The sequence below is a fragment of the Glycine max genome, chromosome 13 (genome assembly GCF_000004515.6).
Source record: "Glycine max cultivar Williams 82 chromosome 13, Glycine_max_v4.0, whole genome shotgun sequence".
NCBI classification, from domain to species: Eukaryota; Viridiplantae; Streptophyta; class Magnoliopsida; order Fabales; family Fabaceae; genus Glycine; species Glycine max.
In genome coordinates, this window is record NC_038249.2 from 41476137 (window position 1) to 41546220 (window position 70084).

Consider the following 70084-nt stretch of genomic DNA (forward strand, 5'->3'; position numbering starts at 1 on the left):
TATCATTATGTTTGTTGTTCATTCTGACCGGAACTATCACATTTTTTTATTTTTATTTTTATCATGAACAAGGCAGCTTAATCATGTCACTGTCCAATAATTCCTTCTCTCTATTGAAATTGTAGACAACTTCATTATTCACTGGAAGATGAAGGAAGGAAATTATAAGCAGAGAAATAGCAAGCGAAGCAGAATATCAGGAATCCCTGAAGGCATGCATGATCAGTTAGTCAACGAAAAAAACTTGTGATTCTAATTCATGAGTAATCTTTTCGACAGTCCCTACAAACAGGAGAAAGGGAAATTGTTCTCGTCCATTAATTTATACATGTTTTATGCGTGAATTGAAAGAAGTTGATTTGTGCTACACTCCTACGGGTGATAAAATCAGTTTACCTCGTAAATATAATTAAGAAATTCTCTCTTGAATGGATAATAACAACATATATAATTTCCTACCCGTAAGAAAACTATATATATATATATATATATATATATATATATATATATATATATATATATATATATAAGCTATTTTGTTCAAAATTAAAAAAATTAATTTGCTTTTAAAATATTTATAACTAAAAAATGTATGCTATTTTTTGTTTAATTATAATTACATAAAATATTTTTATTTTATGCCAAAAAAGTATTTTTTTTATTTTAAAAATTGGTTAAAATTAAATCTTTTAAAAATATTAAAAACAAATTCTCAAAAATTAATAAATATTTTTTATTTTACTTTTCTTTTGAAAGTTTAAGTATTACGTACACTGAAAATTAACTTTTTGAAGTACTTTTTTAAAATAAAAATAGAAACAGATTAAACTTGCTCATAAGTGGCGAAGTACACATTTTGTTATGTTATGTTATAACAATTTATTTGAATCAACATGTATGGTTGGGTCAAAGGAAAAAAAGTTACTAAAGTTTGAAATTCTAATAGAAGATGCGTCGATATTTAATGTTCTACAATGTCTTGAGAATAAGATTATTTCAAAAGCAAAATACGTATTTCAAACAAAAAGAATTGAAAAGGAGAAAGAAAAGGAAATGACAGTAGTATATTGATTATTAATTGAGTAATTTTTTATTGTATTTTATTTTATAAAATTGACTAATAATAGTATAATAAAAATAAAATGAAGTTAGCATTAATTGTTTCATATAAATTGAAACAATAACTTTGTTTAATCTTTTTGGTACATATTATTTTTTGACAAAGTTTAGATATAATTTTTAAAATAAGTTAAAACTTAGCTTGTATATGTCAATCTATATATCAGTAAAATAATTTGTGTTTAATTTTTATTATGTATAAATTTTTGTCTGACTCATGGGTTGGGAACAGTCGTGATTTATGACCGAAGGAAGAAAATATATCAATTACTATTTTCTGTTCTCTTTACCTATAATTGGTCATTAAATATTCATAATAATTTTGCTACAAAATTTTTGGTACCAACATGTGTATAATTTTTATATTACACATATAATAATATGTAAACAGAATCAGCAATTTAAAATGTATATATAATAGTATAAAAGTGCAATTTTTGATATAAAAAGTATTTCAAAGTATTATTTTCCAACTGTTCCCAACCTCTTTTCTATATTTTTTTTATAACAACTTGTCAAATAACTGAATAAGACAGCAATGAAATCATAGGAAACTTTGAATATTCTTTGTTTTATGGTTTAAACTTGTTCTTCTTGTTGGATTATCAAAGCAGATGCAGAAAATATAAAATTAGAAAAAGAACCGGAAAACCAAGTTTAAAATAGTTATTGTGATTTAAACTTTGCATAATTAATTGATTTAATTACAAATATAGTGGCCTCGTAATTGTGACGAGGATAAGGTGAATCGGCCTTTTGTTTTGAACCTATTTGGTTTTAGGTGCGTCCAGATAAGTTCATCTGGCAAGCCTTCGTCACCCAACAAAAGTGACAACTACTTTTCTCCTTATTTTAATCACATCAACAATTACACTAATTAATGATTGATAGCTTTCTTCTATTTCCCAGTACAAGATATCTTAATATATTGCTATTTTCTATGCTAATATTTCTTGGCCACTAACTTGTGCTCGAAAGTTCTACAAAGGTATACTCAAATTTTAAGAAATGGCAAAGTTCAGGCAAATTAACCATAACTTCGCATCCAATACATTATCCTCAAAAATAAAAAAGATAACTTCACATCCTTTAGCAAAATAAAATAATCAACAGTTTAAAAAACTCCAATTTTCTATGTGCCACGAGATCGATCGTATGAGATTGGAGTTGTATTAAATTCATTTTATGTGATGAAGTTCTATTAATTTACGTAAGCAATATTCGAAACACACAACTGTACAAACTAATATGAAAATTTCGTGGCTAATTTTTATTTGTGTATCTATTTAAATTCATTATTAATAATTTGTGTACGTTTGAGAAGTATTTTTAGTTAGTTACTTAGTTTTTAGTTCCTTTTACAAGTTTGTTTGAATTTATTAACCATTTATTATAAATAAGTTTATTTAGTAATTTGTAATATTTTTTATAATTTTCTTTAATTAATGTTGATGGTTAAACATTTTTGGTGATAATTTATATTAAAATTTCGATTAGCAACGTTCTTTAGTTGAAATTAATGCTCAGTAGATGTAATTTATCCAAAAATCTCCCACCAGCATATCGGTGGACAGAAAAGCATATCAGACCGTTGAATTGGCTATTGCTTGCTGCTTAACTTGCGTATCTAATTTAAATCTCATGGATTTAAGTAACCTATATTATTTATTTGTCTCTTTTGTTATTTTTTAGTTAAGAAAATATAAAAAATTATAAGCATATATCTTATAGTTAGTTTTGCCTTTTTTTTTTTCTATTTCTCATAACATCATATATTATATCTATTTTTTTTCATCCTTTCTTTATCTCTTTTTCTTTCCCACCCTAGTGCTCTCAAAATGAAATTCATGTATACAATTTTTCAAAATAAAAAAGACAATAATTATTAGTTAATTTACTATTTACAAGACTTGGCCTTAGCCCTTAGCCACATGTAACCGTTGAATTAAAGAACGTTATTACTTATTAGGCGATGTTGGCCCACCGAAAGATAAATGTAATACTAAAAAAATGCAGAGTTAAATATAGAAAAGATAATGGCAGAAAGAGAGAACATTGAGAAAAAAAAAATAAGGAGCACAAGGTTGCAGTGTAGGGTAAGGCGCAGCATGGGACCATGCAAGCGAAATCAAGCTAATAGGGCGGCAAAAAAATACGCTAATCATGTCATCCTTCCCACATAGGCACATACGTACAAAACCTTGACAAATTAATTATTAATTCCACTCATTACAGCACTCTTCCTTAAATACCATCATCTTTCTTCACACCACACACCACACACCACACACATAGTAGCTATTATACTCTCTAGAGTAATTGCGGAATCTGCTAGAATTTTCTAATAATGGCGAAAGACGTTGAGCAGGTCACAGAGCAAGGTGAATACTCCGCGAAGGACTACCATGACCCTCCTCCGGCACCGTTGATCGACCCAGATGAGCTCACAAAGTGGTCCTTGTACAGAGCCGCCATAGCTGAGTTCATAGCAACACTCCTTTTTCTTTACATCACCGTGTTGACCATTATTGGCTACAAGAGACAGAGTGACACCAAAATCCCCGGTAACACCGAATGTGACGGCGTTGGCATTTTGGGCATCGCTTGGGCCTTCGGTGGCATGATCTTCATCCTTGTTTACTGCACTGCCGGAATCTCTGGTGCGTTCACCATAATTATAGTTTTTCTCACAAATCGCACACCGAACATAATATATATATATACACACACACATAAATGAAAGACAAAGTTAATGTTTATGAAATTGTGTATATTTAATAATTTACAGGGGGACACATCAACCCTGCGGTGACATTCGGGTTGTTCCTTGGACGCAAGGTGTCTTTGGTGAGGGCGTTGTTGTACATGATAGCACAGTGTGCCGGTGCAATCTGCGGTGCTGGGTTGGCCAAAGGGTTCCAGAAATCGTTCTACAACAGGTACGGAGGTGGGGTTAACACTGTCAGCGATGGCTACAACAAAGGTACCGCTTTGGGTGCTGAGATCATTGGTACCTTTGTTCTTGTCTACACCGTTTTCTCCGCCACTGATCCTAAGAGGAACGCTAGGGACTCTCATGTTCCTGTAAGCATACCTTAATTCTTATTAGCTAGGTTTGGTGTTTTTGCTGGAACATATATCTGACGATATATATTTTTTTTTCTTAATTAATAATTACTTACTCATTCATTCAATTTACTTTAATAAAGGTGTTAGCACCACTTCCCATTGGGTTTGCCGTCTTCATGGTTCACTTGGCTACAATCCCTGTCACTGGAACCGGCATTAACCCTGCAAGGAGTTTCGGACCAGCTGTGATCTTCAACAACGACAAAGCCTGGGACGACCAAGTAAGTAAACCTTAACTTTTGGACAAATTAAGGTTTATTTTTTACATGAAAAAATATATATATTTGTTAACACCAATAACATATGATTGTGATTGTTCTTTTTAGTGGATTTACTGGGTTGGACCGTTTGTTGGAGCTGCGGTGGCTGCAATCTACCATCAATACATTCTTAGAGGTTCTGCAATCAAAGCTCTTGGATCCTTCAGGAGCAACGCTTAATTAAAAAAAAAAAAAATCAAGTTTCTCCACTACCTAAATTATGATGATTTGGTCCTGTGTCACCCAAAACAAGAACAGTGTTTCAGTTCAAGTCTGTCTACAGGTCCCTCTCTTTTGGCTTTTCTGCTTACCCGTGGGTTTGGGGGAAAAGCCAAATACCGTGGGCTCTTGAATTTGTAGATAAGAATGCTTTTATGTCAAGGGTGTATTTGTATCCCTTTTGTTTTTAATTTCTTTTTTCTTCCAAGTATTTATCATCATGTGTTCACTTTTATATAATGTGGAGGATCATTAGCCAAGTTTTCTTTTTGCCTGTTTCATTCGTAAGTGGTGTATCTTCATCATCATCATGCTTCCGCACAAAAATTTATCACTCTTTACCTCTGTTCCGAATGCCTTAACAATTATCATCAATCTTGACTTTAGTAATTGAACTTTTCCGCACTTAATTATTGCTGGTTATTATTTCATTCACACACCTACCCGTGAAATAAAATAACTAATAATATACATAGCCTTCTTCTTTCAACTATTCTTCAAGTGGTATTTATGGAAACACTTGAGTACCTCTGTGGAACCAGTCTTGTAGTACGTTTACTTCTGATAAATTTTAGCAATAAATTTTTTAAATAGACTATAAGAAGAATTTTAAATATAAATAATCTAATTTAACTGCATACTTAATTGTTAAACTTTCTGTTTTGTGTCGTACAGTATTTTAAAAATAGTTTACGTGTTATCCTTCATCATAGCCTCTTAGACTTGAAAACGGATAAGAACAAAAGTGAGTGGCCCTTCCAATAGGCAAAATTTGTTGTGCTTTCACAATCATGCTACCCGTAAATATGTAAACTACAAATTTCTTGAACCTTCGTATTAATTCACCTGTTATCCCCCCACTTCATCAACTTCTTTCCCTAAAGAAACAAACATAACTTCCCCTGTCTCTGCTCTGCTACAGATTCCTCAAGTACTGTTGTGTTCACTGTTGAGGCCTAATCTGGACAACTATTCTCTCACATTTTTTATAATAAATTTATGTTTGAATGCTTATCCCCCAATGTTTAATTTATTGGAAAGAATAACAGTGTAATTAGTATCGTAGTTAAATTATAATTGCTGTAGAAAACTCCCAGCTTATAATATTATCTGACTCGGCTTTCGTGCTGGTCGTATGACACGAGATAAAGCAGTGGGTTTTTCTTTTTCTGAAAAAATTTCATGGTTGTAGTTGTTATGGACACTATAATATAGTTTGAAAGAAAACATATAAAAAGAAAGAAGTAATAAACACGTTAGGTTGATCATTCAGGATTCCTTAGTTTTGTGCCCCTCTGTTCATATATACAATAATAGATTGATGAGGTAATGTACTTATCTTTGCCATATTTTATATGTCTCTGGTTGGTATTTTGTGGCTATTTTCTATGTATAAGATTACGAAACATTTAGTCATTGAGATAATGAGATATAACATTTATATAACAAGTCGAAGAATATTTTTTTGGTCTCTCTTCTAATATCACTAATTTTATTTTACATATTTTTTCTTTTGCTTTTCTTTTATTATATATATATATATAATATGTTTATTGTTTAAGATAATTTCTCTTAATTGTTTTATTTATGATCAGAGTTTGAGTATGGATAATTGAAGTGGGGCATGAGTGGGATGGTACAGAGTACAGACAGAGACAGAGCACTCATTGTCATAATAATAGTAGCGGTAATTAATTTCTTCGTGATTTGAGTATTTATGAAATTTGTCATCATCCCATAATTGGTTCTTTTCGACTATCTCACGTTTTCAACTTTCTTTGCTATTCTCTCCGGTTTGGATGGTAATGAATAGAGTTTGTACAGGATACCGTCTCTCTGTCTATAAGAAAAAAAAAAAAAGGACAGCTGAGTTTATGTTAGGTGCCAAAATTTTATACTTATATTAATATTAATTATTTTTATGTAAAATATACTGCCTCTCATACCCGCAAAATTTTTGTAGTTAATTACCCTCATATAAACCCAAACTTATTCTATAAATTCGTAGGCTTGAGTTTACTTTTGATATTATTTATTATTAATTCTTAATATAATCCTTATATTTTCTTCCTTTATCTTAATTCATTAATTTACTTAATTTAGGTTTAACCTTAAACTATCATAACTTTAAAAAAATTTGGTTTGCTTATTACCACACCATGTTAATGGTCTCACAAGTTCGAGAGACATGACGGTTCAAAACCAAAAAAAAAAATGATGATTTTTTATTATATTAATACAAACATATATTACAAGTCATAAATTATAGTTATAACTTCTATAAATCTGTTTTTCTAAAATAAAAATTTAAAATTATAAATGTCAATTAAAAATTTTGTATTTTATTATTAAAAACAAAATATAAAAATAAAGTCATTGTTAGTTTTTATCAACGACCATATTTATTTTATTATTTGTCTTCATGTCACATTCATTTTATATAAAAAATAGTAGTTAACTTGAAACTAAAATTATTAGTTTGTTGATTTAAAAGTATAATCATATACCTAAGAGAAGAATTTTTCACCATATCAATACAAATATATAATATAAGTTATAAATTATAGTAACGACTACGAAACAAAAATTGAAAAAAATAATCAAAGCCACAGATGACAACATATTTTTTGCATTTCATTATTAAAAAATAAATTCGTTAACCCTATCAATGAATTTATTTAATTTATTATTTGTCTTCATGTCATATTTATTTTATATTTAAAATAATAAGTTCTTATTCACACTTAGAATCTTTTTTTTTTTTTTTTACAGAACTTTGAACCTACTTTTGTAGTCATTATCCATATTCGATAATCACGGCTTACATACCACTTTTAAAAAATATTCAAATTGTTGACTAATTTAGTAATTTTTTAAAATAAAATCATGTCACTTGATGAAAAGGCCAAATAAACCTAATGAATCCACTATGATTGGTCTTACATCAAAGAAATTTAGATAATGTTTATGAAGTTATAAGTTCAAACCTAATCAACAAATGTTCTATATACTTCATGTTCAGATCCAACAGTGAATAATGATCTTTCTTCGCCATTCTCGGATGTACAAAGCTTCACACTGACTCACTTTATCTGGTTCGCAAAGGTTGGGGCTGCTTATCTTAAATTGCAGGGACATGTGGGTTTGCTGTGGAAATTGGTTGTGCATTTTCAGCCCATAGCAAGTTTAGTGGCCTGGGCAGTAAATAAGCAAACACAAAATTTGTACACACATTTCCCCCTCAATATCCAATTAATTTTTTTATAAAGATTGTTAATTATTTTCATTTCTTTGTTTTTTGTATGCATATCTTAAAGCCTCTATTCATTCCAAATGGGCCTTAGTCCGTGGCTTAGTTTTTGTGATAAATTCGAATAAAACATAAAAATCTTGAAAAAAAAATAAAGCATAAAAATAGTATTATGTGTGCATTTTTCATAACAAAATTATATATAGCGACAAAATTACAAATATTTTAAGTAGGTAATTTTTCTTTTTGTCTGAAACTCATTACAATCAAACAAATGGCGGGATATTAACAAGTATGCATGAAGTCTTAAAACACTTTTATTATTGTTATTGTAGAAAAGAGAAAAAAAAATTAAGTCTGAAAATCGTGTATGAAAAGATATGGTCTAAATAAACTTCGAGGGATACAAGTGAGTAATAAGAATGTGAAAAAAAACCCTAAAAGAAAAAAAAATATTTTTTATTTGTTGAAATAAAAAAATAATTTGGTTTTTTCGAACATAGTCAATATGCTTATAATGTGCTTATGTGCATATTAAGGTTAAAAATGCAAATAAATTGGCCAGATAAGCAAACATGTTAAACAAACGTTAAGGTTGTGTACCTGTGTTTGTTCAACACGAAAAAAAATAATGAGAGGAAAAGTTGCTGAGAAAAAAAATGGATAAAACATGTTTTTCTCTCGCATTTGCTTCGCATATATAGAAGTAGAACCAAGCGAGTATAGAGAAAAAAGTTAAAGTAGGATACCCAATTTGAAAATATCGGGAGAGAGATACTTATTATTTTATTTTTAATTTTTCTGATGCTCTTTGTTACATCAAGTTATATAATATCACATTTTTAAACTAGCTGTAAAAAAATTAATATTTCTATAAAAAACAAAAAATGGAGGTGATAAGTGAGTTTAGTTACTACTAGCTTTGTGAAACACAGCGCACACGATTCTTAATTAACATAGCATCAACTTCTCACATACATGTAGTGGAGGAGTGGGGCCTAGTGGGAGAAGAACACATTTGATTAATATTCAGCTCTTGCATGCGCTTTGTGCCTTTGTAATAATGTGACAGAGTGGACCAAACAGAGCCTTTGCTGCCCCTCTAAGCTAAGGCAACCCCCATGCTTCAATTACTACTCCTTTTCCCCGTAGCGACTAAGCAAAGCATAACCCCCCTTCCTCAATATAGTAGACATATACACATTAACAATTGCTGAAAAGTTCACAAAAATTCTATTTGGCTATTAACACGTGAATAAGACCCCGATGAAGATGAGTTTGTGATTAATACGCCAATAACCAATGCATTGCATGCTTTGCATAATATTAGCAGTGAGGGTTTTACTTCAAGGAAATGATTAGTTAGGGTGGTTGATTAATTACTGTATGATTTATTCTCTTGTAACTAATTACTCGTATTAATTGTATGCACTCAAGTACATGAACCAAGCTTTCACAGTCCCTACTTACTCAAGTGTAAGAATCATTCTTGGAGCCACGTCAAGACATTCCAAATAGCACAATAATAATCTGTATGGTCATGACAAGAGGCCATTTGACTCTTTTGCCCAAGCTGTTCCAATCAGTACATTTTCTTGTACTTAAAGTAGAAACCATTTTGATGCGGTCAGGGACAACGAGGAGAAAGATCAAGGAAAAAAAAAAAAACCCACGTTGATAAAGGATTGAACAAAACTTAGATGCAGTTGTGATTAAAAGCTCGTATTAAAAGTCAACATTGATTATCAAAATAAATTCCTATTTTGATTAGAAAACAAAATCAAAAGTAACTCTATAAATACCTCTAAGTTCTGTCCTAAATGATTACCAATTCAATTAGTAAAATATTTAATATTATGAGTGGCAGTAGAGACGACATGAATGTAAAGACCAGTTGTGAATTGGAATCTAAAAACTGTTACACTATCAGAACTAGCTAGAAGTAGGTAGTGGTTCATGGTGACTGTTTCAATCAACAGAAAGAATAAACAGTAGAATTTATTGACCTATTGAACAGGAAAGCTCATTTGGAGTTCTCTTCCTTTACTGGAAACACAAGGAAGGTGTCTGCATGAAAATCGATGATGGATTAGTAGCCAACATAATTTAGTACAACTACTACTATACTTACTAAGCTTAGATTAATATTTAATGGGCAGTTTGGGAATTGCAAAAACATTCAATGTTGGAGTTGGAGTCCTCATAATTCTGTTTCCGATTCATTCATTAGCCTCCTTTTCCCAACACAAAAATTCATGTCCAAGGAACAACCACTTCCTCTGGAGTCAGGACCATACCATTATAAAAAGCCAGTTCAACCCACCCACAACACAAAGTCAAGGAGACAAAACAAACTAAACATGAATCCCATTGGTTTCTCTCTTCTCTCCCTGGTTTCTCTAGCACTTGTCTCAATTGTCACAGCCCAAGAAAGAGCCCCTCATGGGCTTGTTTACGAGAACCCTGAAGCCTTTTCACCATCAGCATATAACTTCTTGCACCCGAATGAACGAAAGCCCGAGACCAAAGACCCTTGTGCTGCATCCAAATGCTCACCAATGCCTTTAGCAGCACAAGTGGAAGCTACTGAAATTCATGAAAGCAAAGCCTCAACACCTCAAGGAAGTAAGAAACAATTGGTAGCTGGTGGCGTAGCTGGCATTATCTTTGGTGTTGCTTTTGTTGTGCTTTTAGCTATGGGGGTCTACCATGTAAGGGTCACTGGCCGAGCCAAAGCCAATGGTGCTGTTGCTTGATGTGCCTTGCCTTTAATTCTATCATAATTACTTCAAATCTCACCCTAGATTTAGAACAAGGCAGTGTAATGTAATGCCCCTCAACTTTTATTCCTCTAATATCTTACTACTAGACTATTAGTTATCTGCTTTTATCTTCTTCAATTTGTTTTTGGTTAGCCAATGTATCTACTGTTGTGAATTGTGATATAGTGATCAGTTTCAAATTTGGATATTGTCTAACAGTCATCAAGGTCAATCGTTTTCAATTTCGTGCTAGCTTCTTAGATTATTCAATGGGAACACCTGCAGATAGAAGGCAAATATGATACGAGTAATGCAGGAAAAATTGTGTAGGTACTAATTATAAGAATCCTGTCGTGCGTCATATGCACACCGATAAGACTTCAGAATTAAAAATGAAATCAAGGACCAAGGAATATATAGCATTCCTGTACATTGCAATATTTTCTTCATAAGCTAAAATTTATTGAAATAAGTGGATATGGATTGTTTGAACTTGTATACTAGTTCAGCTCATAACTACATTATTTAGACCTATAGACAATGTTCAATAGATCTGTGTGTCCTTTGCAATATTAAGTAAGAACCACGACTACTCTAATATTACATAAAAAAAAACAAAGTCATTTTTTTTTTCAAAAGTCCTTTTGTAACTAGAGAAATTCCGTTGTACTCCCTCCGCTTTTTTTTTAAGTGTTAGATTTAGAAAAAAAAATTGTTTCTATTTATTTATTATTTGTAAAATTCAGTGTCACATTAATTATTCTTTTATTATTTATATCTTTATTTTTTAATATTTAATTATTTTGAACATGTATTTATTATAGAGTGAGAAGAAAAAGAGATAAAAAAATCCATGACTATTTTATTAGAATTAAGAAAAAAAATTTCTTTCTTAATTTCTATATAAAAATTTTAAACTACACATAAAAAAACGGAAGGAGTATATCTTAACAAATTCCATCATGTATTTCGACAGAACTCGTTCAGATATACAATGGAAATAAATCTTTACTGTGTATTTCGATAAATCATATCAAAATATATTAATAGATCTTATCTAAGTACGTAACAGAAATAAACTTCCGCTATGTGTCTCGACAAGATTTATCTGAGACATACGACAGAAACATTTTTTTTTTTGCAGGATATTTTGATAAAAAAAAAATTCTTTAGAAAGTTAGGACGAGCTTAGCAAAATAGGGGTGACGGGGTGAGAAGAACCGTCCCCATGGAGGAAACAACGTCTTTCAATGGCAGCCTAACAAGTTTGGCGGGGATGGGAAAAAGAAGGCTATTGCTTCCTGCACTTTTGTATTGCTTCTTGCACTCCCTTTTTATCTTTCGGAATGGTAAATCTGAAATATAAAATTACATTCTGAAATACATTCCTTTTTTGACTTTTAAAATAGCCAATCCAATCCAGAAGGTCAAAAAAATATTTCAGAAAAAGTGCAAGAAAAAACTTGAGAAGTGCAAAAAGCACAGCTGAAAAAGAAAACGATAAAAGGTTGAATATTCACGACGTCGTGTTGGTCTAAAATATCCGGTGGACTTAGTTGTAGGGTTATTCTCTCGAGTTCAGCCCAAACACATGTTATATAAATTTTCAGCCCATATTTTTTCTTTTCTGTCTTTTATTTTTATAATAATTTAAATAAGTAAATTGATTCTGTGAAAATTTCATATTGTATTGTCGCTTCAGTAAACACCTAAAACGTATTTGAGCATCTGAGTTTGGGTTAGAAGAAAAATCCATGTCATGGCATTTTAATGTATGTTTATTTACAGTTTAGAATAATTAATTTTGATATTTATATTTTTTTTATAATTATGGTATTAATACGAAATTACTCTCGTCAAAAATTTATTCCATATTCAATGACTAACTAGAATATTTATGTTATATTTTCGACCATAAGGATGATGTGAGAAAAAAAATATTGACAAGTTACAAATTCATATGTTCACGAGTAAAAAGTTTAGTTGAAAGAGTTAGAATTAGTTTTAATAATTCTTTTTATAAGCACTCATAGATAAAGAAAATAAAATGAATCAATGTTTTAAGTTAAAAATAATTTAATCACCTCAGTTTTTTTACAAACTCTCTCGTTTAATTTCATCATAAACTAAAGCATATAAATTAATTTTAATTACTTTTGTATAAATCTTGGGCGAGAAGTTTATTTAATTTAAACTTAACCTTCAACTTATTTTGGACGCAAACATAATTCAGATAATCGTAGCCTTAGATAAAAAATGTTCCATATAACTTGCTAAATGTCATTAATTTAGAAAACAGAGTAATCTTTTTGACCATCAAAGTCAAAAGTTTATTTTTCTTTTCAGCATGTGACTTCCTTGCTAATACAGTACACCTTCTTCTCATGTGATCTTTCTCTTCCCTTATGCTGAAACATTTCATCACTTACGGTCCCCACAAACACCTTCTTAAGTCAGCATCGTGCAACAGATCACTCCATTGAATCCAAAAGTCCCATGGTTCTTTCTTTTTAGGATATAGGATGTTTCTCTCCATCTCGTGTCCATATCCTTTCAACTCAACCACTTCTTCTTACCCTTTTATACTTACACAGTGACACATCATTTTATTATAACAAACTTTTCAGCATGCACACGTATTCCCATGTTATTCGACACACCACACCTTCATTCTCAACTTAAAAACCAAAATCAATTCAAAAAAAAAAGAAAAAGAGTTCGAGTAATCATCGATCTCATTAGATTTTAACAAACTTTTATATTTCTTCTAGTTGGACAAAGATAGCTGTGGATTTTATTTTAACCACTAATTGTTGGTTATTCTAAATAACTTAATTTTTATGCATTGTTAGTATAGATTATTTTACACCGTGAACTAATTATATATTATGATTTGTTTTAGTAAAAATTCTTTACAGTACATACACTTTATTTTCTCTTTACTTATTACCCATTTTAACTATTTAAGCTACAACTTAATAGGTCTATTAGTTAGAGGGCACTAGTACTTCCCAAGGACACGTGAAACAAGATTGAAATTTAAAGATCTCATTCTCAACTAGTCACGACTCACGATGGATATAATGATTTGGCTGAAAGAACCATCTGTGATTGGGATTGTCTGCACCATTTGTAGTGGCTGCTATCAAGGCAGTGGAAAAACTCTTTTCCTCCAATGCTAATGGGTAAGCAAAGCAGCCAATGTGCTCTTCTGTGGGAGCTATAGAGCTTAGAAGTAAGCATTTTACATTGTCCCCGAAAATAAAAAAGATACTATTGACAAAATTAAAAAAAACAAAAAAAAAAGAAACAGCTATTAGGTCTTCTGCAACACTAGAAGAGCATGTACTGTATTGATGTACAGATTCTCTCTTTCTCTCTCTGTTTGTTTGTCTCCTGTTACTGTTTCTGTTATGCCATGAGTCCTGTAAATGGTGATTTTTTTTTCTTTTTTCTTGGGATTATATCTCTTAAATCAGTTCTAGACCCAACCTGAATTATCATCACAATTTGCCACTTTTCTAGTTGTACTTTACTTGCTTTAGCCTCAGCTCTTTCTAGAGATCTAAAATTCCATGAGCTTTTGCTGACAAAGATCATGTTTTTGGCTTTTGTAGTTTACCTTCCTGAGAATCATCACTTTATGCTTTTACCATGGTCCACACTTACAACATTTTCTGCTCTCATTGCACTTTGCAGGACCAACTATGCTGTTATATGAAAGAAAAAAAAAATAGAATCTTGATTTTGCTTTCGTAAAAATGATAACTCTTTGCTGAATCAGTGAATCTATTTTCAATTCCTTGCAGGTAATTGGGGATGAGCTAGGAAATACAGGTAATGGAGTTTTTGAGTAATCCATCAGTGCTTGGAAAAACACTTGGCTCTTAGTCCAGGTTTTGAGATTCCTTGAGAATATTTTGGGATTTGGAACTCCATTTCCCTGCTGGTGAAATTAGTGGGGTTTTTATTAACAATGTTCAAAATGAAACCAGCAATTCCACCTGTCCATTTCAATGAAGACAACCTGTTTAAAGCTTTTTCCAGCTTTTCTTGTTGCCTTTCTTAGCTGGATAGTATACTTATTATAGTAAACCAAGACCACTGTTTGGATTTTCGGGAAGCTAATGCTATAGACTAGAGTCTTAGTCTTACACTAACCTTCCTTTTTCAATCACTTTCACAATTACTTCTCTCACTACTTCCTCATCTCCTTGGTAAATATGTAGCTTACTCTAGATGCATGCAAAGCGTGTGTTCAATTCTTTCTCTATTTTGACCGCTCTATAAATCAGTGTGCTGTGTGACTGTCTAATCTATTCTCATTATGGCAGTTCATTACATTTCTTGGTATGTTTCATTGCATTGCCCCCTTGTGCTATTTCTTGTTATTAACAAATACACTTCATTGTCACTTTGGATCTTGGTTTACTTTTAGGTGTCTCCATTAGTTTTTCTGAGAAATTTGACTGAAACTTACTCATCTTTCACATTTATTTTCGCCCCTTGAATATGTCATATGTTCATACTTTACTATGTCTCTTGAAGAGCTTAGAAGAATGAGAGTTTCTTCTTAATATTTAATGACGATCTTTTGAAACCATATAGGGGTGGATCAGGGACGTTTTAGAGGCGAGTTTGATGCCTTTGCTTTTTTAAAAAAAACAAGAAGAAACTGAAACTGAGAACTCATTAGGAGTTCATAGGGGGATGCATGTTTACAATGCGATTGCTATGGGGGCTAAGGCTGCCCCTACTCATACTGATTCAACTTCTATACTCCAACAAATCAACCTACAAATTATACGGTAAGCTTTTGTTATTTTTTTTTAATCTTAGATCATATTCATGAACAAGTTCTCTGTATAAAAAACTTTTTGGAACTTCAGTAAAAAATGAGAGGATTTTTCATGATCTTTGTGTTTAATTTATTGAGTTCCAAGTGCTATTGGCTTGGTACTTCCATTAGAATGATTGAATGTAGTAGTAATTGACATGGTCTAGATTTTGACTTGGGTAGAGTGCTGTTAATTGGACAACTTAAATAGTAAAATTTTCAACTATATTCTCATTTTCCCATGGAAGTGTACATAGAATGTGGGAGAGTCAATGATTTCGCTAGTTACAAGAACTGAATAGGCATTTATTAACTGCAGCTGAGGCTTTGTTCACTTTCAAGGGTTCTCTTGGAGGTCCACAGCAATTAGGATGCAGCATTGTGAAATATCCATGTCAAATGCAATGGCCTTGTCTTGACTGCTATAAACTAAAAGATCCAGGTGCTTTTTTCTCAAATTCTCTGTAAGCTCCTTGTCTCCGTCTCTCTGAATTTGTGTGTGTAGTGATTGATTCCGAGGATATTGATCATTATGTCCATACTTGTATAAAAAGATAAAATGGTTTAGGAGTAATATTTTATCCATACTTGTTTTTCAATTTTTGTAACTTAAGGTTTGAGATATTAAACATCGGTCTCCTCTTTTGACTCCATAACAAAAAATTGGCTAAAAGTCTAAAACACATTTTCCCCTTATCTTATTCTTTTTAGTTTAGTTCGCTAAGTTTTAAAAAATTTATTTTAGTCTCTAATAAAAGTGTTTGACAAAATTGAGTTTTTCATCAATCTGGTAATATTTGGTCAATTGTACGATATGTCTCATCATACGAGCATTTGCAACATGCCCACATCAATTTAAATTATTTTTTTAATGCAAAAAACTGATGGAAACAATAACGAAAACTTCGAGGAACCAAAAATGAAAATTTTCAAACTTGAGAGATAAACTGAAAAATAAGGACCAAAAGTGTATTTTACTAGTTTTAGCCTCACTTCAAATGCTTTCCTTGAAAAATCCCAGTTCAATCATAAGAATCGTAAGAAAAGCTCTCTACTGAGAAACAGGTGGAATAACAGCAAAGATAGATGGGAATAACGACGTTCCAACACTTACACCTCTTCAAGAAACTCAAGTTAGAAAACCAGGAGGAACAAGGGCTGCTGCCATATTCGGTATTGTTGTTGCTGCCTTAGTCGTCATTGTCATTTTGGTGACTGTCTATATCTGCTTGATGCGTGTTAAAAGATTTATGAGGCAAACATCTGAGGTTGCTTCTTCTATGCCATCTCCCACTGGTAAGTTAATGTCTCTTTAGGATAAATACCTAAATTTGTCTCTAAAAGTGTGAGGGCTAACAAATTGATTCTTGAAAGATGAAAAAAAATTAAATTTAGTCCTTAAATGTACAAAAAGTATAACAAATTAGTCATGCAGACAATTTAATGACAAATTAATCCCTGAACTTTACAATTTAATGTCAAATTGATCCTTTCAAAACATATAACTTATTGTCAAATTGATCATTAAATATTACACAAAATGGTCTCACAAATTTAAAGGACTAATTTGTTACATTTTTTCTTAGGAACAAAATTTGTATTTTCTATTTTTGAGGGACTAATTTATCACCGCATGACACTTTCGGGAACAAATTTGGTTATTTACCTAAGTTCTTTATTATCATATTATGAGTAGATATAGTTTTGATTCATCTGGTTATAATCCGACTATGATATTATTTTTTGACAGTTGAGATAGGAAGAGTCAACAACGCACATGTTAATGCTTTCTCTCCACATTATACGCATAACACAAGACAGTTAACAATTTTGGAAGTAGAACAAGCAACACGAAATTTCAGTCATAGTAATATTATTGGTGAAGGTGGATTTGGTTTTGTATACAAGGGCTTACTTCAAGATGGATCCATAGTGGCTATAAAAAGGCGTCTATTTGTTCTGACACAGGATTTTGTCCTTAAGGTAATAAAATATGTAATGAAGTGTGTTTCTTTGTATCTCATAATATATGTATGAAATATTGGAAACTAGCATTCTTCGCTCCAATATTGGCATATATGAAGGTTTAGACAACTTTTACCAAGTATTTTGATTGAATGGCAGGTGAAACAGATAGCTCATATTCACCACAATCATCTTGTGAAGCTCATAGGCTATTACGAAGATAGCTATCAACAATTACTTGTATATGAATATCTCCCTAACGGCAATGTAGGGAGTCACCTATATGGTACTCTTTCCCTCTATGTTTATGTGACATTTGTTTCACCTCGCCTTATATCTTTAGTGCTTAATGCATGTGGTTATGCAAATATGCAGACAGTGAAGGTTTACCTATTGGAAGGTTGGATTTGTGGCGAAGGATATCTATTGCTTCAGGCGCGTCCAAAGGTAAACTTATCTTGGCTATGATTTTTGCTGTTTGTTGTATTTTTCTTTTGAAATTCAAAACAGTCAATTCAGTCTCTACTTTGCAACAGGTGTGGAACATCTTCATAGTTTGGTCCCTCCTTTGATTCACACAAATTTTAGAACTAGCAATGTTCTGTTAGATGAAAATTACACGGCCAAGGTTTCTGATTATGGATTCTGCAATTCGAAAACACAAGTTGATAATGTTGGCTCATCTTCAAATGTAGACTGTTTTCTAGACCCAGAGTATGCTACAGCTTACTCTTTTATAGTTTTATGGAATCCAAAATCATTTTGACTTTCCATGTTGATTTGAATTAAATAATAAACTTTTTTTTTTATCTCTCACAAAGGCTGAGCTTTCCACAAAACTATACGGAGAAGAGTGATGTATACAGTTTCGGGGTCTTCTTACTAGAGTTGATTTGTGGTTGTGAAGCACAAAACAAAAGCATGTCAAACCCAGATGAAAATATAGTGTTTCAGGTATACAGCTTCCAAACTTGATGGATGTTGGATTTTTCCACTTTAAGCTTTACTTATCCTAACTTTAATTAATATTTTGAAGGCAAAAAATAGCGTTGACTTGGACAAGTTTGTTGACATAACGCTGGGGGAGCAAGAAAAGCATGGTGCTAGAAGAGTGATGAAATTGGCATTGCTCTGTGTGGATGTGACTAGTAGAAGGCCATCAATGGCTCAAATTGTGCATGAGCTGGAGCAGATTCAAAGAGAAATTGCTCCAATGTATTCTCAATTCAACGAGGAGATTGGTGCCGTGACTCTAGGGAGTGAGCTCTTTCAGTAAGCCTTGCGAATTGCGATGCCACTTTAGAAACCTTTATTTTTCCCCCTGTTTGTTGCGTAACTATTATTATTGTTATGGTTATTGACTTTTGTAGGTATGTTGGTCCTGGAAGGATATTATTCATTTGTAATTATTTCAAAGTAAATAAAATGTTGAAAATAAGTAGAATTAGATTGGATTTAATAATAAAAAAAGATTTCATTTAATAATTTTTTACAAAAGATGTTAGTTTTCAAGATATCCTGGGTTTATCTAATAGGTATAGTTTAGTTGATAACACACTCGGACCAGAGTATGATTTTTGCATAATACACTTTTTGGAAGAGACAAAAGAGTTTAAGTGTCAATAAGTACAGATAGATAATTAGTTTCATAATCGATCAAAACTTGTGGAAATATCTTGGTATATAATTGGGGAACCTAAGGTCTTAATTATGTTCTCAATTATAAATAATAAAAGTCAAATACAAATAAATTTTAATTATGTATCATTTAATGAGATTTTCTCTAAAATAACTTTTATTTAATAAGATTAAAATTTTTTTATGGATTTGATATCAAGTTCCAACGAAAGATAATTTAGGAAAAATATTTATTTTTTAATTAAAAAATAATATAATTTAATGAAGTTAATAATGCTGTTAATAAAGTTGAAGTATTTTTTTTTTCTTATAACCTAAACCAAACGAGTGGATTGAATAGAATTAATGGGGTGGAAAATCAAGCTTCTTAATTGAGCTTGAAGGATAACACTAGCTATGTCTGCCAAATTCGACTCCAAATTCCAACAAACTTCATGCAGAATAAGCAGCTCTTTTATTGAATGATGATATTAGGATGATTAATAATTTAAACATAATATTGCTCTCTTTTTTATCAATAGTTTTAAAACTATTATAAATGAATGAACAAAAATATTTGAATGAATAAATTAATATTTACTACTATATTTTAAATTAATGTATTGGGCAATGATATTAGAATGATGTTAGGGCATGTTTGATAGGAGATAAAAAACTTATTTTTAAAAAATCATAGGTTAAAAAATGTAATTTGTCATGTTTGATATGTATTTTAAAAAAATAGCATTCATAATAAAAGAGATTTCTTAAAAATATATTTTAATTAATTTTTTATGAATTTTTTTTCATGAGAAAGTGAGAATTTTGTTTTCCTCGATCTATTTTTTTGTTATATTAAAAATATCATATTATTTTTTTATTAAATTATATAACATGGTTAATAATTAAAATAATCAATAAAAATATTTTATTCATCATAGGAAACATTATTCCACTTCTCCCCGTAAAAAGTGTGTGAAGTATTTAATTATACATTTGTCTTTATTAATTAAAATGCTGACAGACTCTCGCGGCTTAAAAAAACTTCTAATATTGTACAATTCTATCAAATTGACTATTGATTTTTCTTTAAAAAAAAGTAAACAAAATTGAAAAAGAGAAAAATGATATGGAATGTACAATGATAAAAAAATTCTATTTAATTGACGTATTCTAAAAAAAAGTAATACTGATAAAAACACTAAAAAGGTAATAAAGAATACTAGGTGTTAGTATTAAAACTAAATATATTCAACAGAACAATTAATTATGAATGAAAAAAGCATTAATGTAGTGGAATAAATTTAATTAAAGAAAACCAAAATTTCAATATGTCAATGAATTTGCAATAAAAAGTGTATGAGCGTTAAAACTGGATACTTGAGGCAAGAAACTGTTCCGCTCTCAGTTGAAAGTCAACGAAGTCTCACAGCACACTCAGATCTCTCTTCTCTTTCTTCAATTCCATTGTTGTTTGGTTCCCTTCACTCTCACAATGCGAATCCTCGTCCTGCTCTCTCTCGCCACCCTTCTCCTCTTCTCCTCCTTCTCTCCCACCTTCTGCGACCACCTCGCCGACGACGAGGACCTCAGCTTCCTCGACGAGCCCTCCGCCGCGCCGGAGCACGACCACCACTACGGCGCCGATGACTCCAATTTCGGCGACTTTGAGGACTTCGAGGAGGACGACGCGGAGGCGTACAAGCAGCCCGAGGTGGACGAGAAGGACGTCGTCGTTTTGAAGGAGAAGAACTTCACCGACGCCGTCAAGAACAACCGCTTCGTCATGGTCGAGTTCTACGCGCCCTGGTGCGGCCACTGCCAGGCCCTCGCGCCGGAGTACGCCGCCGCCGCGACGGAACTCAAGGGCGAAGACGTAATTTTGGCAAAGGTGGATGCCACCGAGGAGAATGAATTGGCGCAGCAGTACGATGTTCAGGGTTTCCCCACTGTCCACTTCTTCGTTGATGGCATTCACAAGCCTTATAATGGCCAAAGGACCAAGTAGCTCTTTCTCTCTTTCGCTACAACTTTTTTATTTTTATTGGATCTGACGAGTGACGATTTTTGTTTTGTTTTGTTTTGTCTTTAAATTTGATTGAAATGCAGAGATGCTATAGTGACGTGGATTAGGAAGAAGATCGGACCTGGCATATACAACTTGACTACAGTGGAGGAGGCTCAACGCATTTTGACCAACGAAACTAAAGTTGTTTTGGGCTTCCTCAACTCTTTAGTTGTAAGTCTTCAGATTTCTTTCTGCATCGTTGGATTCATGTTAAAATACCAGTTAACGTGAATTTAGCTAAATTTCACATTTTTGGTTCCAGAATTTAGCTAAATTTTATACTGAGTTTTGCTAGTAACTTGCTTCTAGAATAATAACATTCAAACATAACTCGCATCACTTTAGAATTAATTTTAACCAAAATCAATTTGGTAAACACTCACCCATAAAACACACATGAGATTGACGATTTTAGAATATAAAGGCCTTTTGCAGATGTTGATTTGAATCTCTGGATTAAATTATAGGCTTGAGCTGTAATACTTGAATGTATGAAATTGTTGGTTTTTATGCTTTATTTATCTTGTGATGCATAATGTGCAGGGTCCTGAGAGTGAGGAGCTTGCTGCTGCTTCAAGGCTTGAGGATGATGTCAATTTTTATCAAACTGTGAATCCTGATGTGGCAAAGCTTTTCCATATTGACCAAGATGTTAAGCGTCCAGCATTGATCCTCATTAAGAAAGAGGAGGAAAAACTTAACCACTTTGGTTTGTTTAATTTCTCATTCTTAATCTTTGTTTCCCTTTGCCAGGTTTTTTCCTTCCTTGTAGACTTGATGTATTTTCACTCTGTCTCTGCAGATGGAAAATTCGAGAAGTCAGCAATAGCGGACTTTGTCTTCTCCAACAAGCTTCCTTTGGTAACAATTTTTACAAGAGAAAGTGCCCCATCAGTCTTTGAAAATCCAATCAAGAAACAGGTAGGTATTTATATCCATGTATCTTATTATATTGTAATCTCTTGAAGAAAAATATTCTTGGTAATGCTGCTTTGTGTTTGAAACTTCACTTTTAGTTGTTGCTGTTTGCAACTTCAAATGATTCAGAGACTTTGGTCCCAGCATTTAAAGAAGCAGCAAAGTCTTTCAAGGGAAAGGTATATTTTATACAAGCTACTAATTATTACACTCTGTTATGTTATTCTTTCTCTGGGAAAATTTGCATGTCTTTAATTTCAGAAATCAAAACAGTGCAAATAAAATAGAATTCATTGTTTTTCATGCAAATTCAGGGGCAGGGCATTGCTTAGTAGGTCATGAAAGTAGATTGAGAGGAAGGAGTTCTGAAAATTAAGTGGTGGATGTAGTTTTGTATGGTTATTTGCTAAACTTATAAAGTGGATAACTAGGTACAAAGTAGGTTTAAAATCTTACAGTTATGGTAATTGCTGAAAATTTGAAAGCAAGTTCTTATTTGATTAGCTTTAGATCAAGATGAGTACAGAAGAAAGTGCTGCGCAGAATTGTTTCTAAGCTAATCACTCTTTACCTTCTCTGTTTATTGTTTTTTCATATCTATGTCACTATCCATCTGTATCATTCTACTTTATTTGATATTTTAAAAATAGCACTAGCATTTAGCTAACAAATATTTTGTGTGAAGTTTGTTTAAAACCAATTTTTAAACACAATTAAGTATGTTCAAATTTATAAAGATTGGCAAAACTTAAAACTTGGCCAGTTATGAACTTTTTACCATAGGTGTATACCTTACTATAAGTAGTGACACTGCCCGATTTTACTGATAAAAATCTCATATATCATTTGTTTAGCTCTTGCCCCAAAAGGGTACTTAGATTTTTCATAAGAATTTAATTGTGTTGCAGTTGATCTTTGTATATGTGGAAATGGATAACGAAGATGTTGGAAAGCCTGTTTCAGAATACTTTGGTATCAGTGGGAATGCTCCAAAAGTAATTGTTTCTTCCCTGTTTTAATTTTTTTAAATGACAAGTCATGAAATTCATTACATTAACATGTTACATCCTTTAAATAATTTGGAAGTATATTTAAGTAACCAGTTGAATTTCCAACATAGGTACTTGGATACACTGGGAATGATGATGGAAAAAAATTTGTGCTTGATGGAGAGGTGACTACTGACAAAATTAAGGTACTTGTTGCTCCCTTTTTGCCTAGGGTTCTGTTAATTTTGCTAACATGTTAATGTTAGGGAATGTGCATGGATGGTTTATCTATCACTTAATAAGGTTTGAAAGCAATATTTTGAGTAAATTTCTAATCTTCATTTTTCCACAGGCATTTGGGGAAGATTTCGTTGAAGACAAGCTAAAACCTTTTTACAAGTCAGATCCAGTTCCTGAAAGTGTATGTTATTTAATTTTCCCACCGTCAATTATGTCCTATTAATTTAGTTTTTCATGCCTAACGTGTTTGCTAACTTGGTAACAGAATGATGGTGATGTGAAAATAGTAGTTGGTAATAATTTTGATGAAATTGTCTTGGATGAGTCAAAGGATGTTCTCCTCGAGGTAAAATTTAACCCTTTACTTTTAGTTATATTTGCATCTGCACATTGATCATGTTATTTAATGCTCGGTTGAATCAGATTTATGCTCCCTGGTGTGGCCATTGCCAATCACTGGAGCCAATATACAACAAGCTTGCAAAACATCTTCGCAATATTGATTCTCTTGTAATAGCCAAGATGGATGGAACAACAAATGAGCATCCCAGGGCTAAGGTAAACACAAATTTTAACTGCAAATATATGGTGCATGCTATTGTTAATTATCAATAGAAATGGTATTCGGTGCCCCACTCATGCTATTGTTAATTATTAATAGAAATGGTATTCGGTGCCCCACTCATGCTATTGTTAGTTATCAATAGAAATGGTGTTTGGTGCCCCACTCGTGCTAGGTTTTGGATTTTCAATGCAGAATCGGAAGCCGTTATTCCTTTCATAATCCATTTTTACTGAGTAATGAAAGATCTGACAATTTATTGGTCCATATTGATTTATTTTAACTGCAGCCTGATGGATTCCCCACTCTTCTCTTCTTCCCGGCAGGAAACAAGAGTTTTGACCCTGTACGTGAATATTAAACAACAGTACTTTTTTTATTTTATTTTTATCAATTTTGCTATTCTAAATGTGCATGTATGCTTTATCATTGGGTGATTGAACTATATATAATTGGTTCATTGTGTCTGCAGATTACTGTTGATACAGATCGTACAGTGGTAGCCTTCTACAAGTTCCTCAAGAAACATGCATCAATCCCATTCAAGCTCCAGAAACCAACCTCAACTTCTGAATCCGATTCCAAGGGGAGCTCTGATGCCAAAGAGAGCCAGAGTAGTGATGTGAAGGACGAATTATGAGGAGTTAAGTGATATATTTTTATTTATAGAAACTATGATTCAGACAGATGATGACATAGTGACTGAGGTAAAAAATACCAAGTTACTTCTCACCCCTGGTCAATAAAAAACAAACGGGGAGTGGGGGGAGAGAGACAAATGCGAGGCACACATGTATTACTATTAACTTCAATTTGTACAACAGTGGGTAATTTAGAATTTTGATTTTGGGTTGAGACTTCAATAAATTCCCCCTTAAATTCCACTTTTTTCCTCCGCACTTGTGTAATACTCCATAAACAAAGTTGCATTGCATGTATCGTAGATCTACTTGATACGCGTTAATTAAATGTACGCAAGAGAATTAACAAATCACATGGACTTCGTGGAGAAAAATGCTAGAAATTTTATCATTTCTCGTGCTGAAGTCAGGAGTATAGATTCTGCATGTAGTATAGAGTACCGGCGAATTGGCGGCTATAGTGATTGGCTTAAAATTGAAAATTTTAGAGTTTATTTGTTTTTATATAAAAAAGTAGGGTAGGATCAATTGATAACTGATAAGCATCGAATTGTGTAGAATTATACCTTCAAAAATACTTTAAATAATAATATTAATATTGTTATTATTACAAGATTTTATCATGAATGATTTAGTTAATGAATAATTATAATTTAACAGTTAAGTTAATAAAACATTATATTAAAAAATTATTGAATAAATATATAAACAAATTAAGTCTACATCAATCCCTTCTTTTTATAGTAAAACAAATAAAATTTAATTACCGTGCGTGAAGGAGCTTTAAATTCTTGAAAATGAAACCTATAAATGGCGTTTGCGTGTTTTGAACATGGCATTCCATCACTGCCATCGATAGCTTTCCATTATTTAGATCAAGTTGACGTTTGGAAAATCGGAGAGGATGAGGTTTCCTTTTCTTTTTGTTCCTTGTATTTAGACGTCAAATTATTATATAACATACTTTTGGTTCGAATGTAATGAAGTTAATTTTATTAAGAAAGCATTTGAACTTGGAATAAAAAAATGTGATTAAAAAAAATCTTACTAAAAGAACAATTATTCTTTAAAAAAGATTAGTCAAATAGACGGTTAGTGAACTCCGCACCATTGTGGTAATGACCTAGACAATGTGTAATTACACTTATTAAGAATAAAAAATAAAAAAATTAAGCAAAATATATTATTAAAATACTAAATATTATTTTTCATCAAATGTTTTTCATTAATCAATTCTTTCACAAATATTTTCAAAGAATAATTATAAAAATCCTCCTATAGCATCTTAGTTACTAATCCTGCTACTTCTGTGTTTTATATTTTTAAAACATAAAATCGTGTACTTTTTATTTAATATTTTATTTATTAGATGTGTAAGAAGATTAATTATCTAATTTTAATCTTAAATTCTGGAACAATTTATGTTTTCATTTGTATATAGTTTTCTATTATCTATTTTGCAATTTAGATTTAGGAGCGGTTTGTGTTTTCATTTTGTTTTTATTTGTTGCTAAACTTGAAAATGCAGTTGACAATTTGGGAGAATTAAGTTATCTATTAATTAACAATTTTATATCAATTAATTTGTCTATCCCATAAGTCATCTAACTAGTAATTTAAATGTATATTTGCGAAGATCACTTTAGTTATTCCAAAAAGGAAATAATACCAGCTCACTTTCTAAATACTTCTCTGCTTTGGAAATATTAAGGGATTGAGGATATCAATTTCTTGTCTTTCTTCCAAAAAAAAAACTCACACTACTCGCCTCCTTTAAATTGCAAGCAAGAACGTGACAAGACCATGATACAATTCATACCCAGTGTGGGATAAATACACGGCGTATGAAACTATGAATCAACGTGCGCCGACGTAAAAAATAGACATGCATATTTAAATTTAAACCGGCAGAAAATGTGAAGCTCTTTCCTAAATTACATGAAAATTGAAAAGCAAAGTTTGTCATCTCCTAAAAAACGCTTCTGCGTGTGTCCAAATTCATAGAATCCAATCGATGACATCCTCTTTTCCTTTTCCTCTACATGTACACCACACCATATCATAATTGCTTAGTGCGTGTTTGGTTTGTTGGCAGCATGAATTCCACACTTTAAAATGAACATTATTAACTATTAGCAAATGAAGCATGGACACTCCAATCTCTTGTCGTGTCCGGTGTTCGACACGCGTCCGTATCAATATCCGACATCGACATGACACTCGTACTACATTCTGGATATTACAGATATTCACGTGTCTGTGTCTATGTCGTGTCCCGTGTTCGTGTGAGTGCTTCTTAGACTATTAGTCATAGGTAAGCATCAACGTGATTTTGCATCACGTCAAGTCTCACGCTTCTAAAGTCTAGTTTCTTTCCATTGCTTGCATTTCCTTCCTTCAGGCTTCAGCTAATACAAACCCACTTTCTTTCCTTACCTATCAATCCAGTGCAACAACGAATCGCGCCGTATTTCCTTTTCTACATTGCCACGTGTCGCATATCGAGGTCTTCCCTCGCTTTTTAACTTCTTGCAGACAGACTCAGATCCACTACCGGTTTTCCATATCTTCAACTTTTCAAACACTTTTTCTCTCATTCTCTTCAGAATTCAGAATTTCAGATCTACATTCTCTCTTCTTTTTTCTAGCAATAATTAACCAATGCCAAAAGCAAGATTATTATTCGTTCTTCCTCTCTTTTCCACAACACCTCACTCTCTGTCTCCCTCTCCGTCACATTCCCTCCATGCTCCGAACGCTGACGAGGATGACAGAGCAGAGAATTCAGCATCGTGGCGGCGATCGTGATGGTGTACAAGAAGCGGAAGCAGAATATACGGCGCTCTCATTATGCATACGCCGTAAGGAGAGAATTTCTCTAAACACGTACATGTACACACTCTTCCGGAGGTTTGTTAATTTTCATCCTACACTCCTTCCTTCTTTTTCTAGATTCTTTCTTCTTGCTCTTCGTCTGTCACCATTACCACATTACTTGTAATAAAGATTCTGATATTTTTTATTTTTATATTTGTCAACATTAATCATTTTATTTCATATTTTTTTTCTTTTACAATAAAAAATTTGAAATGTATTAGTGTGATGATTGATGAAGGAAAAAATATATAAGAATTTATTTATTTTTCTGATATCCGTCGATCGGTTGGTTGATCGAGTGCATCCTTCTTGTTAATCCATCCATTTTATGTACCATCCATGTTTGGAAAATGGAAGTTTATTAATGTTAAACTGAACTCCTTATGAATATATATACAAGAGTTAAACATTGAGTTTAGCCTCCAACCATGTCAAGACTTGTAATAGTAGTATTTTATTATCATCATATAAATGAAAATACTTTATTTAGTAAGAGAATCTATATTTAATTCTCATTATATGTAAAAAAATTCTTGAATCAGTAAGTCACGCACGGTAAGTGTGAGATTAGTCTCTCATCAAGTGTGTTGGGCGTAGAATTGGACGTGCAAGTAAGCTCGTATTAGTCTCTCATCAAGTGAGTTGAACGTAGAATTGGATATGCAAGTAAGCTCGTCCCATGAATTCACATTTTAAATGGGCTCAAATTTAATGAGCTTGCACCCACTTGCATAGCCCACAAGTTTAGCGGGCCAACCCGCATTAGACAAACACAATTAAGAAAACAAAAAATTAAATTTGAAAATATAAATTTGACCCATTTTAAAAACTTTGAAATGTTTGATAAAAAAATTATTTGTCCAAAATGATAACATAATTTACATCTTAAGCCACCTCTCCAACAAAAGTGCTTACATGAGTTGTTTAATTTTTTTTTCACTTGAGCATATGATGTTAAATTGCTTATATAAGAAACCATTGCTTAATAATATTATACCATAAATAACATATTTTTAAGCATCATAGGACTCATATATTATATCATATGTTTTGCTTGAAATGCTTAAATCTATATGACATTATAAGACCCACAAAATTATGATAAACAACTCATGCAAATAACTATGCATTGTAGATGCTCTAAAACATTTTTCTATATCATATTTACTTAATATATAATTCTATACAAAATTAAAATATTTTATCATCATGCACCAACCTTTGAACCATATATAAAATACTTAAATTATATATATATTTTAATTTTACTTAGTTTATATTCCTTATTTATTAGTATTCTATGTTTTTATATTAAATTAGAAAAAGTCCACGAGACCCATAAATCTTGCAAGTAAAACCCGCTTAACCTACGACTTAATTGGACTGGGCTAAAAAGCCCCCAATTTAAATAGGCTATAAAAAGAGTGTTGCTAGGTGCACCCAACATTATTGCTGGTGCACCCAACATTCTAAAAAAATGGTAAAATTGTCCTTGCTTGATTTTCCTCTTACAGATCAACTTGATCTGTAACTTTCGGATCAACTTGATCCGAAAGTCTCTTACGGATCAAGTTGATCCGGAAGAGACTTCCGAATCAACTTACGGATCAACTTGATCCGTAAGAGAAAAAATAAAAATTTTGTTAATTATACAAGATATTTAAAGATATTTATTTTATAATATAATTTATACATTTAAAGATATTTATTTCATTAATTATAATATAATTAAATATATTTATTTATTTTATTAATTATAATATATTTATAAATATTGATTTATTATAAATAATTCATGCTAATCAATCAATCATGCTAATTAATCAATCATAATCATAATTCATGCTAATCAATCATAATGCTAGGTGCAAATTTCAGAATAAAAAATGCATTTTTAAAATTGCTAACTCTAAATTTTGTGTATTTTTTATTCTGAAATTTGCATGATTGATTGATTAACATGAATTATAATTATGATTGATTAGCATTAATTATTTATAATAAATTAATAAAATAAATAAATATATTTAATTATATTATAATGAATGAAATAAATATCTTTAAATGTATAAATTATATTATAAAATAAATATCTTGTATAATTAACAAAAAATTTATTTTTCCTCTTTTGGATCAATTTGATCTGGAAGAGACTTCCGAATCAACTTGATCCGTAAGAAAAAAATCAAACAAGAATAATTTTGTCATTTTTTAAAAATTCTGGTGCACCAACAATAATGCTCAATACACCTAGCAACACTCTTGTAAGAAAACAAGGCACGTATATCGTACGGACCGTGGGTTTCATTCCACGAGACTAAGATTGTTTGTCCAACTTTAGTTGGGACATCCATAATCTCTTATAAGAAAAAAAAAATAATGAGTGAATGGACAAAAAAAATTAGATAACTAATTCAACATTTTCATATTATAACAAATTATAAAAAGAATTAAAATAGATAGATTTATACCAATATAAATTAAATCATTTTTACACTGGTGCGAATTTTAGTTTTATACTTTTTAGCATATTTCATTTAGAAAGAGAAGTTATATGATTATTTTATATTGATCCAAAATCCTAATTATTCACTAACATGACCGAAACTAGACCAAAGTCCTAAATAGTAGTATATATGTGGTCCACAATAAAGAAAGAGAATATCATAAAAATAGATAGACAGTAAACATAATTAAAGACATTTAATAATACAAGAAAAAAGTCAAAATAGAGAAAAAATATAAATGATGCTAAAATATAAAATGTAATAGAAAAATATTATGTAGTTGACTGTGTAAAACTATTTTAAATGTAATTTTTTTAAAAAAAATAGTTAATTGGGTTATTGAATTAGTTTATTTGAAAAAAAGTTGAACCAAAATAGAGTATGACTATAATGGGTAAAACTAAATGTAGGTTGAAAGCTTCAGACAGAAAAATTAACTTATTAAATTATAAGTATTCGATCAAATTAATTATTGAAGTAGTTAAGAAATGTAACTATAAATTGACTAAAAAATAGGGGTGTCAAAACGGGTTGACCCTCTCCGCCTTGCCACTAATCGGTCAAAAACAGGTCAATTCACCCCTCCTTGCATTTCATATATGAATTCAAAGTGTCAATCCATTCTTTTTTTGTCAGGTTGGTGGCTTGGCCAGTCAAAATTAAAATATTAAGAAAAAATAAATTATAAATATATTTTAATTAATTTTATCTTTTATAAATAGTAACTAATAAATACTTATTAAAAAATTAAATGTGTTACCTCAAATTTTGAATAATAATTTATTTAGACAAAAAAATAAACTAATTAAAAATTAATATATATATATATATATATATATATATATAATACCAAAATAAATACTAAAAAAATATATTTTTTAATAAAAACGAGTTGACCCACCCACTTTTCTCTCAATTCATTTTTTAGTGGGCTAAAATGGGACGGGTTGAAATCCTAACCCGCCTCGCTAAAAAGACTAGCCGAAAAAGGTTGGTTCGATGAATCCAACCTGTTTTGTCAGTTGTCATCCATACTGAGAAATAATAAAATTATGATTTATTTAAAAATAATAAGTAGAAAATTTAATAAATATATTAAGGATAAAAAATAAAAAAAATATAAAAAATTAGAAACTAACATTATAAAAAACATCACTTCAACTAATGTTTTAAAAAAACATTAGATTTTTTGAACTAGTAAAAAAATTTAAAAACTAACTAAAATGTCTTGCGAAACATAACCTATCTACTCATTCAATAAATATCTTAACCATCGATAAATTTATCATATATATATTAAAAAAAATATAAAAAAAACTTTAGAAGTCTTTTCCACTATTATAGAATATTTACTATTGTACACCATCATAGACTATTTACCCATTCAACAAACCTTTTAACAAACCAATTTAGACTAATTTAATTGCTTTGGTTGAAATGTCATTTTTGGACTCAACCTAATATGGTAAACATGCTGCAAATGGAATGAATTTCTTCGTTAGTTTGTTGCCTTTCTTTTTCTTTTTTCATTTTTGGTCAACTTTGCTGGCTTAGATGTTGGAACGATTAGAAGTTGGAGCGTCTCGCTAAGAAATTGAGTCCCCATGCATGGTGCATATGAAAACCTTATGTTAATAGCAACCAAACAGTAATTACCTGAAATATGAATGATGGAAATAACGCTTGACTAATCTAAACAAGCTGTATAAGTATAACTGGCAATATTCCAAGAAATTATCATTATTATTATTATTATTATTGATGTTGTCTGTATACTTGTTATAGCTGTCGATTTCCTCACCGCCCAAGCTTTAATTGTGATCCTTAACTTAAAACTATGCTCAAACTTAAGCATTCAGTGCTTACTTTACATGTGTACAATAATAGGCTATAACAATGATCATCTTACATTGGACTTGAATGCCAATCTCAAAATTGAGCTCTTGCCTTTACTCCTCTGCAGGAGGGTCCACCCATCGTCCATGCTCTTTTATTAGATCGATCAAGGCATTGGTTGCATGCTCCATTGCAATTCCACGCTTCACCACAGTCTGTAATTGTAGTAATTCCATTGAACTTATGGTCAAAATCCATTCAGCATATATAGAAAATTGAAAAAAAAAGTTGGGTTTTCTTTTTCAGGTTGTTAAGATTTAGTAATTTTGGTATAAAGAACATGTTACCTTCCCAACATAGAGGTCAATCTTCCCGGGAGTGCCTCCCACATACCCAAAGTCTGCATCAGCCATCTCCCCTGGTCCATTTACAATGCATCCCATGATTGCAATCTGGTGCAGGAGAAAGTAAACATTGTAAATCAAAGGCTTTTCTCATTTTGTGCAGATAAATCAATTTTCACGGTTGCAATTGGGTGGTAGGAACATGATCTAGAGAGGAAAGGATTAGGTTATTACCGAAACACCAGGGAGGTGTGATGTCTTCTCCCGAATTTGTGCACTTACTTCTTGAAGATCAAACAATGTTCTGCCACAGGATGGACATGAGACATACTCCTGCAAGTTCATGTTTGGCATATCAATAAATAACATGGCTATTTCTTTTTCTAGTCAATCTATTTCTAGTCTGCAGTTGAATACATACTGTCTTTGTATTTCTCATTCTGCAGCCTTGCAACAAATTGAAAGAAGTGTTTCTAATAAATTCAAAATCCTTGTCCGGGGCTTCCAAAAGTAGTCCATCTCCAAGCCCATCAACCAGAAGGGCTCCAGCATCAGAACCAGCACCAATTACCAAGTCATCCCTATAAGAAGAAATGATTAGATTTCACAAGGACTACATATTTGTTGCATATTTACCATGACTAAAAAATTACCTGTGAATCCCATTTGGGAACTGAATATGGTGAATAACAGGGAAGTTTAGAGAATTGTCAGATAGGTACTCAAATAACCTGACACCAATTCAAAATTTCAAAAGATATCAGGATTAGAAAAATTAAATTAACTAATGAAGCTGTAGCCTTTCTTTCTTTCCTTGTGTTATCTAAAAAAAATGAAGTTAATTTTATGGAATGGAATCATATATACAAGAATCTCAGATCAATGTAGACTTGTAACTCATCAATTATGATTTTACTATTTAGTGCCCATCAGTGAAATTCAGAAAGCAAGGTCAACTAGTTATTCAAATTGGATTCGCATTGCCATATTGTTGCAACAAATGATTAATCATTTGCAGCATTCTCACCGTCTGGCTGCATGCACTCTGCTAATTCTGTCTTCTGTATAAGGAAGGTCATGGAGAAGCATAGTAGCATCAACACCCTTAAGAATGTCCAGTTCTTCATAAGGCTCATCACCTCGGACAGACACAACCAAGCGTGTTCCTAAAAGGACACCAATTGATATAAAATCACATGTGAGTTTTGAAATGGACAAGGAAAAGATGTTATCAAAGTAAAGTACATGTTAAAAAAATCCATGGACCTTCCTTGCTTTAAATTTTAACAGATGTAGATCCCCCTTTAGCTTTTATGTTATAATTCAAAGCAAGGGAGCTCTACATCATTTTCAAAACAAGGTCTGTTTAATGTTATTAAATCTGAAGGGAGTTCCATGTAATCTATTTAGAATCTTAAAATAGGGGTATCAAAATGAATAGCACACCTTGTGGCAAAAGCTTATAAGCTCCGGTAGATATTTCCTTAAGGTTTACTAGAACCATGGCATTGGGTAATGGCTTTGTTAGCTGCTCTGTCAAAGGAGTTATAACCCCCATGCTGATATCTATCAGTCTCTTGAGTGCTAGTCGCTGATCACAGTATCCAAAATCACAAGGAGGAAAAAACCATTTCAATTGTGACAAATTGACAAAGCAAAAATAGTTTGATGGATAATGAACCAGAAGAAGTAAATGCTTCTATTTAGACTTGGCTGTCAAAGTGGAGATTCTTACAGCATCAGCATCATCTACTGGAGGAAGTTCCCGTAATAAAATTGAATCTACTGTTGCCAAATCCTGAAAATATAAGACATATTATGTCAATAACTACTTATATAAATTCACAAGAAATTCATTAAACAAAATAGAGTAACAAAAACCTTAAATGGCATGCCAACAATGAGTTTGGCAGCAAGTGACTTGTAGAGGACCTCTGGCATCTGTAAAAATCAGTGCAGGAAAATGAGATGCACATAAACAAATAAACTGATAGAGAAATCCAGTCAGACAAACAGAAGAGTGAACAAGAGAAGCATTAACCAAATGTTACCTTTAACTGATCCAAGGAGACTGACATGAGAACAGAACCGTCACGGTGCAGTGCACCTCTGTAATCCACCTCCTCACCCTATATAAAGATGGAGAGTTCAGTAATAAATGTATGGGCAGTGCCAGAAGAAGGATAAAGTTAAAACAATTTCAGAGTTTGTGTGCAATGTTGAAATATTTTTAGAGTTTATAATATATAACCTCTTTTTGCACTGGCAATTGACCAGATCGGCGCTGGAAGTCAAAATAATGTCTGTGCTTTTCTTCAAAAGGTTCCTGATGGAAGTAATGTCATCAAAGGTAAGTTCTTAGTATTTGAGGATACCAGACTTTAGAAATTTTAGGCATGTATAATTGAAGTGTTATTTTGAATCATACCACCCCCTTCTGGAGTTCAGAAGCTCTCATTCCAAGATTTGCCAACCTTCTGCAAGGATCTATCTCCTCTTCTGGTGGTTCTGTGAGAGAAACCCTAATTGTATCACCCAATCCATCCTAATGAACAGCATATTGTCAATATACACTGTAAGTTGGTAACCAATGCTACACAGATGGAATAATATTTTGATTTTATGGCAATTTGAATAAATTTCATTTAATATGAAATCAATCACATGCATACCTGAAGAAGAGTTCCAATGCCAATTGCAGACTTCATCCTCCCATCCTCACCTTCTCCAGCTTCAGTAACACCCAAGTGTAATGGATAATCCCAGCCTTGGACATACATTTCAGCCACAAGTAAGCGGTATGCCTGAACCATGATAACCGGGTTGCTTGCTTTCATAGAAAAAACAAAATTGTGATAGTCCAACTTTCGGCATATCCTTGCAAATTCAAAAGCAGATTCTACCTGTCCAATCATTGCTTTGTAAGAAGGACAATTCTTTGAGGGACACACGTAAATACACAATAGATGTGTTGCAGATGCAGTATAAGAGGTGGAAGAACTGCTTACCATTCCCCTAGGTGAATCTCCATAGTAGCTCATTATACGATCAGAAAGACTTCCATGGTTTGTCCCAATGCGCATTGCTCTCCCATATTTCTTACATTTCTCAACCAATGGTGTGAAAACCTGGCATTTTATAAAGCTTGAATAGGTCAATAACTTCATATTTCAGTCATGGTATAATTAATTCTAACAGGAATCGAAAAGAAGAAAATAGACTTTCCATTTTCCACACATCAAGAAGCAAATACAGATATGACAGACATTTCTGGAAATGTTTTGTTTAGACTTTTGTTCAACTTTGGTAAAATCATATTCTTCTTTTTTTCTGGATAATAAAGGATACGGAAAGAATGTTGTGGACAAAATGATACAGTATCCCACATCCATTTTTTGCATACTCAATTTTTTTTTTTGGAAACCATGGTATTGGTATGAAGTTGTCCCTGGCAAAAGCAGTGACAAATCTTTTTCAGGGACCTTGAGCACACACAAAGTGAGTATTCTCCTCTCAACACAATTTCTTTCATACCCAAGGGTCAACCAAGATTAGAACCCTGAACCACAAGCCGCTACCACTTGTGTCAATCGTTGTTGGTCGCATCTTTAGTAAGCACATTTGCATAATACATAAATTATTCCCACATCTTCAGTAAGGACTAAGGAGGGATGTATATGTGTATGACAGAAGAGGGACCTCAAAAGAAGTACTGATAAATTAGCATACAGCATGCTCTTCACTGAAATTTGAGTTATAAAACTAACAGATGGATGATTTAACCTTTTCAATATGCTCAAGTTCTTTCTGATAGTCTTCTTCTGTGTACTCTAATGTTTCAAATTGAGCCCGTCTATCAGCTGTAGAAGACCAACATCTTGGAATCAGAATGAAAGCCAACACATGAAAAAAAAATGATAGAAAAAAACATAAGACTAATGAATTAAGAAGAGATGCTTACCAAAATTTCCAGGGTTTACACGAATCTTATCAAAGCATTCAGCTACCCGCAAAGCAACAGAGGGAGCAAAATGAATATCAGCCACCAACGGTATGTTGTAACTGGACAGAGATAAATAAGGACCCAGATGAATACATAAACAATATAGGTCTACAGCATCGACCATGTCCTATGACTTACATAGCTCACTATAATTTATGCTTACTTTTTCTGCACAAGGGTGTTTTTAATCTCAAAACAAGCATCAGCTTCTTTCTTCCCTTGAACTGTTATCCGTACAATATCAGCTCCTTTATCTGCTATTCTCATCACCTGCCAATAGATACCAGATAAATAAACATAACTACTCAGTCCATGAGGTAGTTGTATTGAAAAAAATAGATGGGCATAGCACTGTAAATTGGCCACAAGCAAGTGTTATTAGTGCAAAGCAGAATAACAGTTGTATAACCTGTTCAACTGTCCCAGCAACATCCTTAGTGTCAGTTGTAGTCATGGTCTGAATTCTTATAGGATGCTCGCTACCAATAGCCACGTTACCAACCATTACTGTGCTTGTTTTTCTCCTGATGGGTTTGTGCAATGATTCACAATACTTTTGCCTAGGAACTACATTAAAAATGTTATCCATGGATCAGGCCAAATGAAACTAAAATAATCAGATAACTACTATAGCATAAACCCAAATAATCACAGAGACACGGCATTTAGAAATCAAAATTGATGTACAAACAAAAATGCATGTTTGGTTCCACATCCTAGATATGATTTTCCACGTTTACCGAGAAGCTAATAGTTATAGCTTCCACATCACAGACAAAATTTCTTAGTTCTCATCAGGTTTCCAAACACACTGAAAGCAATCAAATTCAAAGCTTTAAATTTCTCAATAAACAATAAACCAAAGCTAAGAAAGAAAGCAATCATACCCAAAAGAGGGCTTCCTGGGGATGCAGGTTGAAGTTCAGCAATATCTTGGCCAGGATTTGAGTTCCTGATAATTGACACCCTTTTCCTCGCAGAAGATTTCATGCTCTTCATATCGGAAACTCTCACAAAATCTATGTTTTTTGCAAACCCCAAACTGGAATCCCATGTCTTGAGGGTAGAAAACGTAGTTGGCACAGCAGCTCCGGTAGCCATTTCTGAAGCGCAACAACCTCACGGATTAGAAATTCAAATAAAGTGAGTCGATATTGACAACACCATAGAAACCATAAAAGTTTCAGAATTTAATCAAAACAAACAGTCAACCAAACTGTGCTTCCTGTGAGGAATTTCAAACTCGCACAGCATATTTTATTTAGTCAACAAGAAAAAATGACAGAAAACATTGACTACAATTTTATTTTGTGATAACATGACTGCATTTTATTTTTTTAAAATTTGTAGCAGAAAAAGTTGAATTGAAGTGAGATAGTTTACCTGGTGGAGATGAGAAGAAGGGTGTGGTGTGATCAAAATTCAGAGGCTCTTTACAACTCTCTCTGCCTCTGATTTACAAAATTGACTTTGTAATTGAAATCAGTGAGCTGAATGAATAGGAATAGAATACACGACAAAAACATGTTAGTAGGCATCTAAGTCCAACATTAATATTATCCTTTACTGCTAGCAGCCATTCTCTCAACTTCCATTCTTGTTATTTCCTTTTCTAATCCCCTATATTTTCTTTCTTTTATTATTACTATTATTATTAATTGCTATTAAAAAAAAATTGGAAGAAAATTAATTATTATTAATTGTTAACCATTCTTATTATTTCTCTTCGTTGTAATGTTTATTATATTTTTTTTTGTTATGTTTAACGGAATTAATTGAAAAATTATCTTATTGAATTATAAAACATAAAATTAATAAAATTTTACGTTAAAGAAGATTAAAAAAAATCTATAAATATTTAAAGAAAAAGAAAAAATAAATATAAAAAATTAAAAACTATCATTTTAAAAAATATTACTTTAAATATAAATTCCAAAAATGTTAAAAATTTAATTTTATTAAACAGACAAACAAATTTTTCAAATAATAAAAAAATTAATAGTTAACTCAAATGTTTTGCGAGACACATTCTAAAAAACTTTTAAACTTTTTTCCTTGATTTTAAACATTTTGTTGTATAATTTATTTTACTGTATAAGTATAATTTCCCTTTAAAAAATACTAAGCCACGTAAATACAAAAAGATTTAATTAACAGTTTTATGTATGTTCATGTATGCATTGAGCGTGAAGAAGACACGCGCCAAAGATATGCAAAACGAGAAAAATGAGTTCTAAATTTGATAATCAAGGAGTTTCTCAATTACTTTATTATAAAAGAAACAATACCAATATAATTTTTTACACATTTTTTTATAAATTTATTGAAAATAAGAAAAAAAAAAATTATAAACTAACCATATAATTTTTTTTCATAGAACCATCTAATCATATTCAAATAATGATATGTAATTAAATAATAGTATATATAAAGATTAAACTCATAAAACATGTAAATCTCATATCTTATTTATAATTTTACAGTTTTTAATAAAATTTAACTGATAATAAAAATGTGTTAAATAGTTTGTTCCTACCTTATTCTTACTCTGCTACTCTTATTATAATAAAACGGATAAATTCCAAAGAGAATATACTGAATACCAAAATTATATTAAGGATATTCCATTGTTCCGCCATCAAAATAAAAAAATAAAATGCCGCCATCGGCAAACCGGTCAAATCCGCCACCCAACTTAACGAAAGTCCACTATAAAGAATCAAACTGCATCATTATTTTGTTAAAATAAAAAATAATAAAGATATTAAGTGGAAAGGTAAAAATATTTAAATAATTTAAAGACAAGAAAAATATTTTGTGTTCTTTAATTAAAAGTATCTCATAAAAAAATGCTAAATAAGCCAAAAATTAATAACAAAATCATTAATATTGTCGTGATAAAAAAATTTAACTAACAAAATACATAAGAGGAAAAGAAAACATAATTAATGCAACAGAAACACGTTACATCCTCCTCCTACAAAGTAATGAATGAAAAAAAATAAATGTATTTAATTTATTAGAAAAATAAAGCACATACTTGCCTAAATTGTAGAGAAATTAAGTATTTTTTCCGTCCTAAAATAATAAATGTTATTATAGGTTGTTTTATATGGATATAAAATCTAATAAATAAATAAAAAAAGAATAATAATCTTATAAAAGTATTTTTATTAAGTAGATGAAAGAGAGTATTATAAATTTAATTTTTTGACTCAAATTGATCATCAATTTGATTGAAATATCTAATGAGTCATCGGTTGATGTACATAATCTGATTTATGTTAAAAAATTTAAATAATTTAATAATATTTAAACATATAGTTTTGAAGTTTAATAAAATTTAACATATTTAAAACTATAATTATGAAATTGTTTAATAATATTTGAACATCCAATATATGTTTTAGAATTCTATATATATATATATATATATATATATATATAAAAGAAAAAATTCGAGTTTTTGCATTAAAAACTAGTTGATACTCGAATTTGCGATGCAAGACTCAAGCCCCACAAGTGCTGATGGACAAATGGGGATTACTATTGAATCCAAAGTGAATCAAACCTTTTCTTATCATATCTAATCTTTTGGATTATGAAATTAATGAGTTTTAATCATTTATAATAACTGAAACATGAAAAGGATCTTCAAAGATATCGATTTAACTTTTATAAAACCAACTTGAATTCTAAGGAATTTTGAAAATTAATGGTTCTATCTTTTTAAATCCTAAATAAATGAAGCTTTCTCATCGAAACAAAAAACCAAGAGAGAACCAAGCTAGAAATTAGAATTGGATCATCAAGTTTTAATTGTGCTTTTGCTTGGATGAAAAATAGAAAGTGCTTGGAAGCTTTCAAGTTGTGCTATTTTACTTCACAAATAGGTTTTGTCTCTACCAAAGACTACAAAAAAAAAAAAAAAAAAAAGGCCCGGAAGCATTCTTGTTTTACTGTGGTGAAAATGCTTGGTACGAAGAAATAAACAAAATGATTAAACAGCAAGAGACACTCTAGTCCTAAGTTATTCTCTATTACGACAATGTAAGCTGTACAATGAAGTCTAGTGCACATGTACACACTAGTAAAATCCTGCCAAAGCTCAATCGTCTATACAATGACAATTGGCAATTAGTTCTGCCAAATTCCCTTAGCTTGGATGACAATAAGAAAGTTAAGAAGCCATAGAGACACTGATTCAGCTCTGATTTCATAGTCCTTCTTGTGTCATCGCTGAAGAACCACGCTGTTGTGCCTGCCATCTTCTTCTCCATCTAGAAGACTCCAAAAGAATTGAACTTCCACTCATCACCACACCAAACCCAGCAAATGTTGCAAGAAGGATTGCCAAAACCGCATGCTTACCAACCTGCAATTGACAAAGTTAATTAAATGAAGTTAGTATACATGCGATTCTTCACGTATGAACATGTTTTGAACACTTTGTCATACATTTGACTAAGCTCTAAAGTTTGAATTTTGATCCATTTGACTATTTTCTTTTCTTTTTAGTAATAAAAAACTCAGGTGAATGAGTCTCATTCTATGATCAGGATTCAGGACATGCCACGAGCCTGAGGATTTACAGTGGTAAGTTGGATTTGGAACCAATTTTTTTGTCACAGCTATTCCATCTTGCCAATATTTTTTTATATGTAAGAATCGAATATAGTACCAGAAAATTTACAACATCAACGCATTCTGCTCAATTAACTGAGCTAGACTCCCTTGGTCTATCTTACCAATATTTGAACCAACCCTCGATGGCTGATCCTGATTCCTTTGACTATCTATTTCTCAAAACAATATTATCAATTTTGGCGTGAAGTGAAAATTTGTGTAATAAGAATTTAGCTCATATCAAAATATATTACCAAGGGGTAAAATATGTGGGCGAATATGACCACCAAAACAAATTGGACAGAAGCATAAATCCAGATGAACCTGCTCTTCACTGGAAAACAAAATTGAAGTTAGGATTTGCATATGTTAGTGAAACCCAACCAAACATTAACAAAATTAGCAAAAAGAAAAGGTACCATGAATAATAATTCTCCAAAAGTATCTTGTAATATGTAATAAACCAATCAGCAATAGGCATTTTCGATTTGTAAACTAAACTATACAGTGTGATGAGTTTCACAGACAAGTATCTTGACAATATTTGAGTATCTTTTGCGAACCTACCCATGGTCGATGATGTTACGGAGGAGAGTAGACCCAGTACACAGGCAAACGGAAGAGAGATGAAAATTGCCTTGGTTCTCATTCTTCCAACCTGCAGAGAGTTGAGTAATTGAGACTACACAAAACTGTAACTTTGATAGATCTGACAGGATTTTTTTTCTTACCAACAGCTGCTCAAGGAAACAGAAATAGGCAAGCATGCTGACAATGACAAGCACTGGAAGTTCCTGCCAAGCCCTGTCAAATTAAGCAGAAAGATTAAGAAGTATTCTGTGAAACAATAATCTATAGCACAAGAAAGACTCAACAAGAACACTATATTCCTTCCAGCTGTATCTTGAAAGACAGAAGAACACTAGTATTGGCTGCAGAATTTCAAGGAAAATATTGATATATTCTATAAACTACTTGAAGTATGAGAATTGCAATTTGAACTACAGATTGCAAGGAATAAACCTCCAACTTCAACACAGGAAGTTAGAGATCTGAATCTGATTATTATGAAAGTAACACATATGATTCACGTCACAAAGTTATCATAGGGATGTCCAAACCCTGTGAAAATTCTTAAACGATATGCAAGTTTATTACTTCAATTTGGACGCAGGACAACAAACTTGGCCCCATATTCTAGATAGTGCCATAACAATTTTGGCAAATATAAAGAGAAAGTGGTAACTAGGGAAAAGTAATGCAAAATTTAGTTAAATATTGACTCACTGAATGGCAGGGTTGGTTCATGATTATTAACATAGTTAGCATGACTCTAAAAACAAATTGGCCATAAGATTCTATAATATCCATTTAGCTCCCAATTAAAACTTATTAGCATGACTCATTCATGGCATACTAGTACTGATCTTTATATAAGAAAATAACTACAAACAAACAATAACAAAGCCTTATCCCACTAGGTGAAGTCACCTACATGGATCACAAACACCATCTCACACGGTTAAAAACCAAACCTTCAGGAATATTATATAAGAAAATAACTACACTTGCCTGAAGTCATCTCCCTGTTCGGACCTTGCTCTAGTATTCTGAGCTCGAACACTTCGGATCCTTAAGAGAGTGACAGGGAGGTTCCGAACCTCCTCCTTGCACACATCACAAGTCTTGTTACCCTTGATACTAAACCATTTAATAGCACATTCTTGGTGAGCCAGAGCAAGTTCACCCTTGCAGCTGCATTCCATCTTTAATGTCTCGCCTCCTTCACATAGATCAACCAAACAAATTCTACACACAGCTTCCTCTTCAGCAATATCTTCACCATCATCACCATTTTCTGAGCCAAAAAAGGCTTTTAAGTTAACAAGTGCATGTAGGTTCCAAAACAATCTGTTCTAGATTAAGAAATTCAACAAAGATGCATCGAAAGATAGTGGGGAAATTTTTAAAAAGGAAAACTTTTAGCTATTTGTAAGTTCCAAAAAGACAAAAGACACCACTCCATGAAATATATATATATTATTTTAAACAAGAAGTTCTGGGTATAACACAACAGATAGAAATAATTGTATGCAATGCAATATGAGATGTCAATTTTTTATATTCAAATAATATATATGTTAAAAAGAAGTCATACAATAACAAATAAATGTTAATATTTTTCCTAGCTAACAATATATGACAATGAGATGTCATAACTGTGTCAATCCAGAGAATCTTGTTAGAGTTTGGAAATGAAAATTTTATTATTTGCCATGAGTACTTATAACTAGATACCTGTATCCTTTCTTGTTTCATTCACTTCAATTACGCGAGGAGTGGAAGGAATAATACGGAAAACCGAATCCAGTCTCCTTATGCCTTTTTCTTTGGTGTTAACAGGCACTGAACGAGAACGAGCTATCATCCCCTGAGTCTCTCTTCCCTGCAAAAGGACCAAACACATTTATATGATGCAAGACTCTGAAACATTTTCATACCAGAAGTGACAGTAGAAAAAAGGAAAAACTATTACATGATACGCAACACTATAGACCTGGTCAATCTCCACCATGATTCCAATCAAAGCAACACAATGGAATTTTATTGACTCTTTCTTGTAAACTGAAAAAGTCGATTATATCTCATGTGGATATTGATCAACACTATAACTATCTAGTGATCTCAGATGTAATAATTTCTCGGATAGTCATCAAGCTAATTTTCAATGTAAATAATTATTTCTCTTTCTTCTAAGGACCCATGAAACAATAATTTTAATTTCAGTGGAAGAAGTGCATCAAATAATTAAATCTTTGTTATTGAAAAGACAAGCTGCAAATTAATTAAAGAGTGGTTTTAAAAATTAAAACTTTACAGCTATAGGCTACAGATCTTACACATGGAGAAGCACCAAGAGTTCCACACAGAACAGATTCTACGTTTGCACGCCCAAGTTCTTCAACCGGTAATGAAGACGTTCTCTTAATCTTAGGAGTAAACATCTTCGTGAGAGACACTGATCTTGGGATTGAAGACTTCTCTTGATGACCAGAAAAGGAACCTTCTTGAGCAGCAGTAGTAACACCCTTTTCAACATCAAGCGATATCGATGGTGCACGGTTCCTGAAGCCGAATTTTGGTAAGATGTTTCTCATGGATGGTTTGGCTCTGGATGATGAAGAAGGAGGCTTTGGAGCATCAACAGAGCGAGAAGTCACAAGAAAATTCACTCTTTTCTGACTTGGAGTTGGACTTGGCGTCAATGGCATCCTTATTCCAACAAAATCCTGAGAAGAAGACTCTTCCGATGTTCTGGCCGGTATTTCCAGCTGAAGAAGATTCTGTCGCTTCCATTGATTACTAACACGCAAGGTTTCGTTTTCATCGGTCACCCCCATTGGATCATCCACCTATAAACACAACAACAACAACAACAACATGGAACAGAATTGGATTGAAGATAAACAAGTGATATGGTATGATGTTGGCTAGTCCTAAAGTACAAAAGAGCAACAAAGTGAAAAGCAAGACAACATAACATAGTATGTACCTTGTGAAGTGGATGAGAAACCGTTGGTTTGGACGAAGGTGCGTTATGTTTTTCTTTTTGATGAGCACTCATTTTCTGGTGACGAAGCAAAGCAACAAGTTGGAACTAACCAGAATGCTTAGGTTATTGCTTAGTGCGTTTCGAGTTTGTGAATTGAAACAGCTTAAATTGGGTAACGGAGAAAGAGAAAAAAAAATGAGCATTTACGAAACAAAGTGGGAGGCTGTCCTGCTCTCACTCCCACACACTCTTTTCTCCACTATGCTCCGGACTCTCGCCTCATACATTTACGTACCAAAATTTTTTGCACTCACTTTTTTATATTCATCATCAGCGCCTATAAAATAATATTTTATCTTGTCTTTTTTTTATGAGGTTTAATTTATTAATTTATTAGGATTAAGAAAATGAGTGGAGATACAAGGTGAATTAGATTGTTAAAGAAGATGAAAAGAGAGAAAAAGTTTTCGATTTAATCTTTGTTAACCAAATTAATAAACTAATGATTAATATTTATCAATAAAAAATATTAAGAAAATTAATTAATTTAATTAATAATAGTAAACATTTATCTTAAATTTTGTATAGTTTTCAAAAAAAAAAATACTTGATATTAATGAGATATAATTTATTTATATATTTTTTCAAATTTTTTATTAACTTTAATTTCTTTAATATATCTCTTTCAAAAAATTGTTTAGTTTTAACATGAAATATATATATATTTTTTAATCATCACGGCAATTATAGGTGTAAGATTTTTTTGTGTGCAATTATAGGTGTGAGACTAGTGTGCAATATTTGGTAATAGTACAGAGTAAACTACCAAATCTCTGAAGATTTGGAATGAGACGTCATATTACTTATTATATTATCACTTTTGTATATCTTTCTCACTATAGATTAGCAATTGAGTGTCCGGAGTCACGAATCTCTATTCTTATAAATTAGCTGGTAATAGAAGGTTACTTACTAATTTGAGTACATGTAACAATTGTTATGATCGGAAAGTCGATCACGTGAATGAGCACTAGATTAAACATTATCATTTTTATCATGTAATTCCTTTAGAAGTGTCATTATTATTAAACTCATTGAGATGAGCCAATTTATTAAGAAACCCTTGTGTTGAAGGTACGTGTCTATCAGTTCTGGGCCCTGACAAGAACAAGATGGGAAAAGAAGAAAAGAATTAAATGAAGCGTTGTTAGATAACTTTCACGTCTAGCACTTAGTAGTGTTTCTCCACTATTCCAACGTGGGATGACGACGAATGCCGGTGCATAAGGTAGCTCAGTTATGCACTTTCCCATACTTTGAGCTTGTTTTCAGGATCAGTAACCAACTTCCTTTTGAGTCACGCAATTCTTATGAAAGTTCTTCAGACAAGGTGTAAGAAACTGTGGGCACACTTTGTTCTTTTGTGAGGGGGGAAGGAGAAAAGGAGCAAAGTAGTTTCCATCTTTCTCTGCTACAAACGAGTAAGGAAACATCATCATTAAACTCAATCTTTATGTATTCGTGATAATACAAAATTAAACACTGGTGATCAACATTTGTATTTTATGTTCATTTACAACTCTTTCAGTTGGATTTTTTCCCCACTAAATGTTAATTTTGTTAAAAGAAATTTAAACATATTATTTTATAGACAAATTTATGAGTATGGATCACCTGTGAATTTAAATGAATTCAAACCAACAAAAAAGTTTGTGTTAAGTGTTTTTTGTGTTTGAATTAAACCCAAATCAACTCATTTAAGCACGTTGAGTTTTAGATTAGATCACAAGTTTTAATATTTGAACATGTTAATCCATTGACCTATTAATTTGTATTAAATTATTATTTATAATTAATATATATTTTGAAATTTTTAACGAAATAGTTATTATTTTTATTAGACTTAATAATTAAGAGTGAGACTGTTTTTTTATTTTTTTTCAGTTTTCATGATTTCACTTTGTCACTAATTAGGATCTCAACTTCCATCTTCTCTCCATCGCATCTCATTTGATCGATACTCACTATCGCACCTCAATCAACTCAAAAACACACCGGAATAGTACAATAAAGGTTAATAAAAATTTAGCTTATAAATAATATTAGATTTTAAATATGTTAGCAAACAAATTTAAATGTTTTGAATCCAACTCAAATCATTTATAAATAAGTTGATTTGGATTGAATTTTTTTTTTGAAAAATCGATCAAAATCAACCATTTAAATTTAATTGGATTGAGTAATAAGTTTCACCAAATCCAATCCAAACTCATCCACATACACCCATACTACCTCTCCCTTCACCCTTATTTAATTATTGGATCAACTCATATCTCCTCAGGTGGATTTGTTTTATTAAAAAAAAAATATTATTTGTCCCATTTGATATTGATATTAGTAAGTATTTTGAATATTTTTTATATTTGATAATCATTAATTGATGTCAATCCTAATGAACGCATACATGCGAATTCTTGAAAACAGGACAAATATTAAACTAAATTATTAGTGTTTGTATTTAATGACTCTAGAGCTTTCTTTCGGCATGAATATGGTAGGGTTGGGAAGATGACCTTTAATAGTTTTATTTGGATATTCTTTCTCTACCAATTCGGTCTCTAGGGAAAATTGCGTGGAATGTAACCTCAAATAGAATTGCATCTTGGCTACATCATTGAGATAGAACAACACATATTTGATATAATTATATATCATATGATATTTCAAAATTTAATTTTATTTAGATTTTATATTTAAAAAAAATCAATTTTATATATTTTTTTCTAAATATTTCAAACGAATATTTTTAGCTAAATAAAAATTTGCGTACTATGTTACATATCATAGCGTATTGAAGTTTACTTACCTTAGTTACCTATCATAGCGTATAAGGGGCTATTGGTATAAAATTATTTGGAATTATTGATAAATTCAAATAAAATTATATTTGATTTTATTCAAATATAAAATAGGGTGTGTTTGTCCATATAGGGAAATAGTTGACAACGAGTTATATATATATATATATATATATATATTGTACATAAAAACCTTAAAATTATTTGTATTTTAGTTGTTTTTTTTTTGCATAAAAATATTATTAATTTAATAATTTAAACAATTAATTAAATGTTTTTCTTTTGAAGGAAGAATAATTAAATGTTTGTACACCAACAGGAGAGTGCAGAATTATGATTTGCGTGACCACTGATAAGTCAGCATACACAAGTTTGTCTTTCACATTTATTTTCTTTAGACCCATTTTTTAGGGATATATACGTGAGTCAGAGGAAAGTTTAATGGTCTACTCATTATCATCATTCTTAATTAATTTCATTGCTTCCAGGTATTGAATTAAATTAATTAACATTAACATATCAAACAGGGAACATTACATAAGTATTTCAAGTGGACGGCCATATGATTATGATTATTCAGAGATGTGCTTTTCCCATGGATATATACTTGTGGTTTTGATGAAACCGAAATTTAAAAGAATTGAAGAGTACCCTTAGCTTTCTCCTACAGAAAAAGGCCACCAGCAACCACTTTTATTACGTGTTAGAGACGACACACAACATTTGAATGGTCAGATTAATTACAAGTTTACGAGTCCAACAATATTAGGACTGATCGTGACATAGTATATATATTATATATCTTTGTTTGTTTAATATTTTGTGTCCTCAAATGTGCCATGTCATTTTAAATTCTGGATGCACAAACAAAATGTACAAGAGGTTGGGCCACCGTCACCGACTTGAATTTATTTATATGACAAGGAAGGAGCAAGGTATCATAGTTGAGAAATGTTTTTTTAATTGATATTGTTCATTCCCAAATATAGTTGGATGAGAGCTATTTTACTTCTGGATTATGCAACGTAACTTATTATCATTATAGCAAAATGTGCTGCAAAATCCCAATTGGTTGCTTTTAGAATATGACATACACGGATTAGGCTAGCTAGTTCTTCTAAACTATAGCTATAATTAATTTATAAAGAATATTACTTATTAATTTGAGGCTTAAATATATTTTAATTCATGATATATACCTAATTTTTTATTTTAAAAAACGTCCAGAGTAATAATAAAAAAAAAAAACGTCGACTTCCCAGTCTTTCCCGTGCGCGCGACCTCCAATCACCGTGCGCCGACCCTCCACCACCACCAAACCACCATAAGCGACCAGATCTAATCCGCAACGCCTCCGACCGCCATCATCGCAAGCGCCGCCACCACTATCTATCAGATATCAAAACCATTCGGACCATCACGCCGTCACAACCACACCCTTCACCTACCATGCCAACACCATCACCACCATCTTAACCCATCCAAACAACACCCACAGGTCCAGATCTGAGCCAAACACCAACACCCCGACCAACCCCAACAACTACAACAAAAGAATGGTGGAGGCTAAACAACAAAAACCACCATCAGATATCAAAACCACCACCGGAAACCAAAACCAAAATCACCGTCAGAAGGTCTTTGTTGAAGGGTTGCTCTTTGTTGTCGGAATCGACGTCGGCGGCACACCGAAAAAGGGTTGTGGAAAGATAGGGTTGGGAGGGCAAGAGGATCCGCCCCGTGCTCTGCATCACCACATGCGAGCTCGTCAACGGCACCATGGCGCTCATCCACGACAACCTGCCCTATATGGACAACGACGACCTCTACCACGGAAAGCCGACCAACCACAAGGTCTACGACGAGGACGTGGCAGTTCTCGCCTTCGCGTTTGAGCACGTGGCGGTGTCCACGGAGGGCGTGTCGGCGTCACGCGTGGTTTGCGCGATTGGGGAGTTAGCAAAATCGATTGGTACAGAAGGGCTTGTGGCGGGACAAGTGGTGGATATAGATTCGGAGGGGGTGGCGAATGTGGGATTGGAGACGCTAGAATTCATTCACGTGCACAAAACAACGACGTTGTGTTGGGGGCAATAATCGGAGGTGGGATCCACGAGGAGGTTGAAGGTGTTGAAAGGGGTGGAGGGGGTTCATTTGGTCAAAGTGCCGTGGGAAAATGTAATATTTTACCTATAATCTTTAAATATATATATATATATATACATATATATATATATATATATATATATATATATAAATGAAATGTACCTTTTGTCCTTTTTTTTTTATAAAAATCAAATTTTAATTTTTTACTTTATTAAAACATAAAAAAAATTAAATTTGATTTTTTTTATTTAAAAAAAGGACAAAGATGTTTAGTTTAATTTAATCATGGATAGCTTATTTATGTAACTGGTTTGAACTTTAGTTAGTTACTTGAGAGTCAACTAACTTATATATATATATATACAACTATAACTGACTGATAACTAATTAACTAAAGTTTTAACCTCTAATTACATAGATGAACTAATCATGATCAACCTAAACTAAACCTAAACTAAGCATCTATTTATGCTAAGACTATGTACACATTTAATGTAATTCACGCATCCTATTTTTTCCTTTCTTTCTTGGTATCAATCGGTGTTCAAAAAATGGTGATTGTGAAGTTGAAAATGTTCGAATGAAGGGACTATGGACTTGAGAAAACTTTTGGAGGTTTTGATAAAATTGAATAAATCAAGGAAGTGAAGAAAGCATATTTCGGGATTATGTAAAAATTGTCCTTGATCAACTCAATTTTGTCAAAACCCTCTAAAAGTAACTAATAGTACAGTCAAAAGAAGTAATCAAGATAAACTACAAAACTAGAAGAAAAACACCGCATTTGCAATTTCAACACAAAGGTAATAATCCGAGGAAATGCAAATGCAATTAGTTATATCTTAGAGAATTTCGTGTAATATTGTAAGTTGTCCATGAAGAACTTTCCAAGTTTCAATAGAAGATGGGACATAAGTTTCTTTTGTTTTCTTCTTTGTATGTTGATAATGTTTCTTTAGTTTTTTTTAATAATCATATAGTATGTTATCTGGAGAGGTTTTACTTGATTCATGATAATTTTTGGCAAGTCATTTTATATTAAATCGGCAATGGAAGGGAACTAATTAGCAGTGATGTTTAAAATTGAACCAAACAGAATGAAAAATAAAAAATAGACTAAAAAAAGTTCAAATTACAGAAAAATCAATGCTTAATGGTTTGATTTTTATATTTTTCAAATCACGCGGTAAGGTTTCATTTGCGGTTTGGCAAACGAAAAGTGAATCAAACTAAACCGTCCCGCAAACACCCCTAAAAATTATTGTTGCAATTAATATTTTATTGTTGGATATCTACTTTCTAACTTCCATGGTTAAAAACAAATACTATGTTGTTGTACTTTTTTTTTAGTTCACTCCTTGAAGCTTAAAAATAAGTACTATGTTTTGTTTTGACTTTTAAGTTGAATAGTTACTTTTAAGTTAATGATTAATATTCAAGTATTATTTAACTTGAAAACAGTTACTCTTTTAGTGTAAGTTCAATTGTTTTTCATTTATACCGTTCATTATTGAACTAGTTATTATTGAAATTTTATTCAATTAATAAATAAATTTTTTAAACATTTTTTTAATACTTACTAGCATAATTTTCAAATTGTAAAACCCAAAATGAACAAAACCATAAAATATTGATTTGATTTGAATTTTATAAATAATTTAAACCAAACAAAACCACATCACACTTAATTCTCTTGTGTTGATTCAGATTAATTTTAAGTTAAAATCCCACTGTGAACACCTTACTAATTACTAACATCAAATCACTGTGTTATGCAATTCACAACCATTTGTTTAATTTAGTTTAATCCCTTAGACGATAAATCATTTTTACCCAACTATGAATCATAATCCCTTAGGTGAGCAAGATTAGTCATAACTCAAGCATTAAGAGAAGGAAATTCACATGGAAGCATGCAATCTATTTGTATCCCTAGGCTTAAGAATTCTACAGTAATTGAACTGAAACAATCTAAATTCCAATTTCCCAATAGAAAAGCATTAAGCACAAATTCAATAATTAAATAAAAAAAGAAGGATTTATAAATGAAATTAATCACAATAAATTCAAATCAAGGCTCATCCTAACCTAATTCAGAGAAGGAATCAAATTTATGAAAGAAAGACGAGAACAAATTCATGAATCTCTAAGTATTGTGATAAATATGAAGACATTTTAATATCTTTTTTGATTTGATCCCTCAAGATAACATTAGAGAATTCAAAATAATTCAAGCGCTCAGCACAATCAATTAAGTCAGATCTTCTCAACAAATATTTTAATATCTTAAAAACACACACGTTCACAACCTTTATTTTTTCTAAACAGGGAAGGTGCACACAGATTTAAATTTATGATCATAATCTGAAAATAGAAAGCTTCTCAACTCTGAAAAGCCCCATAGGCAAGAGGCAAAACTAAAGCATTCGTGTTTATAAAAACCAAAATAGCTTTAAATATTAACATATTAATTTTAATATCTTAATATAAAAGCCTTTAACTTAAGAGTTATAAAATTGACTTCTTTAATTTGTCTTTTTTGCATGTATAACACTATCCAAATCCTCTCAAAAGAAAAGCACACTATCCAATTGGCAAAAATGCTACGACTGCCCTCTAACTGCTAAATTTATCGTGTATCGACTGCTTGAAATTCCTTTCATTAATCAAACCACAAATCTCAAGCTGTCTAAGAAAAGGATTCTGGAATATAAACTTAACCAATTATTTGTGTCTACCCCCATATGTTTGAGTTTGAAATTACAACTAATCATTGCTCCGTCAAGAACACGATGAGCAAATGGTTTACAAGCACTGCGCAATATGGAAAAATTTCATCCTCATTCCTCAAACAAGACTCATGCACTGTTTTTTTTTCCCTCTCTGGTCCATAACTGGTACAAAAACAAATCCAGGGAATTTCAGTTATACAAGTATATGGTAATATTGTTTTGATTGCAGCTTGCAACACCTATTGACAACATCAAAGCCAGCCGGTTAATTTGCTAAAAATCAGGAAACTGTGGTAGAAAAAGAACTAGCATTCTGTTGAATGTAGATCTTCATTGCTCACCATATCCATTATTTACTTTAATTTCCAAAAGCCTCTCAACTGGATACCGACAGATGGGGCAGTTGGCTGTATGAACTTTCAGAAGATTAGCACAGCCACTGCACATGCACTGCAACCCAAATAATAAAAAGGGAAAATTACACAATGCAGGAGAAAGAGAATTATCTATCATTCAGCATTTTAAAGCTAGCACAGACTCAAATTCTCAATCTAGCATGAACGTGCGCTATAGAGTGAACCACTTGGAAACATCATGCATCAAACAAAGCATATAATGGGATCTAAATTGGAAAGATAAAAAATATCTTGCACCAAATCAAATTCATCCATAAGTCATTGAAGCAATCAAAGACTGAAACCAAATAATTTTAAAGAGTCTAACAAAATTAGGTAACAATTATAGCATGCATTTCTATTTACAGGTGAATTCATATAAAAACAATTATGCAACAAACTGGCTTATATGGTAGGTACACAATCATACACTCTAAAATAGTTTAACATCTTTACTCCTTGGACCTGGCGAATTCAGACACTGCTATCTTGTCTGTATATGAGTTGATAGAAGAACTAACTATACCAACTGAAACATCAATAAATTACCAAACTAACCAAAACTACAAGAAGAACAAGAAGGTAGAGGAATAGAGGATAAAAAGAGAATCAATAAATGGAAAGTACCATGTGTCGGCAAGGTAGGACAGTTATGTCTGGCGGTTCTGACAAACAAATTACACAATCTCCACCAGATTCATGGCTATCACCATCACTAACATTCCCAATGCCGTATATCTCCTGCAGTTCATACCTCTTCCCATTGACCCAGAGAACCTGTTTCATTACTTGGACCTTGTACTCACCCCTCTCCCTTTTTCCAAAACTAGCCAAAGTAATTTGAGAAGATGGGTTTCCCTCATTTTCATAATGGTTTAATGGTCGAACCTCAGCCTTCAGCACAAGAGGATAAACTTCTGTGTCACCTACTTTGGTCAGTCCTGTCTCCTCTAACATTGAGATTTCAATGCCAGTTCCAGAAGGTTGTCTGAATTTCTGACAAAGACCTTGCTGAAAAGGCATTGAGATTTGTTTGAGCAAGCTTTTCTTTACAGCTATCAGCTTACCATCTAAAGTTTCCTTGGCAAAAAACATTACTGTAATGCTGTTCTAGGACACAGAACACGCGTTAAGCATAAAAACACATGAAAGAACAAAGCACAGGTATAAAAGGTAAGCTGTATACAAGAAGTATCACATTCATTTAAGAACGACAGCTATCTCAGACTCATACTGATACTAAATTAAAAGCATAAACAGAAAAAATAATGAAGGGTGGTGTCTGAGAATAGAATAAATTACTGATCAAGCAAAGTATATTATATAAGGAAATTTCTAACAATGTTTAAAACATTCAATAGCGGGGTGATGTCCATGAAATTTAACACGGTTGGACATGGCAAGATGTTTTATTGATAAAGTCATGGTATCTCCTAAGTCCTAATCAAGAGAGTCAAGGACTAATTCTTTGAGGCATATAGATCAATTTAACATCTTTCAATAGATATTTTCATACATACAGATCTAAAGATCAAACCTCTGATGACATTCTTAAAGATTAAGCATATGGCACATCATTTTAGTACATGACGAAAATCTAGGAGGAAGACAATTAAACTAAACCAAATTGTATCATCATAATAAACTAATTTGAATGCAATCATCCAATGACATGTTAACACATCATTTAATAAGTCTAACAAACAAGGCATGAGACGTCAGATGCATTAATCGGAGTGTCATTAGAAGGTAGCTTAAAACTTTCCAAGACTTAGAGTGCAATATTTAAATTAAACTCAGTTTTTATTTGTATCCATATCCATGGTAAGAACTAAGAAGTAAAAGCAGAGAAATTGGGGGATACCATCCAGGAGCAATGGAATCAAAGGTGAAAGTGACAAGAAAATGGTGAGGGTTGTGTTGATCAGGCTCCATTCGAAGAGTGTCCTTCTTGATATTGACATCATTCCTGATGGTGACAGCTTTCTCGTGGTGAAGGGAAGGTGGTTGTTGAGGGTAGTAGTGATAAGGAGGAAGAAGGGTGTTGGGGTAGTAAGGAAGACGAGGTGCAAAGTAGTAGTTTGTGTTTGCCTCTTGTTGTGGTGGTGGTGGAGTGGGGTGGCGCCGCCTCCTTCTCCGGCTTTCGATATTCCCCATTTTCTTTCTTTTTCAACACAAATCTTTGTTTCTTTGTTTGGACTATGTTGTGTTTCCTCGTACTTTGAACTATCGAAATTTGTGGCCAAACTATACTATACTCTCCACTACTGTGCAGTGCTACGCTTTAGTGTCAGTGTCACAAGCGGACATGACTAAACAAGAGGACGACGCAGATAGTATAAAAAGTAATCTAACGTAACGTTGTTTGCAGTTACTTACTGACCTCAAGCACATAATATAATATATTCGCTCTTTTTATTATTCTCTAGTTTAATTAACCTCTCTTTTATAACTTTAGAAACTCCAACGAATTATTACTGAATAAAAAAATAACTGTTGAAAGTTGACTTCACTTATACATTAGAATTTATCAGGGAGGCAGGGATGGTTAAGTTACATTAATTAATAGGAAAAAAAAGATAAACATCCACCCCATTTAAAAATAGAGAAAAATTATAGAAATCATGTAATGTAATGTAATAGAAAGAGATAGAGAGAAAAATATGGTGAAAGTGAATTGTAAAAGATTATAATATATTATACAGATGAAAAAAGGAAATAGTATATTTAAATTAAAAAATCTCCTTCAACCAAACGGTAGTCATATGGATATGCAGCTACAAACTCAAGTTGCAATCTTATATTGGTTTTTTTGGGTTTATTATGCTCTCTTGGTCCAAATGAATTGGGCTTCTTGGTTTTTCGCCCAATCCCAATTTTTACAAAATACTCCAACAATAGTCTAGTAGAGGTAGTCCGAACGTTTCATACAAGGATCTCATTTGTCGACCAAAAACACAAGAAAAAAATAAAGTATCTCATTCCATTTCAAATATGCAAATAAGTTGTATCACTATCTGCACACCAAGAATAAGTTTTTACGATCATCCATGTAAAAGCTAAAAGCAAAAAGGATTCACTAGAACAGCAAGTATTGCTTTGTAAAAACAAAAATTAAAAAGAATTCACTGCTTCAGCGACTCAACCAGTGATGATGATCATATATATATATATATATATATATATATATATATATATATATATATATATATATATATATATTGATGAGACTTTGGTAACTACAGTAAGTTTTTGTTTTGTTACCAATTACATTCAAGTAAATGGCCGTTGAACAACAACACTAAAACCTTATCCCGTTAGGTGAAGTTGGCCGTTGGACGTAAAAATATAAATTCTTCCTTCTCAGTTTCATGTTTTGAAATGTGTCAACCCCCGTTTGCAGTGATGCAAACAGGTTTCCCAAACTAGTTTGAGTAAAATTCTTAGGAATCATTACAAGTAATAATAAAACGGAATTGGTGCAAGTATTGCCCTTCTCGTTCTCGTACATCCCAGGGCTCCGTATGTCCTTAAGAAAAATGTGTATTTTCAGTTTTTTTTGTCCTTCTCATATTCGTAGAGCTCCTAGAGAGAGAGAGAGAGAGAGATGCTAAAAAAATGAAGAAGAAAAAATACTAATCCTCTTTCATAGCTCCTTTTATACATGGATCAGCTTCCAACATGGAGATAAAGGATTTCAATGTTTTCTTGTTTGGAAAAAAGTCAACTCTTATGCGTTTGAGATTACTCCTTTGTTTCTTGTTTCATCCATTAGAAACCTAATTTCCTTTTTTTCATTACCTAAAATTAAAATAAAAATAAAAGAAAATAAATAAAAATTCAAATTAAATTTAACAGACAGTAAAACAGATAATCTTTTTTTTTTGGTGAATTGCACAAAATCATCTTTTTGAAAATAAATCGTTAAATTTTAAAATTAGTAGCTTACATGACATACCTTTAAAATAAAAGGAATTGGATTATCATATATTGCTTGGATTTTTCTACCTAATTCTCTCTCTGCAGAAAAGGAAGTCCTAGAAAATTGGTAGACTGTTGGCTACGAATACCTTTTGATTAATTGGCATTGTCTGTATATCATTTCACTAGTTAGGAGTAAGTTGCATCCGTCATTTTATAGCACAAGATTCCAAATCAGTTCCTGGAAACAGTAAGCAATTTATTCACAAACTCACAGTTGCTCCAATAAAAAAAATAGGCTACCCGAATAGGTCTTGTTGAAATTTTATGGGTGGAAGGAAATTTTAGTTCTTTACAGTAAAAGTGTGCAGATTCCATCCTCAAACAATAATAAATAAAATGATTCCTATTCTCTAACTCATTGCTGTCATACAATGTGAAAGAAAATAAAAATAAAGAACGACAGTTACACTTCATGGATTAGTCATTAGTCCCGCGCTCAAATAATATGATAGTTAAAAAAACAAATTTAGTATAACTCAAAATGGTCACCTAATGACTTAAAATAAGTGTGTAAAATGCATGTGCAATGATCATTAATCAATAAATAAAGTGGGCATTTGTTTCATGATTCACACAATCACGTAGTTGGTTGGCGGGGAAAGAGGTCAAACGATCTATTCATCTCAACATCAAATTGATGATGAAGTGTACTAAGGACTGTGAAGCATTAAATAATGGGTTAGAAACGCAGAGGACAAAGGAATCAAATAGAGTAATGAAGCATGGTCCCAAAGACTTGAGAAGAGAGAAAATCATTTTAAAGGTCATGTTGTTGATTAAGTGTATACCACATAAATAGGAAGACGAAAACTTGACCTTAATTCAGGAAGTACAGCTGGAATGGATGGACAAGGAGCACGAACACATTATAGACCTGAGGGGACCTCGTTTTCATGTTACACAAAAAGGTAGCACGAAGAAAATGATTTCAAAATAGTTGGTAACTTTGTTTTCACCTATGCTTGAAATGTAAACATTAAAAATTTGAGCCAAATGTGAAGATAGATTGCTGAGCAAAATATAAGGAGCAGTCTCTATCATTTGACTTTTCTCAACAGCCTACAGCTCAGAGAAACTCAACTCTAGTCAGACAAAATAATTTGAGAATCCCTTCCCCTACAACACACACTAGATTTCTCTAATAAATGAACAACGGGCATAAATTTTGACAAACATACTATATATATATACAAGAAAATTGAAGAAGCAGCAATGAACATTAAACATTAAACAATGAAAATCCTTCATTTATTGGTTTACATATTTGGCTAAAGAAGATAATAGAACATATCTCTGTGTAAGCCTACTCAGTAATCTCAAATGCAATTTAGAATTATGGACCAGGAAAGTGAGAAATACATCCAAATAAACCATGTTAAAAAAGAAAGAAACCAAATTCTGAGCTAGGGAAAGCTATCCCAGCAACAATTAACTCTCAGTAAATGAGGTGATTGAACATGGAGGCACCCTTCAAGGCTAAGTCAGATTGTGGATATCAACATTCTCTGTTGAGTCAATCTAAAATCATCTCAACAACCCATAACAGCACAATTATACACGAACACCCCGACATGCTCCTTCACGCCAAGTACCTGCCAATCTATGGTGCCATTGCTGATCCCTGACTTAGGACACCATGAACTCAGCACAATAGCTTCACCTTCTGGACCCCTTTGTCCACCCACAACCAAAAGTTGCTCTCCACAAGCCTTGAAAGCCAACCCCCAACCATTAGAAGAATCTGCTCGGACTGGAAGCCTCCCCAATTCATTCCAGGTGTTCCTTTCCTTGTCATATTTCTTCACCATGTTAGTTAGATGCTCAACTGCATATAGCTGATTATCCACAACAGCCACAAGTGGAGGTGCCTGAACACCCACGTTAACATATGGATACATCCCCTCTATTTTCCGCCAACTCCTTGTCTTGAGATCATACTCCTCTCCACAACTTAATGAAACAGTTGTACTCGACATTCCACCAATCACGTAGAATTTGCCATCCATAAAAAAACCAGAACACAATCTACGCGGTGCGTGCATGTTTGGTAAAAGTTCCCACATACCTGTTGAAGAGTCATACAACTCAGCTGATTTTAGAACATTTCCATACTTATCACTTCCCCCAGCAACAATAGCAATCGAACCAAGACTACTAGATCCAAACAAACAACGGGGTTGGTTCATCTCCTGGCACTTCACCCAACCACGACAAATCATGCTATACTTCCAAATGGCAAACTCCATCAATTCTCGACCGAAGACCAACAGTTCGCAGCCCACGGCCAAGGACTCCTTGTCTGCATGATTAAAGCACTCATCACAAGGTATCTTAGGTAAAGAAATCCACCTGTTTATCTTGGGGTCAAAGGCCACCCATCCTCTTGGATCACAAACCATATACACCAAATGCTCCACAGCCCCCAATTGTTTCCTCAACCCATATAGATACCCACTATTGATCAGTTTATTGAACCTTTTATTAATACACGATAGCACGGCATAATCAGATCCACTAACCCAAGCAAGACAATTCAAGGCTACATCATCAATAAGACCAGGAATAAGTGAATCATTTGGTCCAGGTCCAGAAAAACCATCATTCACTCCTTCCCCCCTATCCATTTCCAGAAAGTTATTCACTTTCTTTCCATCCTCCTCCCCCTGAAAAGAACAACCCAAACGTAATTTCTTTGTCATGACAAGGAATCCTCACCACACCCCAACAAAACCATAGCAGATGGGAAATCAATCATGAAAGGCAGAAGCAAAAACCATTATTATAATTATTCCAACAACCCCTTCAATTCATGTGCCGCCTCTACCCACAAAAACAAATTCATTCATCACACCATCGACATGCCACCGATCTCTTATCTATTCATTTATTCCATAGTTGCCTTTATACTTAATAAAAACAAACCACCCCTCCCTCTAGAAACGAAAAACCATAACCTTTGACGAAAACAGAAAGAGAGAAACGCGAGTGCAATACAATACCAAATGAATCACCGACAAGATTTGAAAATTGAAACTCTCCCCCCCAGCAAATTCTCCTTTCGTCTGATTCCAAGCTACAGAGACAGAACCATCTGCAAAAATTCACGAGAACAGGAAATGAAACAACCTTTGATTGAAAGGGTAAAAGCATGCCAAAAAATCAAATTTGAGCAAAAGGGTATGCTCTGATCCAATTCAAGGAGCAGAAACCAGATTCGGATCCGGAAAAAAAAAGCATTATTATAGAAAAAGGAAAATGATTGATTTTGAAAAGCGGGTAAGAGAGGAAATAGAAATGCGGAAGAAGGGTACCTGAAAGTGAAGAGAAGGTGCGGATCTCAGAAATGGAAGAATTGATGTGAGGGGCGTGAAAGCATAATGTTGTTGCCGGAAACGGTGTGTGAGTGAAACACAAACTGGGCTTAGATAACTTGCAACTATGGACACGGAATGACTGAGGGGTACTATGTGCGAGTTACGAGCGTATAAATATAATAACTCCAACACAACACAACACCAAATAATGTTGTTCTTTCTTTGCTCTTGTAACCCCACTTATTTGTTTTAATTCCCCTTTGTGATGCCTTTTTTTCGCTTATTCCTGTTCGCACCCTTTGTTCTGTCGTTTTTGTTTTGCTGTAATCACAATAATAAAACTCGGAATTTATTAGTTTATTATTATAGTCGCGTGTAAATTGTTCAAGGCTTCAAGCACTTCAATTTTGGTAACTTATCATTCCTGTTGTCGTTGGACGTTAACAAAGTCCAAAATTACACACGCCACGCGTATAGAATAACTTGTTGATATACTTCAACTTGTTTTTTAAGAAGAATATATGTGTTGGAAAATTACTTACAATCTTTAATTTGTTAAACTACTTTTAAAATGAAATAACTTATTTTTTTTCTTGAGATAATATGGACTCTCTTTTCACATTTTTTTTCTTACATTTTTTAACCTTGACATTTCTGAGTTTTTTTTTTACTAGAGTCTAGCCAATTTATTAATTAAGCATATTTTTTTTGGGGAAGCACATTTCATTTGAACATTAGTTTTGTTTCCTATCAATGTCGTATAATTTATAAAACTAAAGGAATCTTTGGCAAAATTTAAAATTTAATTGCATTGAATAAAAAATTAATTGCATTAAAAGAGGTTCATTTATATTAAATCGACTAAAATATATATTATAGTGTATAAGAATTTTTAAGATTATTGTGTTACTTTTTTGTGAACAAAAATGAAATGTGGGATATGTTCTATGTGATTCCTCAATGGTGGATACAAATTGCAATTGAGGTAATTTCAAGTCGGCAGAGCAAGGCAGAATGTGGCTGCAACACGATAGAGAAAGAACTCTAGCTGGTAGTGATAAACTACATGGACTCCAATGCTGAAGTTAGTGAGAGTCAAAAATGGAAAAAGTAAAAGATTAGATCCATATCTGGTATGTGATCGAAATTGCCTTATATAGAAGTCATTTTGGTGAGAAAAAATGGAAAGTCGTTACAAAGCATGTGGGACGTGTAGCAAATGGTTATAGTTATATGAGATATATGCATGATGAAGTTGAAGTTGAAGTCGATCAGCTAACCTTGAGAATAGGTTGGTTCATCATCTCAATATCGAGTCAAATAAGTCATAGAGAAATCGATGCCTAAATACAAAAGAGATGATGGCGTGAATCTACGTCTCCATGCTTGTTAAATTGTATATAATTTATGCTAAAAGAAATAGAGCATCGAAGAGTATTTAAAGTTAGACGTTGTTATATAATAATGTTAAAAATATTATAAAAAAAACTATAATGAGAGAACAATATATATTTTTTAACTTGTATACTTTTTAATGGTTGTCTTTAAAACATTTCAATTAATAATCAATGATATTAATTTAAATATAAAATAATACTTGTTTATAAATGTCCTTTATATAATATTATAGAAATATAAATTATAGTTTCGGGATCTATTGTTGTAAACATTGGTTTACAATTTTTTAAAAATTCAGAAAGATGCACTTAGAAATCTAATATTGTACATATTTATGTTTTTTTTTTATAAAAAAAATACATTATTTGGGTTTGAGTCGGATAATACTGTTAAGGGAAACAAAGCTTTTTTTAGTCGAGATTTATACTACACTTATAAGACTTGAATTTTAAAATTATTGACTAAACTAGAGCATACTTGTGTTTTGTTTTGTTTACAGAAAGAGCATACTTATGTTAGTGTATTTATGCGCTTGGTAGTTTATGATTTTATTTTAAGTACTCTATAAAAGATGGCAATTCATTCATTAATTAAGTACATAGATCATGATGCAGTTTTGTTAAGAAAAGGATCATGATGCAATAGAAAAAAACAAAAAAGTACATAGATCATGGTACATTCAAGTTTAACTTAATTAGATTAATTATATTAATTAAAAATGAAGCTGACAGTTTCAATACTGTAGCAAATTTGTTTCACGATCACGGATTTTGCCTATTTTTGACCTGGTTAACTTTGTGAAGTATAGCTAAAAACTTGACCAGGTCAACAGTTGAAGTTGTTCAATTCATGGGTTGGATTCAATTTTCAAAACCTGGGTGATTGATGAATAACATAAAATCTGTTGGTCAGCGACCTAGTGGTTAAATTGTTGGGTTTCTCTTAACATTTGTCCTTTCACCAGCGTTACATGTTTGGTACTTGGTACTTGGTACTTGGTACTTGGTAGGACAACGTCTTAGTAGTAAACTAACGCACTAATAACGTCACCCAATTAAAATATTACAGCAATTTATATTAACATTATAGACATTTTTGTGATCAGACTAGACTATAATCATTTCTTTTTCAGGAATCGTGAATAAGAAGAGGAGACTGAAAATACACTGATGGAAATGAAATCCAGACTATTCTTTTCTAACTGTCTAGACTTTATATTACGTGAGTTACATCACGTAAATTTTATGTGCACTGTTAGTATACAATGCTATATTAATTATTTTATATTTGAATTTACAATTTGATTCCTAGGTGGTTCCGAGATATATTTTTTAAATTCAGATAAATTTTAAGTGCACTATATTAAAATAATAATAACTAATTTGTTTAGAGAGACAAGAACTGTGCCCAAAAAAATATAGAGAGGAAGAATATAATTTTTCTATTTATTATTAAATAAAATTAATGTAAGTCTCACTATATAGTAGCCTTGTAAGTAGGAAATTATTATAATAATTTAAGCAAGCTGTTATATTAATTCAATATATAGCAACCTGGTTAAATTTCCCTATAATTTGTGCAACGAGTTAACAAGGCAAAACTAATCTTGATTAGTAAATTAAAAAAATCAAGAAAAGAAAAACAAGGTGATGGTCATCAATCTTAAGGGTATAGTTATAAGTCAAGTTAAATGTTAGAACTTAAGCACACGAGGATAATCCAACTTAAAAGATTAGTTTAACAACATCTATGATGACTTTTATTCTAATAATACTAATTCGGTGGTATGTTTTTTCTTTTACGATTTTACTCACCTATCAATATTTAATTTGTACCTTAATCAAACCTATGGATAACTGTTTTCATAGATCAATTCTCAATGAAATATTACTTGCTAGAATTTAACCGGTCAAAATTTTCTTCAAGAACTAAAAATTAAATTTCAAAAAAATTTAAAAACTTAATTAACTCGTAAATCTTTTATACTTGTTGGATACATCAAATGACTTCTCTACTTAGATACCTCTAAATCTTGAGATTTTTCTTATTAAGCAAACCATGTGATAAATTAAGCTAGAAGTCATTTATCAAACAAAGCTTAAGTACAATCCATCAAGTGACCTTCTACTCAAATGATGCAAGCAATTAAGCAATCTTGTAGATTTGGAAGATGTTGGCTTCAATGCAACACATGTATTCTTATATATTTTTTTGTTATCGTTAAAACTCACCAGTTAGATTGTCTTAGACCTAACAATATAATTTCTATTAAAAGATTATAACTTTTTAAAATATATTTATTGTTTTTATTATATTATTGAAAATATTTATAATTATTGTTATTGTTAAAAAGTAGTATCTTTTTAAAATTAAAATTACTCTAATTTTATTATGTTAAATAATAGATTGAATAAATTTATCATCTTATGTGTTATAAATTTTTTATCATGGTAACAATCGATGAGTTGTATTGAAAAAAAAATTAATGTATATGTTGTCAAACACGTGCACCCATAAAGTTTAATCCAAATTTGCACAAGATAATCTAAATTATTTGAATTTTCATATAGCATATACATATATAGACATGTCAGTCCAACAAAATATGAGACTTAAAGTAAAAATTAATAGCGTTAAAAAAAAGTAACATGTGACGTCTTTTAGTTAATACGTATGATTTTTTTTTACTTTAAAAAATTAATAAAAAATATTAGTAGGATTAAAATTTAAGTTTTAATTATTTTATCTTTGAACAGTAAATAAGTGTATAAGATAGTGCAAATTACTCGAACGAGAGAAATTAGTTTTGATTTTGCATTATATTTTGGATTTTGGGAGTATAAATCTGGCAAAAAAGTTGACAAATGGCTGTCACAAATAGGATTGATATCAAAAAAGCACCTCTTTGATAATAATTAATATAAAATAGGACTTGGACAAGGCAGTTTTGGCATGCGAAAAAAGATTAAGAAAGAAGATTGGAAAATTCTATCCAATCTGATCTAATTAGCACCAAAGTTTTGACTAGTCGACACCCGTAAGTGTCACTTTTCTCTCATTAGATCGAGTCTCCATTCCTTTGCCACCCCAAATTAATTATATCCAAAAAGTCATTTTCCAAACCTCGTTTCCTTTTCGAAAAATTGAAAAACAAAATACGTTTTTGTCTTTGTGAAATGAATCCCAGTTGCCACGTTTTTTAATAAAGTATAAATAAATAAACTTTGATAGGAATTGGCTACCTGAGGCGACTACATATATAATTTAATATATTTGCATGTTTTTTAAATTGTGTTTTTATTACTCTTAGTTTAGATCATTATCAACAGAAATTTTGCTGTTCACACATTATTTTGAGTTAACGTTGTGGCAAAAGTTTTACAGGTATGTATTAATATGCCGATGAATTAATTAAGAAGGCTGCGAACTATTTTAAACACTGTATAACTGAAAAACTAGGAAAACAAAAAAAAAATCAAATGATTAAAAGAGTAATTAATAAGTTTTCATAAAAATGTTTTAAAATGAAAATTAACTATTCCATTTTTTTATATTTGTATCTATATTAAATTAAATACATGCAACTATAGTGTAGTTAATACGTGATTCTTTTATATTTTTTTAATTTTTGTAATACTTAATTTATACTTCCTAAAACTTGTAGTTCATTTTTATTTTTCTGTTAGTCTCATTTTAGAAGAAAAGGCAAAATCTAGCAACACATCGATCAAATGGTTTTAAATATATACTATGTGCAAACTCTTATAAAAAAGTTAACAACATAAGGGGTGTTTGGTTTGGTTGGATTTCTGAAAACATTTTTAGTGAAAATGAAAACAGAAAACAACCAGAAAATGAAAACAATAAATTTTCGTTTTCAGTGTTTTCAGTTGAGAACAGAAACCTCATTTTGGATAAAATGAAATTGTGGTGACAAGTAATTTTAAGCAAATCTAAAAATACAAAAAGACAAGAAATCAATATATCATAAATTTTCAGTATTTTTATTTCATGAAAACAAAAAATAAGAAGTCAAATCAAACATATTTTCAAAATTCTAATCTTTTGAAAATGAAAACAGTTTTCAGAAAATGAAAACAGAAAATGAAAATGCAAACCAAACATACCCTAAGTTTTTCAAGATTTATCTATAATGCCGATGAATCCTGTTGTATACTGGCAATGATCTCAAACTATTTACCTGCGAGATCGAGCAAGGGAGATATTTAGGAATAAAATATATTCTTGAATCTAGCTATTTCAGTTGTCATATATATAGACCCAAATTTTAAGAATAATTGTAATAAAAATACTTAAACCGTTTTAAGGCCATAAGAATAAAAGTATTATTGAAAATTTGATAAAACCATCCAATTAAACGAGAGTAGGCGTGATGTGTTAGATTTTCTGTTGGGCATGTCATGCCTTCAATTATTAATACAAATTGCAATTGATTTGAAACATTATGGAGAAAAAGAGGATGGGATTAGCAAGAAGAGGACGGGATGCTGGTCACCAGAAAAACAAACAAGTACATGAAAGCGGAAAATAATTGTGCATAAAGGAATAATTTGAAAATATGAAAAAGTGTCTTTTCTTTGTAATTTAAATATTCTATATATTATCATAGTTTTTGGACCAATATATATTTTCATAGTTGAAGCCATATTTTTATTTACTTTTTAATTATATATAATTATAATAATACAATTATTGGACATTTTGATATTATACCAATGATTATATCTAACTTTAAATAAATTAAACATTTTTAGTTATATATTTTTAATTTAATAGTTATATTAAACTAAAAATGTTTAATGCCAGATATAACCATTGATATAATATCAAAATGTCCAATAATTATATTATTAATATTTAATATATATATATATATATATATCCCATTATTGTACGATACTAAAAATCATTCATATAATAACTTATTCCTGCTCATTTTTTCTATTCTTTTTGTATGATGTGTATTCCAATCATGAAATTTTTTTTTATAGATAATCACTGTAAGCATTAGAGTGGGATAGATATCTTTAAAGAAAGGGTAAGATTTATCAATAACTTTTTCCACGTTTATGTGAGTAAAAACAAGGTAAGCGTACAAAATCAATAACTTGTTACACTTTTTTTAATCGGCAAATAAAAAATTCATTAAGAAATATATAGGATTAAGGATACAACTTACCCAACATTCAATATGACCTATGTGTGTTGGACCAATGAACGATTAATTAAGATGGTACTGCATGCCAGTCTCCCTTAAATAAAGTTTAAACTTCAAACTTTATCTATTAACAAAAGAAAAAAAAAGTTCAAATTTTATGTATACAAAATTTTCACTAAAAATTAACTTCTTAATATCATGAGTATTCTCAATTTAAGTAAAATGATCATTTATAAAAAAAATTGTATTCTTAACTCTTAAGTATCCCTTTTTCTCAGATAACCAGACTTATACATACGACTTCATATATACTATTTCCACCTATCATTACTGATCCCAATGGATTCAAAAGATGTATGTTATTTTTGGTCTTTCTCTTTATATATTGTCCCAATTAATTTGAAATTTCATACTCAATGAACAACGGTTTTGGATTTAACCAAATTGTATAAAGTAATTCACGGTGCATTATTTTTTTCCACGTAACTCAGGTTGTTTTATCCTGTGAAAGATTATCAAGCTCAAGAACTTATATAAACTCATGAAAAATTCATAGATTAAACTCAAAAAATTATAAGAATTTATTTCATATAAAAATAATAATAAAATATTTATAAATAACATAATGATTAAATATTTTAATAATATAATATAATAAAATAAAATAAAATAATAAACTATAATTTTATAACAATTAAATAATTAAGTTTAGTAACATATCACTATTAAATTATAACTTGTAAAGGTAATAGTTGCAATAAAATGTTTTTATCAAAAAATTGATGTTATTAAATACAAAAGTTTTTTGATTCAAGAATAACGCGTCAAATGGAGGTATGTTAAATCCTAAACATGAAAAAACAATCCAAAATAATATGTTTTTTGATTTAATTTTCTTGACTTGTTGACTTGATCGTAAATTCGAGAATTTATTGAATTTATATAAAATTTACACAATGTATCCCGAACCTACTAAAAAGATAATTTGCACATAATTAAATTACATAAAATAAGTAAACTCGATAATCATAATCGTATGCATGGTACTCTTAACATTATATATAATATATGCGTAAAATTAAATAAGAAAAGTGCAAAAAATTGTTGAACTTTAAATTCAGAAAAAACTCAAGCTTGCATGTCTCTCGATAATTTATCCTTTTTCAATAGTATTTTAAAAGTTTTATATCCCTTTTTTCTCATTTATTCTCTCTCTCTCTCTTTTTCTTTTTTGTTAAACTAAACATGCCAACGGCCGGGAATTAAATAAAAATAGACTATTATCTGTTATCACATGCATAATCTTGATAAAAACATACTATAGTATGTTTGCATATGATCGATCAGATATATAAAAAAAAAAAGAAAATTGTGAATGACAAAATATCAAGGACGGAATCAGGAAAACTAACAGCAACATGAGAAGGTGGAAGAGAATCTAATACGTTTTCTTTATTCCAATAGAGAGAGAGTCACGTGAATGCCGAAGCCGAACGATCCCAGCAAAATAAAAATGAAAACAGCCATCATTATGCCATTTGTCGACCTTCAAAAGCCTTATTGCTTTTTCAATGCCACTACTTGTTGATTCTGAAAAATGTAAATTCTAAGTAATAAGTGCATTAATCAAACTCCCCAAAACTTTTAAAATAATACACAAGTATTTATGCTATGCCCCCCTCTAATTTTAAAGGACAACTTAAAACATTTTATTCATTGGCATATATAGCAGCAGAGTTCACCTAAGATAGCGATACCACAACTGACAATTATTTTTAGGAAAATATGTTCAGTGATTGAAGATTGTGTGTGGTGTCGGGGTGTTAATTTGTTCAGGGGAGGTGGGTATAATTTTCTCTTATAAATATAAACGTGTTAAAAAAAATCTAAAACGATAAAAGAATTTATATGAGAATTTTTTGAGCTTATAAAATAGGTTTTGTTAATTTTTTCTACACGTGAAGCTTATCAAAATAAGTTTTTAAACTCATTCTAATAAATTTTATGATTAAATTTATGGCATGAGCTTTTCGCTATAAAAGCTTGTTAAATAAATACTTATTTAAGCATTCAAATGCACTGAAAATAATTTTAATATTTTATTTTCAATAAATAATATGAACAATGCATTTAAGTTATTTTTCAATATGGTTGATGTCAAATAAGATGTAAACAATTTTAAAGTACCTAAAAATATTGTTAATATTGAATAAAAATCTATTTTTCGATAGTATACTGCTTGTAATAATTTATGTTGATAATTTGTTTAGTACCTTCAATTATGAAATTAAATCATCATCAATATAAAAATTCTCATTAAAATTTATTTAATTTTAAAATTAATATATTTATTTTTAATTCATCCTGGCTTTATTAGATTTTTTAAATGCAAATAGAAAATAAAAACGTTAAGGGAGAAGGTATAGAGAGAATTAAAATATTATAACAAGATAATAATTTAGATATAAAATAAAAAATCACTGTAATTATTATAGGATAAAACATAGATACAATTTAAAGATGTTTTTGGTACCATTTTAAAATAAAAAATAGAGCTTTACTGAATAATCTATATTGACTTTTAATCCAATTTTTTAATATGCAAATTACTTATATACAAATCTAATTATAATGGTGGAACAACATCAAAACACTACATCTATGAGTTGTTCATTATTGTATTGATGATAAATTTATTTGTTAAACAAAATTGTTCCATAAAAGCATTACAATAAACTTATTATCTAATAACTTGAATTAAAAAATAAAAAATAAAGGCGTTAAGTGATTAAGAAAAGTCTTAACTCTTAAGGAACAGCCTCACAAACCGAAAATACGCTACAACACCTGGGGAAGTAAGTACCTTTGTTTGAGAGACAAAATATTCATGGTATGTTTTGTTTAAGAAAGAAAGTAAAATGAAAGAAAGATCTAGAGAAAAAAATAGAGTAAAAAGTGGAATGAGTTTTTAGACAGTTCGATAAGAAATAAAATCTTTTCTTCTTATTTGATTGTATAAAAAGTGGAAAAAAACGCATATAGAATGATAATGGCATCTTTATTAAAAAAAGATGGTCAAATAATGATATTTTGATCTTTAATTTTATTGTATGAAATAATTTTCTCTTCCTCTTTCTTTCCATTTGAGACGGTTTGCAAAAAACGTGAGTCTCACTTGTTATTTTCTTTTATTATTTCTTCTTCCTCGAAGAGGAATCAAATGACTAAAAGATTTGAATTTTATTTTATTTTTCTTTCTCTTCTTTTCTTTCTTTCCTCATTCACTCATCCTAAACAAAACTGAAGGTATATTTGCTTGAAGGATCAATTGAGAAGAAAACTAAATATAATAGGATTAGATTTTTTTTATTTAATGTTAGCAAAGAAAAAAAGGATAGTTTTTTTTTATAATTTATCTGCATGTTATATAAATGACCAAACTCGTGATTTTTTAATATTGATATATTGTTTGTGAATTTTTTTATGTTAAAAGAATTTTTTTTTCCCACTTGTATACGACAAGCTTTTGTTTAAATTATGGTTTTAGAGTTCTAGAAAACTAAATCAAACGCAATATAGTGACAGAAACATATGTTTACTGGAATTAATACCTAGGTAAATTTTTATTGGGCATAATCATCCTTAAAGTTATATGGTAGATAAATGATAATCCAGTATGGTGTATGGAATAAATACAAATACTACTTAGTTACTAATATGATCTAAAAAAAACACTTATCATAGTTGTTGTACTAATCTAATTAGAACATTACAGACCACATGTTCGATATCCCGT

At 31.4% G+C, this 70084-nt stretch overlaps 9 protein-coding genes across 22 annotated transcripts; 5 read left to right on the forward strand and 4 right to left on the reverse strand.

The window, feature by feature from the left end:
• Positions 1-3353: 3353 nt before the first annotated feature.
• On the forward strand, positions 3354-5131 carry PIP2-6 (aquaporin PIP2-6). Its single transcript, NM_001250357.3, has 4 exons — positions 3354-3779; positions 3908-4203; positions 4329-4469; positions 4575-5131. Exons 1-4 carry the CDS (start codon positions 3467-3469, stop codon positions 4686-4688), a joined length of 864 nt encoding a protein of 287 aa, NP_001237286.2. The 5' UTR covers positions 3354-3466; the 3' UTR covers positions 4689-5131.
• Positions 5132-10309: 5178 nt separating this feature from the next.
• Positions 10310-10919, forward strand: LOC100527588 (uncharacterized). Its single transcript, NM_001251398.2, has one exon. It carries the CDS (start codon positions 10338-10340, stop codon positions 10731-10733), a length of 396 nt encoding a protein of 131 aa, NP_001238327.1. The 5' UTR covers positions 10310-10337; the 3' UTR covers positions 10734-10919.
• A 2891-nt stretch (positions 10920-13810) lies between these two features.
• Positions 13811-19007, forward strand: LOC100815066 (probable serine/threonine-protein kinase PBL28). 10 transcript variants are annotated; one of them, XM_041008497.1, is made up of 11 exons: positions 13811-13924; positions 14549-15089; positions 15348-15547; positions 15896-16018; positions 16642-16872; positions 17327-17559; positions 17701-17827; positions 17917-17988; positions 18078-18255; positions 18363-18495; positions 18578-19007. In XM_041008497.1, exons 3-11 carry the CDS (start codon positions 15454-15456, stop codon positions 18815-18817), a joined length of 1431 nt encoding a protein of 476 aa, XP_040864431.1. In that variant the 5' UTR covers positions 13811-13924; positions 14549-15089; positions 15348-15453; the 3' UTR covers positions 18818-19007. The 10 variants fall into 10 exon arrangements, with proteins under 10 accessions (XP_040864431.1, XP_014621542.1, XP_040864432.1 ...); XM_014766056.3 differs by having other exon boundaries at positions 13817-13924; positions 14549-14576; XM_041008498.1 differs by having other exon boundaries at positions 13828-13974; positions 14549-14576.
• A 1423-nt stretch (positions 19008-20430) lies between these two features.
• Positions 20431-24819, forward strand: LOC100804924 (protein disulfide isomerase-like 1-4). Of its 2 annotated transcripts, XM_003543416.4 has the most exons (12): positions 20431-21162; positions 21268-21397; positions 21770-21935; positions 22029-22147; positions 22243-22323; positions 23053-23139; positions 23265-23339; positions 23486-23554; positions 23639-23719; positions 23797-23931; positions 24225-24281; positions 24408-24819. In XM_003543416.4, exons 1-12 carry the CDS (start codon positions 20654-20656, stop codon positions 24573-24575), a joined length of 1677 nt encoding a protein of 558 aa, XP_003543464.1. In that variant the 5' UTR covers positions 20431-20653; the 3' UTR covers positions 24576-24819. The 2 variants fall into 2 exon arrangements, with proteins under 2 accessions (XP_003543464.1, XP_040864436.1); XM_041008502.1 differs by having other exon boundaries at positions 20526-21162; positions 21770-22147.
• A 6865-nt stretch (positions 24820-31684) lies between these two features.
• On the reverse strand, positions 31685-37724 carry LOC100801743 (4-hydroxy-3-methylbut-2-en-1-yl diphosphate synthase (ferredoxin), chloroplastic). Of its 2 annotated transcripts, none has more exons than XM_003543409.4 (20): positions 37527-37724; positions 37031-37246; positions 36553-36710; positions 36307-36413; positions 36102-36202; positions 35924-36000; positions 35149-35268; positions 34813-35043; positions 34569-34685; positions 34392-34466; positions 34192-34269; positions 34022-34081; positions 33876-33938; positions 33587-33731; positions 33168-33306; positions 32794-32871; positions 32562-32721; positions 32375-32473; positions 32144-32248; positions 31685-32011 (listed from the first exon to the last, which is right to left on the reverse strand). In XM_003543409.4, the coding sequence occupies exons 2-20, from the start codon at positions 37242-37244 to the stop codon at positions 31910-31912; spliced, it is 2229 nt and encodes a 742-aa protein (XP_003543457.1). In that variant the 5' UTR covers positions 37245-37246; positions 37527-37724; the 3' UTR covers positions 31685-31909. The 2 variants fall into 2 exon arrangements, with proteins under 2 accessions (XP_003543457.1, XP_014621545.1); XM_014766059.3 differs by having other exon boundaries at positions 37031-37261; positions 37527-37668.
• Positions 37725-40163: 2439 nt separating this feature from the next.
• LOC100815599 (uncharacterized) lies at positions 40164-44627 on the reverse strand. Its single transcript, XM_006594921.4, has 8 exons — positions 44323-44627; positions 43670-44182; positions 43068-43215; positions 42342-42627; positions 41501-41573; positions 41337-41427; positions 41024-41103; positions 40164-40518 (listed from the first exon to the last, which is right to left on the reverse strand). The coding sequence occupies exons 1-8, from the start codon at positions 44392-44394 to the stop codon at positions 40360-40362; spliced, it is 1422 nt and encodes a 473-aa protein (XP_006594984.1). The 5' UTR covers positions 44395-44627; the 3' UTR covers positions 40164-40359.
• A 3312-nt stretch (positions 44628-47939) lies between these two features.
• On the forward strand, positions 47940-49456 carry LOC102661282 (geranylgeranyl pyrophosphate synthase, chloroplastic). Its single transcript, XM_014766060.3, has one exon. It carries the CDS (start codon positions 48960-48962, stop codon positions 49275-49277), a length of 318 nt encoding a protein of 105 aa, XP_014621546.1. The 5' UTR covers positions 47940-48959; the 3' UTR covers positions 49278-49456.
• Positions 49457-52110: 2654 nt separating this feature from the next.
• LOC100816136 (probable E3 ubiquitin-protein ligase LUL2) lies at positions 52111-54819 on the reverse strand. Of its 2 annotated transcripts, none has more exons than XM_041008503.1 (4): positions 54278-54819; positions 53041-53518; positions 52360-52468; positions 52111-52180 (listed from the first exon to the last, which is right to left on the reverse strand). In XM_041008503.1, the coding sequence occupies exons 1-4, from the start codon at positions 54568-54570 to the stop codon at positions 52134-52136; spliced, it is 927 nt and encodes a 308-aa protein (XP_040864437.1). In that variant the 5' UTR covers positions 54571-54819; the 3' UTR covers positions 52111-52133. The 2 variants fall into 2 exon arrangements, with proteins under 2 accessions (XP_040864437.1, XP_014621547.1); XM_014766061.3 differs by having other exon boundaries at positions 52111-52257.
• A 2804-nt stretch (positions 54820-57623) lies between these two features.
• On the reverse strand, positions 57624-60095 carry LOC100813839 (F-box/kelch-repeat protein At5g60570). 2 transcript variants are annotated; one of them, XM_006594923.4, is made up of 3 exons: positions 59709-60031; positions 59397-59488; positions 57624-59060 (listed from the first exon to the last, which is right to left on the reverse strand). In XM_006594923.4, the coding sequence occupies exon 3, from the start codon at positions 59019-59021 to the stop codon at positions 57927-57929; it is 1095 nt and encodes a 364-aa protein (XP_006594986.1). In that variant the 5' UTR covers positions 59022-59060; positions 59397-59488; positions 59709-60031; the 3' UTR covers positions 57624-57926. The 2 variants fall into 2 exon arrangements, with proteins under 2 accessions (XP_006594986.1, XP_003543480.1); XM_003543432.5 differs by having other exon boundaries at positions 57624-59488; positions 59709-60095.
• Between the last annotated feature and the right edge of the window lie 9989 nt (positions 60096-70084).

What these genes read in the sequence shown, in the direction of transcription:
- LOC100801743 (XM_003543409.4), bottom strand. Translation starts at nt 37,244, where the DNA reads ATGGCTACCGGAGCTGCTGTGCCAACTACGTTTTCTACCCTCAAGACA. An exon ending in AACACCCTTGTGCAGAAAAA is followed by an intron (nt 36,203 to 36,306) that starts GTAAGCATAAAT and finishes ATCTCTGTCCAG; the next exon opens with TTACAACATACCGTTGGTGG. An exon ending in TTATAAGCTTTTGCCACAAG is followed by an intron (nt 33,307 to 33,586) that starts GTGTGCTATTCA and finishes GTGTCCTTTTAG; the next exon opens with GAACACGCTTGGTTGTGTCT.
- PIP2-6 (NM_001250357.3), top strand. Translation starts at nt 3,467, where the DNA reads ATGGCGAAAGACGTTGAGCAGGTCACAGAGCAAGGTGAATACTCCGCG. An exon ending in CTGCACTGCCGGAATCTCTG is followed by an intron (nt 3,780 to 3,907) that starts GTGCGTTCACCA and finishes AATAATTTACAG; the next exon opens with GGGGACACATCAACCCTGCG. An exon ending in CTAGGGACTCTCATGTTCCT is followed by an intron (nt 4,204 to 4,328) that starts GTAAGCATACCT and finishes ACTTTAATAAAG; the next exon opens with GTGTTAGCACCACTTCCCAT.
- LOC100527588 (NM_001251398.2), top strand. Translation starts at nt 10,338, where the DNA reads ATGAATCCCATTGGTTTCTCTCTTCTCTCCCTGGTTTCTCTAGCACTT.
- LOC100816136 (XM_014766061.3), bottom strand. Translation starts at nt 54,570, where the DNA reads ATGGGGAATATCGAAAGCCGGAGAAGGAGGCGGCGCCACCCCACTCCA. An exon ending in GATTCCATTGCTCCTGGATG is followed by an intron (nt 53,519 to 54,277) that starts GTATCCCCCAAT and finishes GTCCTAGAACAG; the next exon opens with CATTACAGTAATGTTTTTTG. An exon ending in TCCTACCTTGCCGACACATG is followed by an intron (nt 52,469 to 53,040) that starts GTACTTTCCATT and finishes TTTGGGTTGCAG; the next exon opens with TGCATGTGCAGTGGCTGTGC.
- LOC100804924 (XM_041008502.1), top strand. Translation starts at nt 20,654, where the DNA reads ATGCGAATCCTCGTCCTGCTCTCTCTCGCCACCCTTCTCCTCTTCTCC. An exon ending in TGACTACTGACAAAATTAAG is followed by an intron (nt 23,340 to 23,485) that starts GTACTTGTTGCT and finishes ATTTTTCCACAG; the next exon opens with GCATTTGGGGAAGATTTCGT. An exon ending in CAAAGGATGTTCTCCTCGAG is followed by an intron (nt 23,720 to 23,796) that starts GTAAAATTTAAC and finishes CGGTTGAATCAG; the next exon opens with ATTTATGCTCCCTGGTGTGG.
- LOC100815599 (XM_006594921.4), bottom strand. Translation starts at nt 44,394, where the DNA reads ATGAGTGCTCATCAAAAAGAAAAACATAACGCACCTTCGTCCAAACCA. An exon ending in CTCTTGGTGCTTCTCCATGT is followed by an intron (nt 43,216 to 43,669) that starts GTAAGATCTGTA and finishes GTCCTTTTGCAG; the next exon opens with GGAAGAGAGACTCAGGGGAT. An exon ending in CCCACATATTTTACCCCTTG is followed by an intron (nt 40,519 to 41,023) that starts GTAATATATTTT and finishes TGTCAATTGCAG; the next exon opens with GTTGGTAAGCATGCGGTTTT.
- LOC100815066 (XM_041008497.1), top strand. Translation starts at nt 15,454, where the DNA reads ATGTTTACAATGCGATTGCTATGGGGGCTAAGGCTGCCCCTACTCATA. An exon ending in ATCAACCTACAAATTATACG is followed by an intron (nt 15,548 to 15,895) that starts GTAAGCTTTTGT and finishes TATTAACTGCAG; the next exon opens with CTGAGGCTTTGTTCACTTTC. An exon ending in ATGAAAATATAGTGTTTCAG is followed by an intron (nt 18,496 to 18,577) that starts GTATACAGCTTC and finishes AATATTTTGAAG; the next exon opens with GCAAAAAATAGCGTTGACTT.
- LOC102661282 (XM_014766060.3), top strand. Translation starts at nt 48,960, where the DNA reads ATGGCGCTCATCCACGACAACCTGCCCTATATGGACAACGACGACCTC.
- LOC100813839 (XM_003543432.5), bottom strand. Translation starts at nt 59,096, where the DNA reads ATGACAAAGAAATTACGTTTGGGTTGTTCTTTTCAGGGGGAGGAGGAT.